Raw genomic sequence first — 72089 nt, 5'->3', positions numbered from 1 at the left:
TTAATTGTGCGCTAACCTCACTTTTTGATAGCGCTTTATGGATCACTGCCCAGGTACGCATCCACACCCGCTTGGGTCATTTTCTGTACGCATGTTTAGATTCTCACATGTGCATGATCACTCTAAGTATTCATTGATTCTCTCATCAATTGCCATGATTGCTTCATTTTATTAGTAGAGACCCGACTTTAGGGACATAGAGGGGTGCTACGGTCTTTACCGTACCTTCCCGATAAGTAACGTGACCCCCGAATCCGATCCGGTTTTTCACAGACCGCCTTTTCCAAAATAAGGAGTCACACTTAGGGTTTTTCTTTCTTATTTTGTTTACCCTTTAAAAATAAAACAAAAATAAGTGGCGACTCCAAGTCAGTTTTCTTAATCAAATAAAATCAATTTTTCAAAATAAAAAGTGAGTTTCTCCATCGAGTGGGAAACGCATGAGCACGAAATGCGGGATCCACACAAACATAATTTGATTTCAAATTGATTCAAATTTTACAATCCAATATTATTGACAATCTCTTTGAGGATCTTTAAAGTGTGTTTTTTTTTAAAAAAAAACAAACAAATATATATATATATATATATTATCAAATTGATTTTTATTTTTTTGAAAACAAAATGAATTGTTGTTGTCATTAATTTTATTATTTGCATGCAAGTGAAATTAATAAAAATGTGTTACATCTTTATCAATAGGTTGCAAAGTCTGAATCCACAGGGGTCCCATGAGTCACGCCCACACGCTTAAATGAATCAAAATCAATTTCTTGAAACAATTTCCTAGTGCTCATATAAAAAATTAGGCAGATTTCTAAATTCTTGAGGATTTGCCACAAGAAAGTATTATGACCCTTTTGAGAAGTTCATTTTACCAAAAAAAATGTTGAAAAAAGAACAAAACAAAATGGATGATCTTCAATCTCTAGAGGCACCAACAAAGTAGTCATTTTTCTTATCATCCACCAACAATTTATAACTTTTGGACTCTATCTTGAACTTAAGTCAAGAAAAATAATCATACCATATTAATAATAAGAACAAGTTTCGTGTTTTACAAGAAAAATGAATGCTCTAAATGATTAAGACAAAATCTATGCTAGGTAAGGAAAACCTCGTGTCATCTTCATAACAAATCAAGAATCTCGTTCTTTTTTGTTAAGTGAAATATTTGAATTTAATGAAATATTGAGAAGTGTAAATAGTTGATGTATTCATTTTTGGTTTAATTGACCATCGTCTTAAATTACTTTAATATAATGAGACTAAGTGAGTATTTGATAAGTTAACTTAATAACTTAATTTAAGTCATTAAGTAAATTAAATATATTTAGTAAAATAATTTAATGGTATAATTTAAAGGCAAAAATAATTTTAAATAATAAGCAAAACCAATTAACTTATTCTTAAATCCATATTTTTATTTTACATTTTTATTTCATTTAACTTACTTTGAATTTTGTATTTTTATATCATTCATTTATACGATACTTTCCTTCTTTGTATTTGGTTTCATCATTTGTAGGTTCATTTAATGATTTAGATTTTATTTTTTAATGTGTAATTTCAATAATAGAGATTGAGTGTTCAACGGATGCAAAATCTTTTCAATCTTTTCTGATCCTCTGACTTTGTATTTTTAATTTCATGTCACGATGTTATTCATTTATATCCTACTTTCATTTTTTTATTTTATTTGGTCCAATTTATGTAACTTCGTCCAATAACTAGATTTTCTATTTTGTATAATTTTAACGGTAAAGTATGAATTTAATAGGTACCGAACAATAATTGTTTTCTAAATCATTTGTTAATAAAAAATAATTTTTTGAAAACATGTTTTAATTATTTTTATTTATTTTTTAGGATTTTTTAAAAACAATTATATAAATGTGAAAAATAATTTAAAATAAAATATTAAAAATAAAAATATTTAAAAATATTAAAGATAGATTAAAAATATTCCCAGTTCTTAAATAAGTTTTTATTTAAAATAAAATCATAAAATTGTTTTTAAAAATCGTAGTAAAGAACTATTTTGAAAAACATACACCGAAAGCAGCCTTGACTTTTTCCATAAAAAAATTTGTGTTTGGATGTAGCCTAGACAAGACAAAACCGAGGTTGGAATTGGGAAATTGGGAGACTTTTTTTATGCTTTTGTACACATTTGGGTATCTGTGCCCAAATATTGAAAACATACCATGAAAAATGTGACGTTGAAAAATCAAACCATACATTTGACTAAAAACAATTAATAAGATACATTTAACGTGACTCATGAATTAATAATATTCCATGGGCTCTTGTTTTATGGTCTAAAACCTTATGGCGAATTGTTTTTTCTAATAGTTTTCTGTTTTTAAAAATAAAAACATAAAAAACATATTTAACAACAAAAAATTGTTTTCAATCTTGGTTCTTAAGAATATAAAAAAATGGTATTTTTAGATAACATATTTTAATTGTTTTTAATTGTTTTGTAAAGGTTGTTTTAAGAAAATAATCATATAAATATGTAGAATGGTTAAAAATAAAATATTAACTATAAAAAATATTTTTGAAACATGTTTTAAAAATTTAAAAATAGGTTAAAAATATTTTAGGTATCTAAGCAAATTTTTGTTTTATAAAAATTAAAAAACAATTTTCAAAAACTATTCTTAAAAATTATTTTTCAAAATTATTTTTGAAAACAATTATCAAATAAGTCCTTAGTATATTGAGTTGTATAAAAAAAATGATAAGAAAAATAATTTTATCATTGATCGTTCTATAAAAATATATATATATATATATATATATATATATATATAATTACAATTAGATAGAATGTGATATATATATAAATTATATAATTTTTGTATTCGTGAGATAAAATAAGTTAAATGAGTTTGAAGTAATTTATTAATTTTAAATCTATTTTTTATTTTTTCTTTTTATTTTCTTTCTCTTATATTTTCCTTCAAATTTTTTTCAAAAACCAAACATAACCTTAATATACATTACATATTTTCATATCATTTATTTTTAAAATTAAATATCATTTTCAAGTATTTTATTTAAATTAAAAAAATAAAAAATTTAAACTTTCACTTTCCCAATCAAATTTCCTTATTTTATTTTATTTTTTATTAATGAAGAGGTCAATTTTATAGGGGCCTAGAGAAGCTTTTGGTTATGTTCATTGAACTTGATTGATTGTTTACTTCTTCTTTTTTAATCACATGATCTAGTAATTAAGTATATTTTTAATCAAAATTCTATGTTTATTTTTTCTTTTAACAGTTGAGAAGGTGACAAGTTGACAACTGACATGAAATGAAAAGAACGGACAAAAAAAATTATTAGGATTTAAAACGTTACCAGTCATGCGGTACTAACTACAAATTAAGTCAACAAAATAATAGTAATAATAATTAATTACATTCATTATAATATTTATTAATCTCTCTCTCTCTCTCTCTCTCTAAATTATTATGATTTAAAACGTTAGCACAGTAATGCAGTACTCACTACTAACTAGTCAACAAAAAAATAATAATAATTGCAGACATTCATTATAATATATTAATATCTCTCTCTCTCTCACACACACATTTAGATGGAAGACCGATTGATTATATGGTTGACTAACATTCCAATACATCTCGACTTGTTCAAAGTTATTATTATTAAAAGACTATTGACTATTTACTAAAGTTGGGTTTTGTATATTCTAAGCTTTTTTCGCATATTTATTTATCCTTTCACCTTTTTAATATTTGAAACAAGACTTTCGGATTACGTTAAACTACTTCAATTTTAAAAAAAAAATATAAGTTATAACTATTTACTGTATATATATAAAGTAATAAAGCAGAGAAATCAAAATTTGAGATTTTAACACTTAAACAATAAATCTAGTGTAAAGATGTAATATGACGAATTTTTTCTGATGCTCGTCCTTATTTTACTCCTAATGAGATGAGTTTAAAATTTAAATAAATGGATTTAAAACATGTTGAGATCTAATCTATACCACTTATAAAAATACGAGATGTTTTACATCTTTTGTTTCCTAAAACTCTTTGTGAAACCAAGATTTGGTTAATCTTGATTTTGATGATAACAAAACAAGGTTTAGAACTAATGACTACATTTTAAATGTAATTAGGCAAGATGACTTCTAAAGTGGCAATCCAAAGACAAATCAAGCCAAGGAGAAATCATGAAGAAGAAGACCACCTCAAAGAGAAGAGTTTTTCAAGACCAAAGCTTCTTAAGTCTCTTTGTAAGGTTGTTGGTGCACTAGGATTTCCATGCATTATTTTCCTTACTTATGCACCTAAATCATCCAAGAGTTATTTTGTTTTAAATATCTTTAAAATTGGATGATTTCATGTTTTCAACTAAAACCTTGTGTTAAATGTTGTTTCAAACTTGTTTAAAAGGTTATAAGTTGGAAAAGTTGGTTGTTGAGCAAAAAACGGCTCAATTGGCTAAATCGGGTGAACCAGATGAACAGTAACCGGTTGAACCGGATGAACAGTAACCGGTTGACCGTTCGAAAAATGCAAAAATTTTCTCTTTCTTCCAGAACGGTTGTTCAACCGGTCAAAGTCGAACCTCGTTCGGTCGAGGTCCGGTCAAGGTCCGGTCGAGACCCGGTCGAGGCCCAACGGTCTCCTGCCAAGCATTAAATGCTAACGGCTAGTCAACCGGTCGACCCCCAGCTCGACCGGTTGAACCCCAAACGGCTAGTTTGGCTTTTTTTCTTCTATAAAAAGGCTCCAATCTTCATTGTTTAAAAAGCAAAAAACCTTCCCAAATCATTCTTGATTATATTTGAGCCTTGGAAGAGTGTTTTTGAGTGCACCATTGTCTCATAACTTGCATATCTTTAGTGCACCATTCAATCCTAGCTTTTCTTGTATCATTTGAGCTTAAAGTTCTTGTGCTAGGATTTTTGTAAACCTTTGAGATCATTATTTGTAAACCTTGAGAGGAAGTTTCAAGAGAGGGATATCTCTTGAGAATTATAAAGGGTGCTTGGAGCCAAAAGTCCAAGAGGGTGAATTGGAACCATAATCCAATTGTAAGAAGATTGGAAGCTTGGTTGAAGCTTCAAGCTAGTGGAACCCTCATTCGGTTAGGAGGTTGAGGAGAGTGGATGTAGGCCGGGTTGCGCCGAACCACTATAAATCTTGTGTTTGCATTCTCTCTTCCCTACTCTTTTAAATTATATGCAATTGTGTTTAGTTTGTTTATTATATATTTGCATATAATTGTCTCTTATTTTTGCATAGTTTAAATTTGTGAAAAAGAGACAATCACCCTATTCACCCCCCCTCTAAGGTGATTACCATAGGTTGGATTAGCCTAAAATTCCTAACACTCTTCTTATCATTTTTTTTTCAAAAATACCTTTGAACCCATCGTTTATGTCACGTATTTGTAAAAGCAAGTCTAAGCATTAAATAAAAAAATTAAAAATTGAAAAAAAAAACCAACTTACCAATTTATCTCTGTCATTATATCCAACTAATTACCATTTTTTTCATCCACAACCCTTATTTTACGTGGTTGTGAATAATTAAAAAAAAAAATAATCTTTTCCATAGACAAATGGGGTTCTATTTTTTTAAAAAATAAAAATTTGGGAATAGTAATGGGATTTTTAAGGGGAAAATGGGATTTTGGGTATGCTACCAATTTTCTTTCTTTCTTTCTTTCTTTTTTTAAAGATTTTTTTATTTTTTTTTAATTCACAAATTTCTTGCTCAAATTAAGTCATTTTTGTTTTAATTTTTTATTTATTAAAAAGCTCTCATATAAAAGAAATATAAGTATTTAAATTATATATAAAATAATTAACTTAAAAAAATTTACAAATTTAGTATAAAAGAAATAAATGATGGGTTTAAATTAGGATTGATAAATATTATGCCAATGACCAAGGTGATATTTATTTTTTAAAAATAGGAAAATTGGTTAAAAAATAAATTTATTATCATAAAATTTGGTGCAAAAAAATGTGATCTTATTTATATCTAATTCCATTTATTTTTAAAGTTTGATTTCATGTTTAATTCAATTATTTGATTTTTAATTTCTACTTGATTTTATATGAGTGTTTAAAATAATAAATTCACATACTAATTTTTTTATCAAACTTTTTTTATATTCCCTTTGGTGTTTTGGCACATATACACATATCAGTATAAAAAGAAGTCTGAAAATTTGATGGAAGTTAAATTTTTTTTGTATATATTTAATTATTATTGAAAACATTATATTAAAACAGTTGAAAATATTTAAAAATAAAAAATTATTTACACATGATAATAAAATTTTGCTGAACAATAACTTTTTAAAATAATTCTTAAAAAGCAATTTTTTAGAACATTTTGCATTTGTTCTAACAAAATAACTTATTTTATACTAAGATAATCTAGGCTTGTAAAAAATTTAAAATATGAAAATTAAAACTGTTTAAAAAAATTAAAATCATATTTGGTTGGTTTTGCAAAGTACTAAAGAAAGAAAAAAAATATGAAAAAAAAAAGATTTTTTTCATATTTAGTTTTGTTGTTAAAAATATATAAAAAAATTTAAATATAATTAAAACAATTAAAAAATTTATATATTTTAAAATTATTTAATCTTTATATAAAAGAATTAAATAAATAATTTTTTTAAAATGATACTTAAAAATAATTTATTAATTTTAAATCTATTTTTCATTTTCCATCTTTTTTTTTTTTTTAATTTTTCTCAATTGTTTTTTCTAACATAGCTAAGAAATATGTTCTCCATCTTAAAGAAAAAAGAAAAAGAAATTGTTTTCGGAAAGACCTTGGGTTCTCCTTCCCCTGCTTCTTCCTTGTCCCTTCTTCTTCCTTCTTTGTACACATAATACAAGTACTGAGAGTGACGCGATGCCACCAGAATTAAGAGGCGAGACTCCACTAATGGCGTCATCTTCATCATTCCGGCGAGCATCATCACCAGCACTGTCATAAATGACAAACCCATATATATCATCATCTTCACAGCCACAACTTTAACCCACCAAACTCTCCCTCCCCCATGGCGCCTGATCACTGTCACCCTCAGCCGTCAATTCTCCTCCTCCTCCTCCACGGTTCCATCACTTCAAACCCACCACCAAACCCCAACTCCATTAGTCTCCTTAGTGGCCAACACAATAGCTTCTTTTCACTATCAAAACCCATTAATTTTTACATTTCATGTTCACTTCAATGATCATGAAAATAATTTCTTTCTTATCATCATATTAATCCAAACTTTCGGCTGTTAAAATATTATATAATAATCACATTGGAACCATTGAATGAAGTACAAGAAATAGGTTTAAAAAAAAGTGAGATTTAGGCTTGTTTGGTAAGAGAACCATTTTTGTTTTAGTAGTTTGAAATTTTTTTTTTAGAAAACGTTTTTTAAGTTATTTTCTAATTATTATTTTATAAAAAAATTATATAAATACATATAATAATTAAAATAAAATATTAAATATAAAATTTATTTTTAAAAAATATATAAAAATAGATTAAAAACATTTTTAATTCTTAAACAGATTTTTGTTTTATAAAATATAAAATAACAGCTGTTTTCAAAGCTATTTTCGAAAAAAGTGAGCTCAAAATCTCGGATAAATCTTAAGTTATAAAATAATGTAATCTTTTTAGCTATGCGAGTAGTCGTGATTGGACGGCACTTTTGATTATGATATCAAAAATTACCCCTTCTTCTTCAACTTTAAAGGTTTGAAAGATACTATTTTTTAAAGCTGTATTCTTTATATTAATATTTGTTTTTTTTTAAATCGAAATAAGGATGAGAACAAAAATACGTAATGAAAATAAAGATAAGATATATAGTGATGATAAGTCTTACAAAGAGTTATGGTTTTTTTTATACAAGGAAACCTATCACCTTGCCTATGTGTGTTGGTAATCGAAGCTTTTAGCTCGCTGCAGATATCAAGAAAAAAGACAGGAAGATTTTATTGGAGGCTTTAATGTAACCTTTTATTTGTAAACAAACGACAGTGTCTTCTCCAGGGCAAATGTGGAGCAGCTCATATACTAGAAATGGGTGCTTATCTACTTAGAGCTAGAATCTGAGCTAAAAACTAACTTATACAAAAGACATGAAATAATCTCCGTAGGTGAGGTTGTGGGGTTAGAGAGATTGGCTTCCTGGGTTAGATGTCTACCTTTCACTTACCTTTGGCTTGTCCTCGGGTGCACTTCATAGTTTTTCTGTTGTTTGGGATTCAGTGGAGGAAAGATGTACGAAAAGGTTAAGCGTGTGGAAGAAGCAGTATTTGTCAAAGGGGAGATAGCTAGCTAGGCTCTTGTGTATTAAGAGTGCTCTTTCGGGAACCTCCCAATTTATCAAGTCTTTATTTGTAATCCCCAAAAACTTCCAAGTGTAGATTTGAGAAAATCTAGAGTACTTTTTGGGAGAAAAATCCATCTGGTGAATTGGGTATGCCAGAAGCGTAAGGACAAAAGGTATGGAGGGTTGGCGATAAGAAGTCTGGATTATTTGAAAACAAGTCACTTTTAGGCATGCAAGTGACATGAGAAAGTGAGAGGTTGTAGAGGAGGTAGGACTATCCAAGTGGAAGATATATGGGTCAGGGATATACCAACCTTTAAAAGAAGATTTTCCTTTTTCTTTCCCACGTTTCTCTTCCATGGCCTACATGTGGGAGGTGGAAGAGGATAGTGTAGTGGCCGATGGGCCTTGCATTCCATAGGCATAGCCTATATGAACTGAAGACACCATCTACTTTCCCTACTGCTTGAGAGATATATGGGGAACAGGGGCTGCTATAAATGAGGACTTGGGGAGAATCTAAATTCTTACCATAAACCTTCTTGTGAAGAGAAAACAGACGATCGATGGCGAAGAGGTGTAGCCTTGGCAAAGCTAGTAAGGAATGTATGTGTAAATCACATTTGATTCACTAGATGGCACTAGACAGCTTGGCTCCTGATTTTATTTTTTTTTGGCTATAAAGGGTCTTTCCAAAGTTGACCAAGAAGCTTTTTTTTAAGTTGGAAAATGCTAGGGTTGAATAAGTCAAAGATAGTTTGGGGAATGACCCCTTTCCTTGATCGTGGTGCATTTGGAAGGAACCTTCCTTATGCTAAGGCTAAGGCTATTTGGTTCTTCATAAAGTAGTAAAGAAAGAAAAGAAAAATGAGAGGGAAAACGTGAGGAAAAAATAATAAAGAGGAAAAGTGGAAGTAAAAAGAAAAAAAATTAGATACAACAAATTATTTTTTATGTTTTTTTAAATTTATTTGACTTATTTTCTTTTATTATATAAAGATTAAATAAATTAAAAATACATAAATTTTTAACTCAATTTAATTATATTATATTTTCTTTTATATTTTTTATAATGAAATCATGAAAAAATTATTTAATATATTTTTTTTCTTATTAGTTTTTAAAAATCAAATATAATTTAAAAAAATGATTTTCTCATATTTAATTATATTATTGAAAGTACCATATAAAACAAAATATAATTAAAATTAATAATAAATTCATATAATTTTAAATTCTTTAATTTTTATATAGATGAGTTAAATAAGCTATATGAGTTTAATCATATAAAAATAATTTATTGATTTTAAATTTATTTTTATTTTTATTTTTTTCTCTTCATAATTCCCCTTAACTCCCTAATTTGAAGGAAAAACAAGCAAAAATAAATTTAAAATAATAAAAAAAATATTTATTTTTTCAAACTCATTTCACTTATTTTAATTCATTTATATAAAAATTAAATTTTTTATTTTAAAGTAATGTCACTTCGTATCCAAATTGAATAAGCAGGTACATTAAGACGTGTGGATCCAACAACGTTTTGTGGGTTTTTCAATGAACCCACAATGAAAGGAATCTTGTGTGGCCTTGTAACTTTGTATTATTGAAAGGAATCTTGACATTATGAACCCAATTGGGAGTCCTTTCGTTTTCAACCGTTAAATCCTTCCCTTTCAATAATTCAAAATCCAATATTGGTTCATAATTTCTGACTTGAATCAAATCAATCAATCTTTTTCACGCCAACTCATCCTTGTCTATTAAATATAGTTAAAGAGATGCAGTCACAAGACTCACAACGGTAACATTTAGACATTTATAATCTTTCATCACGGTACCTTTTACAGCCGTAACTATATGATTTATCCGCTCCCATAACCTACAGTCACGATTCTTTGACCTTACCCGTCGTCTTTGACCGCGACTATAAAGTATAAACACAAACAAGATTTCTTCCGTTTGAATTTAACCAATGAATTCCCGCAATTCCAACGGTATTTTAAAACTGTAATTTGAAAATACGAGTTCACGCGTGGAAAATGGTGCTACTTCTTATATTAAAATTATTAGTCAAGACAAGATGCTTGGCTGGATTCATATCATGAGAAGACCGATCTTTCCTTACGTTTATAATGTTTTACGTAATGATAAATATTTTATTTTAATCCTCCTATTCTAATTGAGTGTCGGTCAGTGAAAAGGAGCAGCTAATCTTGACTAGCTCAAAGTTTAAGGTTCAAACACATGGTTAAATTATGGAAAAAGACTTGGAGATTTGTTTTGAATAAATATAATTAAAAAATTGTTGCATTTATCCATAAAATATTTTTATTGGAGTTAAGTTCAATTTTGGATCTTTGCGACTATATTTTAAACTAGTTTTTTATTTTTTATTTTTTATTTTTTAAAAAATGAAAATAAGTTTGACAATCAAAAAATTATTTTACATTTTCTGTTTTAAAAAATAAAAAATGTGTTTTTAGTTTAAATTGTTTTTATTTGTTTTCTTATAATTATTTTAAAAACTAATTATATAAATATATAAAATGATTAAAAATAAAGTATTAAATATAAAAATTAATTTTAAAACATATTTTAAAATATTAAAAATAGGTTAAAAATATTTTTAAGTATTTAAATAGACTTTTTTTTTCATAAAACATTTAACAATAAATTTAAAAAAACTATTTGTTAGCCCTAGGGTTTTTCTAATCGCGTTTTGATAATAACAAAATATGGTTAAGTTGCTAATTAATTTGAATTATAAAAAATTTCTAGTGTTAATTTGAAAATTCATCAAATGACCTAATGGATGCAAAATCAAGATATTTGAAAAACCTTTAATTATAGAAAACATATATAAAATGAATGCATGAGTGCACTTATAATTTTTATATCTTTTCATGTATTTTTAAAAATTTTGTTTATGCATTAAAGTTATATTTCCATCAAAACCTGAGTTTTATCAAATGAATCTTAGGCAAATTGGTTCAAAATTGGTATATTAATTTACCTAAAGATCTTATCTAAGTATTAAAAGAGAAAATAACATTAAAAAAATAGGTTTTCAGACCAAAAAATGTGAATTGGTCTAGACAGTGGCCAATCAGCTCAATCGGCTAGGGTACCGGTCAACTAACTGGTTACACTTTCTCAGTCGAGATCCGATTGAGAGATGCAATAAATCTTCTCTCTCTTCCAATGGTTTTTCTTTCTCTACCGAAGAATCTTCCTAGTCAAGGTCCGATCGAGGCCTAATGGTCACCTGACATGCATTTAATACCTAACAACTAGTGAACCGGTCAACCCTCAGCTCGACTGGTCGAGATTGCTTTTTGGCATTTTAGCTACCGATATTAGAAACTTATAAATTGAGAAATTGAGAGTTCCACTTCATTTATGAGAGAGAAAACACCTGCATTTATTTGTTTACCTACTTGTTCTTACCTCAAAAGCTCTCATTCTCTCTTTTGTGCATTAAACCTCCATTTGTATATATTCCTTAGTGCACCCTTGCAATTCTTATGAGCTTTTAAGCTGTATTTGAACCCTTGTTGAGCTAGGTTGAAGGATTTAAGTTTATTATTTGAGTGTTAAAAGCTTTAAGTAAGTAGAAACTTGAAGGGATTGTGCAAGAGCCCATTGGAACCGGAATCCAAGTGTAAAGATGATTAAAAACTTGGTTAAAACTTCAAATATAGTGGAACCCTTACTCGGTTAAGAGCTTGAAGAGAGTGGACGTAGGCAAGGAAGTGTCGAACCACTATAAAATCTGAATTTGCTTTTTCAAACTTTATTTTTTTATATTTGTATTTCTTTTGATTAAATTTATTGTGTTTGAAAAATAATTTTTTAAACCTTAATTCATCCCTTTTTTGGGTGTTTTCTCTATTAAGATTAACCTTTATTTTCTCACTATTTTTAAAAATGATTACCAAACAACCATTAAATTTTTGGTCAAAAAATTATGAAGTAACCATGCATAAAATATAAAAATACTAATCTCTTTAATTTAACTCATAACTAATTTTATGATATAATATTGTAAAAAAATATACAAAAATAAGAAAAAAAAATAATCGATTAAAAGAGTAACATATTTTTGACATAAATGTCCTTAATTAATTTTATGGTTTTAAAAACAGGACCGGACCGATTGGTTCGACCGTTGGCCAGTCATGGTTTCAGTTCGATTTGGTCATTTAGGTCGGAAATTGTTCAGACCGGAATTAGGTCGATTAAACCGGTGGTCCAACCAGCAAACTGAATAAATCGGACGGTTTTCCCCGAACCGTCTGATTCAACTTTCTTTTTTAGTAGTGGTCGGGTGTGGTGACTTACAGAGAAGATCGATGATAAGGCGTTCGTCTGAGAGACAACCAGTTGATCTACGGAAGAAGGTATGACCATTGGAGATGTTGATTGGGAAGCCAAGCTCGACGACAAGTCCACCAGTGTTAGAGTTGGAATCGTTGAAAGAGAAGATAATGGGAGTGTAGTGGCACTAAGAGGGAACTGGGTTTGGGAGAGAAATGAGAAGCCATGGAAAAAGAAGGAAGAAGACGAGAGAGCAGTGGAGAGTGAGAGTGAGATTGAGAACTGAGAAGCCTTTGCTAGGAACTCTTGTCCCTTTTAGAGGCTTTGCCATTTCCTCTTTTATCATATTAACAGTTTAAATAAAATATGAAGGACGGGCAATGAGCATTTATTAAAAATTAAATAAAAATAAATTTATATTTTATTAGAATAAATTTAAGAATTTCTAAATATTTTTTTTAACAAATAAATAATTAAAAATAAATAAAAACTCACATTCCATGTTTTTGCCATTTTTTTAAAATACGAATGTGAGTTTTTCTTCCATGGTTAAAGAAGAAGAGACTAATTTAATGATTTTTAAATAAAATTATAATTTTTAAATGATATAAAAAAATTATAATTATTTTAAATTTTAATAATTTATAAATTATATATTTATAATTTCACTGGTTCGACTGCCGATCTGACCAGTGAACCAGTAATTTTTCCGGTTCAATGACCAATCTGATTATGAAAACATTGATTATTTTAAATATTTACAATATTTTTAAAAAATAATTATTTTCATAAAAAAAAAAAAGGTATTTTTTATCAGAAATTAAAAAAAAATCAACAATTAAATTTTTAAAATTGGGTTGTAAACAATACTTTTAATCAAATAAAAAAAAATCATCCAAAAGGTACAAAGGACCATTTTAATTATTTATTTTTCATTTTCCCTAGGAGATAAATACAGTGTCAAAATCATCATCATCATATTGAAGAAGACTTGTGTGTTTCAAGTTTCAGGATCTCAATGGTCTTTATTTCTTCTTTCATGCGCCAACAAAAGATTGGATGGAGACGTAGAAACCACCAAGAAATTTGGCCATTAGCCAGAGATCACCTTTTCCTCTTGGTGATTAGTGGCAATGGTGGGGGTTTATCATTCGTCAACAAATGGGCTTCTGTGTTCACATTACTACACCATCATTATACTACATCTATTTATTCTTAATTATGATTTTCAGTTTTAATTTTTTTTTTGCATTGTTGCTTTTCTTTGTATTTTTTTATTTTTTGGCTTATAGAAGTTTTTTTTTTTTTTTTTTTTAATTCTAACTTTGAGGCTTTTATTTTAATCCATTTCCAAGGTTTTTTTTGGAGGAATTTGGGGAGAAGAAAATAAGTTTTTTTATGGGGAATTATTTTTAAAAATGGTTTTTGACTCTTAAAAAAAAAAAAAAAAACCCTTCTAAGTGTGAGTTCAATAATTTTTCACATAAAATAATTTTTTGATTTTGAAAATAAAATATTTTCTAATGTCATATTGTATTATTCTCCATTGAACACATGTATGTATACGGGACTTACTTTTTAGAGTTCATGTATCGAAGAGGTCTTAAATCCTGGCTTAGTCCTCCATTTTTTTGGTGCTCACATATTTTAATTATTTTGAATTGTTTTTTCTTATATTTTGGAGACTATTGTAAAAAAAAAAAATTATATAAAATATGAAAATTGATTGCAAAATGAAATAAAATAAATAAAATTTATTTTTAAAAAATATTTATACCACAAAAAAATAAATTGAAAATGTTCTAAGTTCTCAAACTGAATTTTATTTTATAATTTTTAAAATTTTATTTTGAGAATTAATTTTGAAAATATTTTCCACACATACCATAAAAATTTAATTTATATTTTATATTTTAGTTTCCATTAATTTTTTATCATGAGAAAACATCTTATCTTTTTTGCAATTTTAGGAGGATTTGGTTTAATAATATTTATTAAAATAAGCCTATAAAGTTGAAATATATATATATATATATATTTACATACTTATGATTTTAAATATGATTAAAAAAAAATCAAAGTATGTTGTAAAAAGAATTATTTTATTTTAAATGGAAGTTGGAATTATTTTCTATCTTTAAAAATAAAAAATAGAATAATCAGTTAAAGAAGCAAATTAATTAAATAAATAAATAAATGAAACATTTTCCCAGTTCTGTATCTGTGGCCAACGGAAACTGATTTTCTGCAACCAGTGCAGCAGCCAAGTGGGGCATGGGCCAAGTTGTCAGGCCCAATGAACTAGAATGGGAGACTACAGGCCCACTAAGGTTAGGATTTTTTTCGAGTAGGATAAACTGATGATGTTCCTTTTGTTTGTACTGGGAAGAAAAAAACTAAAAAAACAAAAAAAATCTTATTTATAAATAATTTTCTATTTTTTATATAACAAAAAATAGAATATACGAATTTTTTATTTTTTTATTACGGATCTGTAAGAATTATATTTTAAATATGAGTAAAGTGTGAGAGATGAAGAAATGGAAAAATAAAAAATAAAAAAATAGAGAAAAACAAAAAATATAGTTAGCTTTAATAATTTTTTTCTTTCATTATTATGAATTTTTTTTTAAAAATATGTGTTTAAATATTGCTTATCATATTTTATTTTTGTTTTAAGTTCCATTGATGAGGAAATGTAGCCCAACCCACTCAATTGAGTTGAGTTTCGGGTTAATTAGTGTTGGCCCGGTGTGAGATTGGGCTGGGTTGGTTTTAGAGAAACATGTTCAGGGCCCAATAATAATTTTGTCTACTAATAATCGAAGTATAATATCTGCTTTTTTATTCACAAATATCGTTATAATATGATTAATTTAATTTGCATATTTTATTGTGTGATGTCTCATATCGGATATAGAATAAAGTTTTTTATACTATATAAATATGAGTTTCTCTTAATCGGACAGACGAATTTTAAAATTATGAGGGCACATTCAAAGTAGATAATATCTACATGATTAGGTAAATGGTGTTTGTCTATTTGAATTTCCCATCATATCACACACATTTTCCATCCACCTTCTTCCTTCTTCTTCTCGACTTAATTTCTCCCCTTAACCTAAAAAAGAGTCTTATCTCGGGGAGCTTCACACTTTATCACTTTAGTAAATTGGTTCAAGCTATTTGCAATATTGTATTTTAATGGGGACAATTCAAGAGAATTCTATTGCATCAATTTCTTAAGTTGTCACTTGAATCACCTTAAAGATATAAGATTTCGATGTTTCACCTAATTGTTTTTAGTACTATAATCTCCTCTGCCGTTTGAAATTTTAGCAATAATAAGTTTCATAATTTATAAATAATATTATAATTAATTAAGATTATAAATGTCATTTTGAATGATGAACTTCGATATAATTTCGATAAAGTAATCCTCAATAAATTGATAACTTCAATTCAATAATGTTTTTAGTAATCCTGCCTTGGGGCCAACATGCAAAATTAATAATTAAATAAATTTATAAGATAATACATTAAAGTTATGTTTGGTTCTAAGAAAGTTCTAGGAAAAGAAAAAAAAAATGGTAAAAAAAATGATTTTATCATATTTAGTTTTACTATGAAAAATGTGAAAAAAATTAAATATAATTAAAATTATTAAAAAATTTGTATATTTTTGAATTGTTTAATTTATATATAGAAGAGTTACATCCATAATTTTTTTTTTGAAATAATATATAAAATTAATTTATTGACTTTAAGTTATTTTTTATTTTCCTTTACTTTTTATTTCTTTGTATTTTTCTTCTTTATTTTATTTTCCTCGTATTTTCTTTCAAACTTTCTGGCAACCAAACATAACCTAAGAAAAATTGGTGTAATTTCATATAAGACCCACTTACGTAAACTAAAAATTTCCTAACATGCAATTAAATTCATATATTTTGTTTAGGAGGTCTTCTTAAAATTAATGTCTGAATTGGATCTCATATTTAACTTCTTGTAATGCAAGAAAAAGTTCAGATGTGACGTTCTCTTATAATAATAAGAAATAAGAAATTATCCAATGTCGTTATCACTAATCACTTTGATTGCTTTTCTTTCACAGATGGACTCTATAATAGAATTACTCAAGAGATTTGACTAATAAGGACTATCTTTTTATTTTTTGAAATTAATTACTTAATTAATAGATTTCCCTTGGTCTTAAGCTATTAATTTATCGAGGTTTAAGGGAGATGTTTTAATATTTTTAGATAGAAAAAGTAGAAAATTAGCCATATTTTTTTTTATTTTAAAAATCTAACTAAAAATGTCTTTAACTATGAAGTTAACAATAAAATTAATAAAATAATAAAATAATAAAATAATAAATGGATTTATTTTCTATTACCATTAATGAGAAGAAGATCATCCTTGTAAAATATGGTATAATTTTTTTTTTTTAATAATTAACGGGAATTATTGTTACCCTAAAAGACAATGTTATAGTTTTGAAAATTTTCCATTGGTGTTATATAATCCAACCTACCTTACCAAAATGTTGGTTATTACCTTGTCGGGGAGCTTTGATTTACATATATGACCCTCCAATACATTCTATTTACGGAAAAAAACCCAAGGCCTGGCAGCACTCTCTTCTCATTCCTACCGCTACAGGTCTCCATTTTCCTCTGATTTTCCTGCATTTCTTGAAGAGACCCGTTTATTTTTGGCCAATTGGGTGTCTGTTTTTGCACGATCCGGATTGATCCGTGTAAACGTCGTTTCTGGGTTCTTGAATTCAGGTAACGCTCTCAATACCCATTTTTGGATCTTCTTCAGTTTGTTGTTTTGCACTACTTTTGGTTGCTGAGAAACTGGTGGGAGCCCAACAAAAAGAAAAGAAACCCGATGAAATTGTGAATCCGATGTTTTATGTTGGTTTGGTTTCTACAAATGCGGAAAACTCGCTAAGTAAAATTGGTGTTTCCATTCTTTCCTAGGGATGCTTCAGTTTTCCTTTTACCACCAAATTAAGATTTTAGATTTTTATTGTATTTTACTGTTTTTTTTAATTATTTATTTCATTTTTTTTAGTAACCGAATGGAGAGTGACAGCGATCGATCCTACGAAATCCTCTTAAGTGAAGTGTTGTTATCTGAAAATGATTTGCATTTTCCTGGGTTTTCTTTGTGAAGCATTGAACTTTTCACTACAAGTATTGAAAGGAGAAATCTGGGAAAATATTTAGTGGAAATAGTTGATGGAGATGATGGGATTCAATGGATGACAGACGGGTTGAATTTAGCAGAGATGAGCCGCTCTCCTTCATTTTCTTTGAAAACGGAATCCAACCCGAAGCTAGACCTGAAATCATTGAGGCAGTGGGTTGTTGCATTTTGCATTATCAAGTTTGATCTTGAGCAGGGTCAGCTAATTGAAGAGTGTTACCCACCTGGCTGTCTTACACAAGATGAGGAGCTTGAAGTTGCGTTTAGTTCATTCCCAGACTCTGTTTCCCAGCACCAGAATCGCTCAAGCATCCATGATTGTATCTTCTTTTTCCGGTTTCAAAGAAGGGAAAATTCTCAACGGGGGAAAGTGTCTTCATCTGAAATAACTGAGATTGAGGACAAGGAACAATCTCCAAAGTTGGTGGATCAAGTAAAGAGAATGAAAAATACCGGTGACTGTAAAGGTGCGAAATATTTGTATGGTTATGTGTTTAATAGGCAGAGACATGATGAGAGACTAAAGCGAGGTGGGGATCAAAGATCCGTAGTGATATTGTCTCACAATCCTTACTCCAGTGTGTTTAGACCTTTGTTACAAATCATGGGTCCTCTGTATTTTGACATTGGAAAGAAAGCTCTAGAGCACATAGCTTCTTATGTTTCAATATGGCCTGCTCCAATACCTGGTAAGTTAATGGAACTTCCTATTGGTAATGCAATGCTTAAGGTGAACTTGCCGCCTGCTCATAGCTTGCCCTCAGACAGTGGAGTGCTGTTTGAAGAGTCTATCTCTTCAATGGCTCCTTTTCTTCCTACGAATCAATCAGTTCCACAGGGTCTTTTCCATGATTCAGATCTTTTTGGTATATTCAGGGGCCTACTCTTGCAACTTTGGGTGTTGTGGGAGTTGTTACTTATTGGTGAACCTATTCTTATTATAGCACCAACACCGCCCCAGTGTTGTGAGGCTGTTGCTGGTCTTGTTAGCCTGGTTGCACCACTGCTTTGTAGTGTTGACTTCAGGCCTTATTTCACCATTCATGACCCAGAATTTGCCCATTTAAACTCTCTTCAAGAGGGAGATATCTTTCCTCCAATGGTTTTGGGTGTGACAAACCTCTTTTTCCTCAAAGCTCTTCGTATTGTCCCCCATGTAGTTTCAGTTGGAAGCCCTTCTCCTAATTCAAACCGGCCTGTCCTTGCTGCTAGATCCTCTACTGGGAGATTTTCTGCTAGGCCAGAAGGCTTTGGTCTTCAACAGCTTTCGCTAAGGAAGTTTTCCCCCTCTAATTTGTTGAGTGCTGTTAAGTTGAGGAGAGAGGGTCCCCTTTGTCTCATGACAGAACATAAGGAAGCCATTTGGACTACCTATGCTGCAACAACCAAGCCAGACACTTCTATTTTGAATAGGCTTATTGATGCAGGGATGTCACCAAGGGTTGAGGAGTCAATGTCGGTTGTTAATAACGAGATATTACGTCGCCATTTTTTGGAGCTTACTACAAACTTTTTGGCCCCTTTTGGACCATATTTTAGAGTTATCACTCCTTCTGAAGGATCTTCTCCATTTGTTGATCCTCCTTCTCTTACTCCTTTCAATGCCGATGAATTTCTTGGAAGCTTATCGGCAAGAGGCCCAGGGAAGTTTTTATCAAAGCGGATGAGATCTAACTGGCTGGACCTGTATAGGTAATAAATATTTACTGCCAATTACTTTAACTTACCACTACTTCCACCCTCTTTTTTCTGTCTTTTAACTTGTTTTCCTTGCATACACTATTCTTCATTCTAATTTTGCCTTCCATCATTATTCTGTTGCCTTCTAAAAATTGTTATGAGCTTTGAATGCTTTTCATTTCTATATAGGCGATTTTTGAGGGGCCACAACTTCATGCCATGGTTTCAAAGAAGGCGTGCTGTTGCCGAACAAGAACAACATAGACTATGGAGGCAGGCGAGAATGAATACTGACATACAACATTTTATATCTAAGATGTCTGAACTGGAAATTGTCGATTCTTTCAATGCCATTGAGAGACATCTTCTTGGAGAAATAAAGGTAATTGTTTTTGTTTTTGATATTGTGATATTTTCTATTTGCGTGTGTCATGCTAATGTTTTGAGTGTCTAAACAAATCCTTTCATACCTATATTACTTTAGGGTGTTTTTGAGTTCAAAGAGCAGTTCCAAGGAAGAAGGATAACATCTGCGATTAAAATGATACTTCTTATAAGTTTTTGGATCATGTTAAGAAAGCACTGACCTCTTTGTAGGAGATGTCAAAAAAGGGACTTTGTCTATGGGTCAAATGTTAATTTTATTTCAAGATTAGAAAAGTTAGAATAAAAAGGAGAATAAATGATATAGCAAGAACGGGCAACTGGGGTTGAAAGCAGTGTTATCACTAAATATATGGTCTGGTAGGAACTAGAAAAAAATTTGTGGGTAATGAGGAGTGTATATTTTTGTACTGGATATTATAGCAGCAGCAGCAACATGTGCTAATTTGCTAATATCTGGTTTGTTGCAAGCTCACCTCCAATAGTTCCCCTTATGAGCCCTACAAACATTGTGCTTCCTAATATGTGGGAAGCTGTTTAGAAGTTGATTCTGCTTTTGAGATTGGGGTAAGGCTGGAGGAAGTGCACGACTCTGACTCTTCACATTGGATTTGTGGTTTTATAGGTTTTTACTTTGTTTTTATTTTATTTTCTTTTATGTTTTAAAACTTTTGCTTCTTGAAGGAATTAGAACTTGCAGCGATAGTCCAACACTAGTCATTCTCAATCAGTATGTGGGGGTTCAGGTTCATGCTTTAGTTTCAGAGAATTTACACTCTCATATGGGATGCCTTTGTTGTTCTATTTTGAAGATCAAGTTAAGCCTGCTTATATCTTGTTTAGTTCATTACTTTCTTGAGCCTGAATCCAAATTATTCGTGACTTGACGTCATCATGGTTACATTGATGATAATAAATAGAAAATGGAAATTGGATTTTGTAATTACAATGTGGTTTGATACTTTTGAGAGTGCATTTATAGAGGATGCTTGCATATGGATTGAGATTGTTGGCATGTACACTAGAGTTAGAGTATCAAAATTATTTTGTTGAGTATAGGCAAATATTGTTGATTCCAAAACCCAGAGTTAGTGTGTCTCATTGCTAATGAAGCCGTTGTCTCCAAAATTCAGAGCTTGAGAGAAGGGTTCCTTTGCAAGTTGGATATTTGAAGGACCTATGATTATACGAATTGGTATTTCTTGGTGTTATTGATGGAGAGAGGATGGGTTTTAATCAAAGATGAGTACTTGGATTGAGTTTTGTGCTTCTATGGTCTTAAATTTGGTATTAGTGAATGGAACACTTAAAAGTTCTTTCCATAAGTTTAGGGGTCTCATGTAAAAGGATTTGCTCCCATGCCATCCTTTTGTTTTGGTTATAATAGAGGTTTTTAGCTTCTCTATTTCTACAATGGTGGAGAAGGGCTTCACCGAAGGTGTTAAGGTTGGGAGAAGGGGTGGTTAGAAGTTAAAGATCTCTCATTTGTTTGCTGCTAATGACACTTTTTTATTATATAATGTTGATGGGGATGAGTCCGCCAAAATCTGCTCTAGAAAGGAAGAAAAGAACATTGTGCTGATTTAGGACCTTTAGAATCAAGTTTAGTAGTTGGTTATTTAAGTCTTGTTTAGAAATTATAAGTTTTCTTTAACAATTCCCTATTTTAGTAAGTTTTTATACTTTAAACTTTCCATTTTCCAAAGCTATTATATTTAGAAAACTTCTATTTGTAAAAGTTTATATTTTGTAAAATTTTCTATTCTCTAATTTTTTTTTTTATTTTCTAAATCTTTTAGCTTCTAAAGAACTTTTATTTTGTGAAAAGTTTCTATTTTTTCTTAAGTGCAAGGTTTAGCAATTTTAGTAAAGAATTAGAAATTCTATTTAATAACCATATAGATTAGGTTTCTTTTTCCATAGTTTGTTAAGTGTTTAGGTTTTCTAAAACCGATAAATAAGGCTATTTAATGTAACTAAGAGATTTGTAGTCACAACCTATATAGATTTAGTGTTGGTTTGCAATGGACTCAAAGACATTTGATCTTTTTGTAAAGGTGGTGGGGGGAGAGGACGTTGAGAGGCATCATTGAGGAGAAAGGAAGACGCCTTTCGGCCTAGATTAGATTTAGGGATTTGAGTTTACACTGCTTGTTGGAAGGGGTGGAAACTTGTTGTAGAGATGAAGACTTAGTGAGGTGGAGTAAAGCTTAGGAGGAAGGTGGAAAGAAGTTCATGTTGGAGCTTTGTTTGAATGGGGCAAGAGATTTTTTCTTTTGTTTAGTTGTGACTGAGGAGGTAAAAAGGTTTTCCCCGATCTTCCTTCGGGGATGGTTTGGCTTAGTGGAGAAGCTTTGTTTGTTAGGAGTTGCCCCTTCTATAGAGTTCAAGGGAGTGGTCTCCCCTGTTGAGGCAAGGTGTAGTCCTAAAGGGGACTGTTATCAGGACTTCTGCAGATTTGGTTAAGAAAGATCTGGGCATGGGGGGAGAAGTCGTTTGGCTTCAATTGGGGGAGACTGAGATGAAGTGTAGGGAGGATCAATTGAGGAGGTGTCTGGTAGGGTGGTTCAGAGAGGGCTTAGACTTGCTACTGGATTTTTTTCTTGCTAAAAAGTGTGATGACGAATCTGTGGTCTTTGAAAGGAGGGTTGAAGATATCAGTCTTTGGGGGGGCCTTGCTTTTGCTCTATTTTGAAGATAGCATCGAGGCAGAGAGGGTGCTTGCAAGAGGCTATAGAAGGCTCAGGGAGAAAGTTTTGCATTTGGTAAGGTGTACTCCCAAGGTTGGGTGTTTGCTGTTTGCTAAGGAAGTCTAGGTGAGGGTGTTAGGTCTCCCTTTGTATCTGTGGAGTCAGGAGGTGTTTAAGAAGCTAAGGGATTGTTGTGGGGGTTTTGTCGCTATGGATGAAGAAACTTCACTTTTGTCTCATCTACAGTGGGGGGAGATCTTGGTTAAGTATGATGGGAGAACCATGGTTGACAAGGTGCAAGTGGTAGTAGGGTATTCCAATTTTTCCTTTCAGCTGTGGTGGAAAGCTCCACCTGGTTTTTCGATGGTGGTTCTGAGATGTGGTAGCAATGGTCTTTGCAAGATGGAGGAATGGGGAGATGAGGAGGATAGTCCACATGTCGGTGTAGGAGTGGGGAAGGAAGGGCAACCCTGCTAGTTTGCTGGCATTGAAGTGTTGCAGCCTAGTGGCAAGAGTGTTCAGGAAAGAGAGACTGCAACTTCCTGTTTGTTTGATCAGGGAGGGGTGGTGGTGGGAGAACCTAGGAGGTGGTGAGAGGGGTACAACTGGAGGAGGAAGGGTCCATTTGGTTGACCCTGTATTAACGGAGCCTCTAGTGGGGCTGAGTCAGGGACTCAATGATTGGGCTGCTAGAGGTTGGGAAGGGGTTAGGCCTGGTTTGCTCTCAAGCCAAAGGCTTTAGTGGGTCTGTTCCTTAAAGGGCCATTCGACTACAAGTTATGAAGAGGGGGGAGCTTTAAGAGTGGGCCTGGCCTAGGAAAACTTAAATTTAGCTGGGGTTGTGGTCTTAAAGGAGGGTTGTGGTTTTTTTTTTGGACTTGGCTGAGGGAGAGAAGGGCTCGCTAGGGCTTCTCAAAGAGGGTGGTTTTTCTACAAAGGATCAAGTGACTGAGCAAAGGTGTAGTGACAAAGTTGTGGTTGAGAGGCAAATATTGTTACCAGAGTCAGTGCTGACATGTTCCCACATGGCGATCACCGACGAAGCCCTTGTGGCAAAGGTGAATAGGTACCCTACTCTTTCTACTCTCTCTTTCATAGGGATTTTGGATGACGGGAGTTGGACGCTAAGGATGTTGCCAAGATGGTAGTTCTTTGGAGCTTTCAGGAAGTGTCACGAAAGGATCCTTCAAATAAGGACTGGGTGGTTAGGACCGAGCAGCTAGAGGCCTCTCACACCATGGAGCTTGCTTGCATTTTTGAGGGGGCGGATCTTGATAGTCTTCCCAATAAGCTTGTCAACTTTAGTAACCATGTAGGGATGCTAGTGACGGGGTTTGAAAAGGAGATCAACTCCTTTCTAAAGATTTTGAAGTTGAGAAAAGGAAGGAAAGAGCGTGGGGCTAAGGTCTCAAGTGAAAAGAGTAATTTTCCCTTGGCTTCCCATTTTGAGAGGGAAATTCATAAACTAGAGTGCTCCGTTAATTATAATAGCTCTCCGCACCCAATCAGGGGAAGGGAGAGGAGCACTGGGGATTCAATGCTAGTATTGTGGGATTATTGTCTTGTTTTAGTGGTGGTTGAGAGTTTTGGGTTTGGCTGGTTTTTGTGGTGGAGGTCCTCCCTATTCTTGGATTCTCCTTCGAACCAACTCTCTTGGGGTTGGGCTTTGTTTAGGTGGTTGGTGTGCTTGCCTTTTGGCCTTATTGTATACTCTGTGTTTACTCTTTGTGCCTTTTTGCAAGTGCTTTTAGTATATTCTTCTAATTTACCTTTCAAAAAATAAATTTTTTTTGCAAACCTTTCAATGGTGAAACTCCATTATTTTTCTTCTAGGTAAGACTCAAACCCACTTCTATGAATGCACCACATTGAACTGAAACCCAATCCCAATTAAATGGACCACATTAAAGTCTCCATGAATGCACCATAAGTCCTCCCACAACTATCCAACCACTAACAAATCCCTCCCAAAAATTCACTTTCCATGCTCTAATATAATGGAGTCTATTTAATAGAGAAAGCAAGCTCATTCTAGTGGTCAAGGTGGAGGATATGAACTTCTTGGCTTCTATTCTTGGTTATGGAGTAAGAAGTTTGCTTTCCACCTATTTGGGTACTCAATTTAAATTAGGATTAGTTTGGGATTTAGTGAAGGAAAGGTTTAGAAGATTGACTTGTTGGAAAAAGGCAATACCCCTATTGCGAGGAGTAGAGAGGTAGGCATATGTATATTAAGAGAATCATCTCCAATTTGCCAAATGTACGTCATGTCCTCTATTGTGATCCCTCACACAGTGAGAATTAGAGTTTAATTTTTTATTAATCAAAAACAAATAGTTGGAAGGATTAGCTGTCCTTCAAGAATGTAACAGTGATACAACAAGACAAAAAGGTAGAAAGATAAAAATAACAAAACAAAAGAGTATTTCTTAAGGTGCCCCTCCAGCAAAAGTTGGATCCTGTTAGTTGGTAGAGCATATATTTTGATAAGAGGAAGGATGGGTTGCATTTATTTTTTAATTTTTTGTTAGAAACAAAATGTGTTTAGATGTGGTTAAAAAGTATGTGAGAAGGATGAAGAATCCTTCCTAAATTTATAAGAAGAAATTGATCAAAAGAAATAGGTGATTCAACCTTCTCCTATGCTAAAAAGGCCTACACATTGATATAGTACCATATGAGATTATACAATATATAGCAACTCAACATTCCTTGAGGGTTAACCCATCTACTTAAAAAATAAACTAAATCAATGCTCCTCCCCTTGCTATCCAAATTCTTTTGATCTAGACATTGAATACCAATCGAGTTGAACAATATTGAGAGAAGCACCCTTAAATATTGTGGTATAAGAGGCCTAGAAAGAGGAACATAAATCATTTACATCCCATAGCATCTTTGAAGTTCTCCAATTGTCCTAAAAATTCCTTGTTTCTCTTTTCCACCACCCAATCCAAATCAATATAAGACAAGCAATTTTCCATAGAACTTTGCCTTTGATGGGACTCCCCATGCACATAATGCAACAATCAGGATTAAGGGCTTTGTAAGGTCTTCTCATTTGTAGCATATCGTTGATGTTGACCTTCTTGTTGGCTACTAGTTAAGCAAAAGTTTTGACCATAAGTATAGGCTGAGTATTGAAAGTTTTTCTTTTTCTATATATTGGTTGGTTCTGGATGTTTTGTAGTTAGGAAGACTAACTTGTGGAGAGTCATTTTATGTAAATTTTAGTAAGAGAGGGAATGGATTCTCCAGGGAAGGCAGAGGTACACTGTTGGCCTATGGAAAGCTCTTCGAAGAGGCTAAGAAGCGTTCTGTTCTAGAATGAGCTTCTCTGTGGGCAATGGTCTAAGAACAAAGTTTTGGTAAGAGTTTGGTTTGGGTACAAACTCCCTTTCCAGTGTGGTTTTTACCTTTTTGCAGAAATGTGTTGGTTGCTGAGTTGGCATGGATGGTCAAGGGCATTGGAATCCTGTAGTTTGGGGGGTTCTTGTGATTGTAAGTTTGGGTTAGTGGGGGCATATCTACAGTCTATCAAATCTGTGGTTATTTGTGATAACATTGTCAATAGGTGGTGTGGTGGTAGCCAAGAATGTTGGTTGAGGAGGTTTTGTAGTTAGGAAGAATAACTTGTGGAGTCATTTTAGGTAAATTTGAGTAAGAAGTGAGTGTATGGATGCCTAAGGAGGGAAGGAAGACGCACAGGGTTGGCCTGTGGAAAGCTATCAGAAGCGGTTATGAAGCATTCTGTTCTGGACTGAGCTTCTCTGTGGTCAATGGTCTAAGGACAAAGTTTTGGTAAGATGTTTGGTGAGGGAACAGAGTCCCTTTCCCAGTGTGGTTTTTTGCTTTTCCCAGAAATGTCTTGGTGTCTGACATTTGAGTTGGAATGGATGCTCAAGGACATTGGAGTCCTGTACTCTGAGGGGTTTGTGTGATTGTGAGTTGAGGTTGGTGGAGGCATTTCTACAGTCTATCCAGTCTCTCTGGTCATTTGTGACAGCAGTGTCCATTGGTGGTGAGATGGGTAGCCAAGAATGGTATTTTCTCTGTTAAATCCTTCTGCAGTTCTTAGGAGTTCTTATGCCTTGATCATTTCCAGCTAAGGTGGTGTGGGTCTCAAGGCCTCTGTGGGAACCAATTTGGGAGGAAATCCTCATGGTGACTCAGTTTATAAGGTGTGGTTGGACTTTCATCAATCAGTGCTGTACATGCAAATCTAGTGAAGAGTCAGCCAACCATATCCTTGTCATCCTGAGCTGTCTCATAGTTGTGGTCCTTTTTGTTTTACTTGTTTGGGGTCTCTTGGGAACTTTGTCATAGTATAAAGGAGATACTAATGAGTTGGTATGCCAGTTTCATGTGCAAAAGTCGTAAGGTGATTTGGAAATTAGCCCCTTTTTGCTATCTTAGTGCTTTTGGAAAGAGTGGAATGGTAGGATTTTTGCAGGCTTGGACTGCTTCCGATTGGAGGCACAGAAACTTCCTTTAAATCTTTGTCCACTTGATCTATGGATGCTTTGGAGGTTAATAATATATCTTTCCTCAATTTATTGATTGCTTGGGAGGGCCTAGGGGTGATGTAGTGCCTATTATTTTGCTTTGTTGTATTTTTCCCTTTGGCACACTTGTTATACTTCATGTGTACTTGGGTTGTGGACCCTTTTCGCTAGGTTCTATTTTATAAATATCCCTGCATGATATATATATTATATATGGTAGATTACATGGGGATGAGTGTTGTTGGTCTTGGAAAAGGAGTATCAATCAGATTTGTTGATGTAATCAAGGATACGTATAATGGAGCAGTGGCTAGTATGGGAACAATTGTAGAGGAGATGAAGTGAATTTGCAAGCCAATAGAAGGCACAACTATTGAAATTAATAAACTTGCATCAAAGATCAACATTGGCTCTTATATTTTTGTATTTGCTGTATGAACCTATCAGCTTGTTCAAAATGTACTATGGTGCATGTTGTTAACTGATGATATTTGTCTTGATTAACAAAACCAGACTGGGGGTTGGTTCCAAGTAAAAACTGTGGAAAGATATTATAGAATCTGAAGCAGCTACTAGAAAACCTACGACTTTACCAAGGTTTGAAATAAGGTAGTTTGATGATAGATGTAGAACCAACCTTAAGGGTGTGAAAAATGGGGGAACAAGCCCAAATAACAGACAAATACCAAAAACTCAGTGAAAATAGGTTAAGCTATGGACCAGCAGACTCATTAATATTTGAGAACTCATTCCACACAAATGGAACAAGGGTGGGGCACTTGTTGCTGAAGATCTATTGGATAACTATGGTTAATCTTGTGGCTAGAGATGGCTGTGCAAGAGAGAACAAGAAAACAAGCTTTTGGGTCTGCTTACAGTAGCCAGATACAATCCTTTCAGATTTCCGGATGTCAGACCCCTCTGGATGATCGAAGAGCAAATATGAAATCTATCTGAGAAGACTGAAACCCATAAAAGCATGAGTTTTGGCAGCTGACAGATTGATGACATGGCTTTTTCAGTAGCTGGTGTCACCAAACTGAAAATTCTGACCTGGTGAGGTCCAAGATTGGAAGTTGAAAAGAGACCTCAGAAGCCAGAACTCCAATGAAAAAGTTTGCAAGATGTGCTAACAATTTTTTAGGTCTATAATACTATGTTACACTGAGGAGAGTAGAAAAAAAAAATTGTGTATGACCTTTTAATGAGGTTACATACGGTGAATGTACAGGATATATAGTAAGAATTTTAGGCATACCTGCATATTATAGCACTCCCCAGTATTTGGTAGGCTTGAAATTTATCATGTTATATTTGCTTTATAAGCTCATTTCCAATTTATGTTTGATTTAACTGGGGAAACCATGACAATGTTTTTACTTTTTGTTTAAATGCAATCTTCAGCTGCTGCAATCAGAAAGGGGTAATCCAGACTCTGCAGCAACTTTCCAGAAACTGAAGGGTGATCTACAGGCAGTATTTAATTTGCTTCCCAAGGACATGCAGCAGCTTCTGCTTCTCAACCCACAAAAGGCAGCTCTTCTACAAGGAAGTCTTGAAGTGATGGAACTTCCCCCCGGGCACCAAACCACAGAAGTTGGGGTTGTTGCTTCCGCTTCTCCCAGATAACATTCAAGGCATGGTTAAGAATCAGACAGCATTTGGCAAAGTGGGTCTTCTAATGTTGTAAAGCCACGACATATTGCAATCATTTCACAGCATCATTCTGTCACTGGATTGGGAGAACTCTGTTCAGGGCATATTTGTTCACCTAGGTCAGACTCACTTCCTCTCATAATTCTCGTTTCTTTCTCAATCCTGTTCTTTTAACTTAATTAGATTTTCTTTATTTTACTTTTGTCATCTTTCTCTTCATAAACAGGGACAATAATCACAAGCATGCCCGCTTAGCTCTCAACAAGAAGCCTTTAAAGTTTTTGTCTCCATGGGTCAAAGACAGATTGAGCGAGGTCATCCAGAACCAGTGGGGAGAGTTGGTGCTGTCTTTCTAGTTGAAGTAGAGGACTCATGTTTCAGTTCTGAAGGAGCTGTAAGCTGCTAGTCTGTAGAATAACTGGGCAGGAGCCCTGGAATTGTTATAATTTCAATGTTGTTTCTGTTTTTGCAATGGGTTCCATCTTTTCACTGATGAGTGAGTTTCATCAGTAGCAAGCTTTTTACTCCCAGCCCACCCCACCCCACCCCAACCCAACAAAATACAAAAGAACAAATTAAAAATTATGGTGTCTTTGATGCATATGTTTCCTATGGAGAGGGCCCAAAGCCAAAAACCTAGAGGAAAAAAAAATGTTGGTAACATTGGGAGTTATTTTATGTCTGTAAGAAGTGTGTAGAAAAAGAGTAAATAGTTGTGTTGTAATGATCCACTTTTTCCTCTCAGTACAAATATTGTTGGATTTAGATCCAATAATTCTCATGGTTTTAAAATACAGAGCTCAAGAGCTTATGATTTTTTTCTTTTCTTGTGTGTGTGTGTATGACACAAGAAAAATCCAAGTGGTAAAAGCAGAGAAAAGGGACCACCATATGGTGACCTGATCCCCCACCGTATGAATGTCAAAATGATGGGGCTCAACCCTTGAAGCCTTGATGGCGATCCCCATGAATTTTTCTCATCTTTCAATCTCGGACTCATCTGTACTTTAAAATCAAATAAACTTAAAAATCAAGGTGGGTCATGAACTCTTATGACTCTGTCTCATCACATTATCGAGGGGACATCACATTTTAAAAGCAAATGATGATTGGTTTAAAGCAATTGCATATTTGTATGTATTATTAGTAGTTCATCTGTCACTCAAATCCCCCCTTTCTTTCAATGGCGGGTGTTATGACAGTTGACAGTTACTCACACTTTGTCATTTCTCATCTATTTTTCATCCTCATTTCAAGAGATGACCCCCCTTTTCAACAAATTAATCTTCTCTATTGACCCCAAAAAAGGTGTGTTTATTTGAATTCTTTTCTAACGTCCAACTCATACCTACATTAGGGATGGAACTTGAAAGCCTTAAACAGAATTAACCTGACCAAATCAACTTAATCTAACTTAATTCAATATATTCATTAGATCGGGATTGATTTGATTTTTAATTTCAACCGACAATCTCACAATACATTTGAAATTCCAAAATTCATAGTCTAATGAATGTATTTAAAAGTTCGCGTTTGTCAAGCGGGTGATAATGAGTGTTTAATATATAATTATAATCGATCACAATAAAAAATACGATATTTTTTTTTATTGATTTTTCAATTTTTCACCTGCACCCACAAAATAAACTTCTCTATCATACCTTAAAATTTCATAGTTGATATTTATATTCTATTTTTGTCTTTATATAAGCTTGAATTTTGGGAATATATAACTGAATTGATTAAAAAAATATATATGGAGTTGAAATATAGAAATGGGAGTTACTAGAAAAGGAAAGGCTAAGAAGCGCCGAAATTATAGGAGGCGTATTTTAGCAGGAAGGAGGAGAAATGGAGAAAGGGCCACGTCTTGGAGAGAGAACGAGCGTTTCACCCATTGGGAGACTGGGCCCCACCCTGTCCTAGTAAAAATGTTTCTTCCACTCGCTCCTATAGGGCGTGATCAACACTCTCCACCTCTAAATGAAATGTGACGACACAATTTTAAAATACCATCCCAACAAGAAATAATTCAATTCAATTCAATTAACTTTAAAAAAATTAATACCAAGTTGATAATTTTTGGAAAACAAAAAATATATATTAGCTCATGTAATGCAGTTCCTTTTATGAGTTGCTTCAAGGTAGGATTACAAGAATTGATTTTCATTAATGATTACCATCGAACTCTAAAAGTTCGAATCGTCCGCATTACTTCATTCACATTTCATTATCTTATGCATAAGAATATGTTGTTGGAAACACTGTGTTTAGTCTCATAATTAAAGGGTGGATGAGTTCATTATATTCACAAGAGCAGAGGATGAATTAGAAAATCAACTTTACAATTTTGAAACAAGTTTTACAAAGTAGTGTATCTATAAGAGATTATGGTGGCTAACAAGATAATAGAGATTATATGGTTGTGGTCGAGATAGAAGGAGGCATTACAACTCCATCGATATATGTTGAAATGGTGACAAAAATTCTTCTAAAGGAAAAGACAATACTAAGATCTGAAGATAAGTTCTATATACAATGTTTTAAATATAAGAGGTATCAAGTCTTAATATTAAATAAAATTGTAAAGTGAACAAGTAAAACAAATAAACAATGTTAAGATAGATCAAAATTTGATATGACTTGTAATGCATATACACTGAACACAAAGCATAAAGATGTTTGGTACCATGGTACAAGGTTCAATAATCATGTGTAGGTAAGAAAGAATTATTTTTGGAATTAAATGAATCAATCAAAAGAAAAGTTAATTTTGGAAATAAATCTAAAATTTCAATCATAGATATAATATTCGTTTTAAAGATGATATTGATAATATTATAGTAGATGTATTTTTGTCCAAGATCTTTTTTGAAATTTATTAATCATGAAACAATTAACAAAGAAGGTATATTTTTAGTTGTTGTAATGGAGTTTGCATGCTCAATGACGAAAATAAAAAGATAATTGTAAAGGTATGGATGAAAGAATATAATGTTTCCTATATTTCTCTAAATAGAAACTTTGTTGAGTTTAAAGACAATAGTATGATAGCAACTAGTTTTGGTCATCTTAATTTTCATGGCTTAAAGTTATTGATGTAGAGAATATGATAATCGAATTACCAATGTTTGAAAGATGTCTTTTTAGAAAGCAATATAGAAATTCTTTTTCAATGAGAAAATCCAAAAGAGTGAGACAACCTTTGAAGTTGGTCATACAAGTATTATAGTCCTAATAAGGTAAAAACCTTTTAATCACGACAAATATATTTTAATATTTGTAGATGATTTGACAGGAAAAACTTAAAATTAATAATTACAAGAAAAATAGAAGGGTTTTGGCAATTTTAAAGAATTCAAAGCTACTTGTGCAATGTTCTTGTCGAGCATGTTCTACCAAAGCCATTCTTGGAAGAGCACCAAAGAAAGCATGGACTTATAGTCAAATGTTTCTTTCCTATGAGGTTTTAGGTATATTGTATTGTCCTAAATGCCAAAACAATGTAGAAAAAAGTTTGATAATAAAAACTAAAAGTGTATTTTTGTTGACTATAATGATGTAACTAAATGTTACAAATTATATAATTTATAAACGAGGAAGTTGATTGTGAGTAATAATGTTCTATTCTTAGAAAACGAAAATTGGGCATGGACTTAAAGAGAAGGTAAGGAAAAAACGAGTGTGGAATACAGTAGTAAGTATTAGAAATATGTTATAGTAAATATATTTATATATAATACACATTCTCCTAATAGAAGTTCTCCTTTACAAATAGAGATAGGATAAGAGTCTAAGAGTGCGTTTAGGGGTGTTTTCACTCGAAACATTTTTAATGGAAGTGTTTTCTTAAGAAGTATTTGTAAGAGAATCACATATCAAGTGTTTCTCCAAAAAACACTATAAGTAATTTTTCAACATTAAAAGTGATTCTTCAAAATTTTAAAAGTGTTTCTAAATTTTATCAAATGTCTGATTTTTTTTCAAAAACACTTTTTAAATTAAAATTTTTTTAAAAAAATATTATCAAATGAACTCTAAATCATAAGGACACTCAAAGCGTTCTCATATTATGCTTATACATAAAAAAGATTACAAGGTAATAAAGGATAGTAAAATTATTTATGAGCGTGGAGTTAACTTTTCGTTTATTTGTTGATTTTAACCTAATTTCATATGAATGAGTAGCAAGTAATGAAAGGTGGATTCAATTAGAAGCCAAGTATGGATTGTTTTTAAGTTTTCACACCTATTGCTAGAGATTAGAAACTATATGCATAATAGTTGTATTAGACCAAACATTATTTATGAAGTGAAAAATTATTAGTAGATTATGAAAAATTTATGTCAATTTCACTTGTAAGTAGCGAAGCAAATTTGAGATATATCATTACTGGTACTTGTGATCAAGGATTAAAATATTAGAAATTGTAAAAATATTGATGGTTGAATTTTATGTAAATATCAAATAAAAATTTTAGACAAAAAATATATTAATTTGATGAAAATTGATCAAAACTCATAGAAATATAAAGAAAAATTCAATTAAAAAAATGATAAAATAAGTAATAAAGCACCTATTAAAATAATTTTGTTGAAGAAAATATTATATAAATTACATTGATAAGAAATATATATTATCAAAGTATGACTCAATATTAATCTAGAGTAAATATTTGATTTTATTAAATGTTGATAGTTTTTACAATTGTATTGTAATGGTTTCCATTGATACCAAAATAAAGACCGATATGATTTCATAACATTGGATGACAGAGGATTCATAAAATTGTAGAAGTGAATAATCAAAATCCTAGTAAAAGACTAAGACTTTGATTTTCATAACAATGATTTTTTATTCCTATTTTGATTCTAAAAAACAATCCAAATACATGAATGAATAGGACATGGAATTGATTTACCATTTTCATTCACTATTCCAACATTCCAAACATATCATTAAAGTTAGAAGACACTTAAGACAAGACACTAGGAGAGACAAGTAGCCATACAAATCAATAATGGTCAACCAATCCAAGACCAAGACATTAGGAGTAACAAACAAGCAAACAAACTAAATTGTGATAATCACATTGATCCAAGATGACACTGAGAGCTACATGAAACCTAAAACCAATCATGATGATCACCTTGATCCAAGACGACACTAAGATGGTGTTTTTTTTTTACTTAATTCTAAATAGAACCTTAATGCTTAATAGTGTTAAATATTATGTTGTTTGTTTTTGTAGTATTTTATTTCTATTAAGTATTAAAAAGTAAAAAAAACCAATATGTTATTTTTTCTATTTAGAAAAAGCTACATATTTTGGCTTTTTCTATTTAGTAAAAAGTTTATAATAAGTCATGAAAAAATAGAAAAACAAACAACCTAAATTCTAAAACTAAATTACTTTGAGCAAAAAGTTAAAAAAACAAACACCACCTAAGACTTACATGAAACCTAAAATCAATACACTCGGAAAGATAGGCATGGGAGAGGCAAAAGACATTGTAAAACTAAGATACTAGGAGAGATTGAAGACCTTATAAGACCATGACACTAAGAGAAACGGGTATAGAAAAATCAAACAATCGGAAAACCAAGACTATGAGAGCTACAAGACACCCAAAACCAAGATACTGAGAGATAAAGTTGCAAGATATTGGAAGAGACGGGCAGACAAGTAAACAGATTTGTAATATAGATGGAGGAGGGTTTGAACTTCAGATGTTTGGTTAATCAAAGCTTTGATGTCATGTTGAGTTATCAATTTTCTTTGAAAGTTTAAATTATTCAAATTTAGATGCTCTATTACAAAGAAATTATGAAACATCTACAATAACCTCCTTGTGATATCCTTCATTTGTGGCATAATGACATCCTCTGCTACAATCAAGCAACTATAGTCCCTCAAACTTATACATGCCCTTGAATTAGGGCTTATCACGAACCAAAGTTGAATGAAAAAACTACCTGAAAGCTTTATCCTTTGTAAAGACATGATATTCATTGTCCTTGAAGTAGCTTCGTAAAAGTAAGAACACAATTTCAACTATATTTACCACTCGAAAAGAATAATCCAAAGATCCATCTTGGACCCACTAAATTGAAACTCTTGCGGTTATCTAACAGCACTTGGATGGCGCGTGAGGCCGAATACAAAATTTTGAGAAAGGGGAATAAGAAAGCAATGGATGAATGGTAGTTTAGAAAGATTCTCAGGGGCCACCTTTTCTTTTTGCCCTTATTTCCACACTCTATGATTGCAGAGGGTGTCTCTCCGTTCAAACCAAATACCACAAAAAAAACTCACTCCTCCATTTTCACACCCAATATTTTTGTTGAACATGACAAATCACCCATCCCTTACGACACCGAGTGGTCCTATACGAAATTGATAGCTCTAATGCACCCTATCCTACACCCCACCCACATCTCTTATCCTACGCACACCCCCTCCCTCCCCCTTCCCTCACCCCACCCCACCATCCACAATTGTAAACCCATTTCAAAATCTGTTATTTTTTCCCTTTCAAGGCCAATTATATTCATCGGCACTACTGCACACCATGTCAAGTGAAGTTCCAGTATGGAGCAGAGAGGAAGAGAAGGCTTTCGAGAATGCTATTGCCATGCACTGGACCGAAGACTGCAAGGAGGTGTGGGACAAGATTGCTTCCATGGTTCCTGGCAAGAGCGTTGATGAGCTGAAGCAACACTACCAATTTCTCGTTGAGGATGTGAATGCAATTGAGGCTGGTCATATCCCACTTCCCAACTATGCTGCCGATGAAGCCTCGTCTTCTTCTGTCAAGGACCATCATGCTCTTCCCTCTGCCACTTCTGATAAGCGATCCAATTGCGGTTTCGGAGGTGGGTTTTCAGGATTGGGTCATGACTCAGCTGTACAAGGAGGGAAAGGAGGATCTAGGTCGGAGCAGGAGCGGCGGAAAGGCATTCCATGGACAGAAGAGGAGCATAGGTATGTCTGAAAAAGAAAAACTCTTGTGTTTGGCCCATCCCTTTTTACCTGAAAAATATAGATTCGAGTACACTGACTTTGAAATTAACTGTAAATTGGAATCGAAGCTTACTTTTTTGTTGGCTTTTCAGGCTGTTTCTACTGGGTCTGGACAAGTTTGGAAAAGGGGATTGGAGAAGCATTTCCAGGAACTTTGTAATCTCCAGGACTCCCACTCAAGTGGCGAGCCACGCACAGAAGTACTTTATTCGCCTGAATTCCATGAACAGGGATAGGAGGAGATCCAGTATCCATGACATTACAAGTGTGAACAATGGCGATGTGTCAACCCCTCAAGCTCCAATTACCGGCCAGCAGGGCAACGGCAACCCAGCAAGCGCAGCTGCAGCTGGTGTGGGACCACCCCTGAAGCACCACAGGGCTCAGCCAAGCATGCCAGCAGGTGCTCTGGGAATGTATGGAACACCTATGGGACATCCAGTGGCCGCTCCTCCAGGGCATATGGCATCAGCAGTTGGGACTCCTGTTATGCTTCCTCCTGGACCCCATGCACCTCCCTATGTTGTCCCAGTTGCTTACCCCATGGCACCACCTCCAATGCACCAATAGCAGACGCCATTAATTCCCTGAAATTTCGGCCAATGGTTGCCAAAGGGAAAGCCTATATCCCTCAGGACAGCAACACAGGCCTCCTCCCTCTTGTACCAACTTTCATTCAAATCAACATCCATGTATATATATAAGAGTAGGGGTAAGAGTAGAGTTCTTTCTTGAACACGCCCTCCAATTCTTTGGCTACATGTTCACTACCAGAGGGTGTTGTATTTTTTATTTATAAGGTGAACTGGGCAATCCTTCTACAGTCTCCATGGGGAAAATAACATTAAAGGTGTAAGCACTTAGATTCTTCTGTTTGTTGTGAGAAACTTAACATTTGATTTTGCTTCCCTAGAATGGCAAAAGTACGCAACAAATTGCATAATATTTTCAGAGGCTTCTCCTACTATGTTTCTGTTGTTTATGGTGAAGGTCTGTCCATAGTCTGTAATCATTTCCAGAGACCTCACACAAACTACTAATTCAGTGACAGTAAAGATCTGCAGATATCGATCAATGACCATCTTAATGATAAAATGAGAATGCAACAATATTTCAACCAAAGAAATAAAAAGTTCTAAGTATGAACAATTTTTCTTCTTTTTATACACCTGGAGAATTTTTTTAAGCATAAAAATTTTATTGAAGTAAATATTAAACTAAATGTACTTAAAACTCCCAAGCCTCAACCTTCCAACACCCTTTTTTCCCTTTGTTATTGGTGGATTCAGCCAAGCCCAACCAAATTCAAGATGTTTTTTGGGTAAGCTACCTATGAGTGGGGACCGGATACCAACAAACCATCAACATGTATTAGAAATTCAGCCTTCCCTTTTTCTTCCCCCCTTCTGGTAGAAGGAAAAGGGGAGGGAAATGTAAAACCATGATTACAATTAGACTTCATGAGAAAAAAGAAGTTATCCTGAAGCACTTGAATATAATTAAGCCGTCATTTCATACAAAAAGGAAATTACCCTGAAACTAGCTGGTATACAAGGGTGCATAAAGGGAAAATTACAAGTAAAAGAAGCATATGCGTAAAAATCAGATCTATGAAGTCACCTAAATCCGCTTTGATTTGTAACGAAGATGGCCAGACAGAAGATGATATAACAAAGTTTTTCGCCCCCATTTCCATGGTTTTGGTGCCACAGCCCGCCGTCTCTTTTTAGTATGCTTTTCTGCAGTTACAGGTTAAAAAATAAAAATAAAAAAGATTTAATGAGAGGTCCGGATTATATTCATTCCCCAAGAATCATATGACAACATTGTAATTCTATGGAGTGTGATGTCTCCCAAATTCCAACAAGGATAATTTCTGCTTACAACAGTAAAATTTGTCTCATTTTAACATTCATTCACATAGCATAGATCGTCTAAAAATGGAAGATTGAGTTTCCGTGGTATAACCATGAGCTCAACAGGCTAAATTGAGCAAAACAATGTTCTAAGAGCATGTTTATTTCATTCCCTGGGAATGAAATCAACTCATTACACTTATGGCATGTTTACTAAATTACAAGGAAATGGAATCGAAAAGAAATGGAATCAAAATGAGAAAGGAATCGGAATCAGGAATTCTATTAAAACATTTACATAACTATTTGGAAACGGAATGAGAATGAAAATGATTGATTTTGAGTTGTTTACCAACAATAAGGAATCAAAATGAAATGTACTTATAATGACTTTACACAAAAAAAAGATCTATTTTAATTATTATCTTAAATAATTCCTATTTTAATATTATATTAAGACTTTGTTTTTATTTTTTAAAATAACAATTCAAGGTTATTTTTCTAATAATTCATCTATCTTTATTAAATAATTTTAGTGACTTTAAAAATATTTAAATTTAACTTTAAATAATTATATGTGCAAATATTTATGTTTTAAATCTAATTATAATTATTATTTTTTAAATATTTTAATATATAAAAATGTGGCCCCATATGATACTTTTAGGAATCAAAATGACATTCCTCACAATAAGCTAAGAAAACCTATTCCTAAAAAAAAATGGAATGAGATTCTTAGTATTTTGTGGGCCCACTTCATATTTTGATTTTTGGAAGCAAGTAAATAAATGAAATGAAGGGAATGGTTATCACTCCCATTGAGATTCCATTCCCTTATTTACTTGGCTTCGAGAATAAAAAAAGAGTGCATCCCACACAAAGCAAACAAACCCATTCCCCGAAAAAGGAAGAATGGGATTCCTCAAGTAAAACTTAAGGAATGTCATTGTAATTCCTCAAAATATAGTGGGATTATACATTTAAATATCTAAAAATAAATAATTATCATTAGATTTAAACATAAATGTTTGAACATTTAGATATTTAAAGTCATCAAGTCATTTAATAATTAATATATTTAGATATTTTAAAGATCATTAAAGTTATCTAATAATTTAATATATTTAAATATTTTAACATCATTAAAATTATCTAATAAAGAGAAAGGATTTATTAAAAAATAACCCTGATATGTTATATATATATATATAAACAAAAAAAAACAAAGTCATATTAACATAGCATCAAAATAAGAGTTATTTGAAAATAAATAAATATAGACCCTTTTTTTTTTGTTGTGTACAAGGTCATTATCCATACATTTTATTTTAATTCCATATTATTAGAAAATAGCTCAAAATCAATCATTTTCATTCTCATTTTGTTTCCCGACAATTACATAAAGACTCAATCAGATTCTTAATTCTGATTTAGTTTCCATATAACTTAATAAACAACCATAAATCCAAACCCTTCCTGGAAAACCCTAATCCAGATCATCTAGTTCTACAACATAAAATAAATAAATAAATTGAAAATTTTAAGAACTAACCAAAAAAAAAAAATCAACTAAAATGGTTATAGAAGAAAATACTACTTTATCGCAAAATTTGACTAATCTACTATAATTAGTACAACAAAAACTTATAAATTGTTTACAGTTAACACATGCCACCAGACTACTTCCATAAATATGGATCTCAAGACCCAAAGCCCTGACAGGTTGATGGTTTTTTCATTTTTTTTATCATCAGAATAATACACCGTATATTGCCCCCCCCACATTAAAAAATAAACCCCCTTTGTTTCTTCTCATCATTTTCTTAGGTAAAATACATTCCCTATCGATCAAGGTTCAAGCACAACATAAAATGACTTATGATGCCAAACCATTGAGCCATATAATAACAAAATGAAATCTCTCCCCCCCCCCCAACATTAAAAAATAAACCCCCTTTGTTTCTTCTCATCATTTTCTTAGGTAAAATACATTCCCTATCGATCAAAGTTCAAGCACAACATAAAATGACTTATGATGCCAAACCATTGAGCCATATAATAACAAAATGAAATCTTGAACAATCATCCAACCTCCTTTATAAAGATGAGTTCTGACAGCTTTCTTCTCAAGATTGTAAACAATAACCCAGTGCTAATACCGTCTAAAAGATCTAAGTTGAATGGTAGAAAATCAAGTTTTTGCATAGAAGTAAATGAACAAATTAGAGTTAATGAAACTTAGCCCATGTTACTAAGTAGGCTGGGAATCTTAACACTGATCCTTGGTAGTATAATCACCTTTCAAGAGATATTTCAGAACTCAGTCCTAGGGATTCTTCCATTGCACCAGCATCATCTACCTAGGTTCAAATATATGTTTTGGGCTCTAGCCAAGCCAGTCCTACCACATAAATTTTTTAGATGCTTAAATAATTATTTTGATGTTTCTTTTCCTTTTTTCCTTCATCCTTGTAGGAAACACTCCATCCTCGTACGATTTTTGTCTAATAAATATTTTCTTTTTTACTATACTAACTGATAACAAGAGTAAAAGACAAACGCATGAGGGGAAAAAAATAGTAGAAACAAACGGACACTCACTTCGGTTTTCAACTAAACATGATCCCCATTCTGACTCCAATTTTGTAAGGGTCGATGCCAGAGTAGACCAGAAGTTCATCTGAATTTTCAGGACTTCCAGAACAGTTCGCAAGCCAGACTTGGAAGGCAAGCAGTTATCCAATTCGCATCCAGGAGTTTCACCAAGCAGTACCTTTATGGAAAAGCCAAGTAACAAAAACAGCATATCAAATATAGGAAAACTTGCATAATTACGTAAAAGCGACACAAAAATGGTATATTACAATGGGACATTGGATGAACTCAATTTCCTTGAATGCATGTTGCAAGTTTATAGCAACATGCCAAACAACCAGCTGAGGTAATTAATTGATCAGAGTAAAACCAAAACACCAGTTTCCAGTTAACATGGACAAAGTTGCATCCCTCCAAAAACTTTTATCGAGTTGTAAACAATTAAGACTATAAACTTGAACCTAGCACTTATATGACACCCTCTATTCTTTCTTTTAGGAACACAGACAGGCAGATACTCACCAACCCCACTTGTTAGAATTGGTAATAAAATAGTGATAAGAAATAAAATCGAAAATTTCCAAAAATTAAACTTAAGTGTGTGTAAACATATTATATATAAGTAAAATATCAATTGTTTTAATGGTGCCAAAAAAAGGTGCACAAAAATATACATTATGTATACAAGGATGCCAAAAAGTCAAAACACAAGATGAGTACACAAAAAACAAACCACACCTCACTTAGAGCCTAACCACTTCACAAAATCCATCATGGACAAGGAACAATAACCTAAAGACAACAAAATATACATAAAGGATTGTTTAATTGTTTGGTCAACTTTTTCAATATTATCAAAAGTTTTCCTTTTTCTCCCTCCAAATGGCCTAGAATAAGCACAAAGGGAACAGCTTTTCAAACTTTCTTTCTCTGTTTTCTAATGGACTGATGCTAGCTCAAAAAGGCAAGTCTCACTAAAGAATGCATAGCTAACAAAACTTCAAAAAGGGCATAAATCAGCAACCACAAAATGACTGCTTTCAAACAATAAAGGATGATGCAGTCAACCATTTCTTCTTCTTCGCACATGCAACATTTGTTTAGGATTCTCCAACCCTTCCTTCTGAGTTGATCCAAAGTTGTATCTTACCACATATAGCTTCTCATGCAAAGAAACTAACCCTCGGTGGTACCCAAGAATTCCAAACTATACCAAAGAAAAACACCTCCACCCTCTCATGTGATAGAGGGGAATAGAAAGACTTAATTGAGAAATTGTCACTCTTCATGTTTGACCAAATCATTCAATGTTCCTACTAATAGTCTACTCTTGCAAAACTCCCATTCCACCTCCTCTAATTCTGAATCATGAATCTGCCTTATAAACCTAGGGTTCCAACTATCCCTGCCCACACTTTAGGTACCCATTTGTCTTTTGCAAAGGCTATGAAGAGCTCCAGAAAAGTCCCCCCTCCAGGGAGCGTCCCACAAGACCTATCCTTCCAAAATTTCAACCTACTCCCACTTCCCACCCTGAAGCCAGTTCTATCCTTGAAAGCCTCCCACTCATCCTTGATTGCCTTCCACACTACACTTCATACCCTTCCCTCACTCCTCTAGAGCAGCAACTTCCCTCTTCCTCCTCCTACTTCCTTAAAATCACAAGTTTTTAAGGAGGATCCCTTTCAATCAAGAATCTCCAACACCATTTTTTAATACAAGCCTTGTTAATGGTGGACAAGTGTCTAATACCCAAACCCTTACTCCTCTTATCCGTACAAACCATAGATCAATTCACTAGATGTGGCTTTGTCTCCAAGCACCCCCACCCCCAGCCTAAAAAATAAAAAATAAATCCCTTTCACCTTTTTCAAAATGACAAAAGAGATATGAAGAAAATTGACAAGTTGGACAAAGCACTTTTTATGAGAGTTAACCTTCTTCCTTTTGATGGGTACTATCTTTTCCATGTAGTAAGCCTTTTCTGAAATCTTTCCTCCACCCCATCCCAAACCCAAGAAGACTTGAAGGGGCTCCTAACAGAAGGTCCAAATAATAAGTGGTGGACTCCGTGGGGAGATGAACATGTTAACCATTCGACAACTTGGCAATTCAATTGGTGATCCAGAGATCTGGCCCCTTGAGAACGTTGGTGTCCTGAATGTCATAACTATACTTAATTATTTTTTAATATTAATTTTTGCATGATTAGTTTAAACAACCAACTGCATTAGAACCACAACTCAAAATCTTGAGGCATGATTTGATCCATCATGCATATTCAAAAAATTCATGTCCTAATCATGCATAAAAAACAGATATTATGGTCTTCATCGCAACATTGCGTTAGTTCAATATGTGTAATCTATCATGCATCTAATCCTTAAGGCAATGAAGAAATCCAATATCTCTCCCAACCATACAACAAATTTAGTTTAATGGTACGATCCTTCATACTTGATTCACGTGAAAAAGATGAAATGTAGAGCTACTGCTTGCCATCTATGTTGAAAAAAAAAAATCATGCTTTTTAATTGGAAACAAACAATAAATACAAGGATAAGCAATTGAACAAGCCAGAAAAGAGAAAAGTTAAAGCAATGTATTTTCCAGGTAAAATTTCCCTACTGACAATAAGTTTCATGTTCGATGTATTCTGGACAAATACAAACCTTGATCACTGCAGTGGCAGATGATGATATTGAACGAAGATTATAGCTGCACTCAAGATACATTTTTGTCAAAAGCAAAGATTAAAATTAGTTGTGAAACCAATGGCCAAAACGTAAACTACGAACCCGCCCTCAAGAATAACAAGCAACTTTCCACCAGAGAGAACATTCAACATATCTGTCATCTTTGCAAAGCCAGCAGGTGTTACCTACAACAATTAGGTTCCTACATGTAAGCAACAATTTCACGTGGAACAAAACTCATAAAACTTGGAAGACTGACATCCAAAGGACAAGAATTCCATTGTTCAGTTGATTCAAGGTTAGTCAAGTCTACTTTTCCATGATAAATAAGGAGGTTGGTTCATTATTGGCTTGATATGTATTGTTTGTGGTTAAAGTTGTCCTATTTTGGTTAAGAGTTTAGGTGAGGGCATTGTCAAACCATGTTGGTAGTTGACAAGCAGTGGAATGATCAGGATTAGCATTGTGGAGGTCTTCTCACCCATTGCCAATTTTCAATGCCTAGGACCATGGTTACCCAAGAAAGCTGTAGCCTGAGGGATTTCATTTGAAGGAGAGTTGAAGCAGGGGATCAACTATCATATGATTAGGAAAAAAGGGCAGAGCCTAAGCCTTTTGTTCAAAGATGTAATAAAAAAAAAGCTGAATACTATTGCCAACCATTTTAGATGCTTCACACCCATTTAACAAAATTCATTTGGCAGTTTAATTAGAAATACCAAGGAACCAAATGGTTTTCACAAAATTGCTTCCCTTGTTTCAATTGATTTAATTGAAAAGATGATGAAGATAAAGATTTGTATAGCTAAGAAAGGATATCCTTACATCACAGCAACCAAGGGGATCACCCCTTGCAGCATCAAATCCTGCTGATATTATGGTGAAATCAGGAGCAAACTCAGAAGCTGCAACCAGATGTGATTTAAACACCATTAAAAGGAATTAAGACAACAATAAAAAGCAAACAACCATACCCACTATGAAATACATGATGTTAAATGAAATGAGAGTACAATAATTTCTGGTCCAAAATAAAAGCTTAGAAGTTCTGGGAAACAAAAGATTTAATGTGCATAACTTGCAAGAAATACAAGAAAGCCCAAATTATTAGTTCTTAAAAAGATAAGGAAAAGAACAAACAACAATTTGTTCATAACTTCAAGCATGAAGGAGTTCCTCAATGATTGACCAGTCTGCATCTTATCTCAGGCACAGGAAACCAATACATGGAACACAAATGCTTTGATGACAAACATCATTGACACAACCAATTTAAAAAACATATAAATAAATAATTAGATAAGAACAAGAAAAACAACAATTCAACACCAAGATAGCCTATTGCACATCTGAATTTGCAAAATCATTGACCTGTCAAGAGAAATAAAGTGTCACCTGTTTATAAAAGGGTTTCCTTGTTTGAGGAGCTCATTAGGGAACTTGCTTCCCCCTTGAGTTATCGATACTCTTTTCCATTTTCTTCTGTTTTAGATTGAAAAACAGTTCCGCCTTCAAGATATTTTCTTCTTTTCCCCTTTCTTTTTTTTCCTTGAATAACACTTATATTTTCCCTCCAAAAGGTATTGAAAAAACATATCCAAAAAGTAATTTAAACCTCTGGCATATTTTTTTCACTTAAAAGAGTGTCATTTTCAACACAGAGGAACAGATTTCTACACCATGATCATGATATATCAACAAAGGCACATCCTCAAGAAACTATTTAAAAATAAAAACATCAATGATTACAGCAGCAATCATCATGCTTGCCTACCACAACTCACTCACCCACTATTTATATTAGTATTTTGTTACTTTATAAGACAAAAATAAGACCATAACAATATTCATTTTCTCTTGCCTATCACAACTCACCCACCCACCATTTATATCAGTATTTTGTTAATTTATAAGACAAAAATAAGACCATGATAATATTCATTTTCTCAATAAGATCATCTCCCTATCAAAGTGATAACTTCAATAACACTAAAATAAGTGAAAATTTGAAAATATAAAAATAAGAGATAGTAACCTATAGGAAGCACAACATGCTGGAATGCAAAAATATAATCATTGTCCCCAACTCCTCCACGACTCCATGGAATATTCACACAGTATCCTTCTGCACCCATACTGCCCACCTACAGAAATGAAATTATCAGTTGTTACCATCAGCAAAGCCTTCCTTTCAAACTGCTTGAAATTGGCACAAGAGGCCCAACTACAAATTTAAAAATAGTAAGGGAAACTGTGTAACTGCACCATAACATATATTGGAATTGGTATTATATGCCCAAAATTATCTTAAAATAGTATAAACAAACCTGTTATTGCATATAGGACCATAGGCACTCAGCAAAAAGGGATATATATTTTTTTTATCACAAACAAAACATGGAACAAAATATGCATGAAGTATGGTGAAAGAGGAATATGAGAAGGCAGAGAAATAATCCCTACATACAAAAAACTGTTTAAAAAAAATGTATAATTGAACTCCTCCAGTATACTAAGGTGACCTATGCATTAGTATAGTACCACATAAGGATATACAATATAGAGCATCTCATCTCTCTAAGGGTTAACACATTTCCTTCCAATAGAAACCTAAACAATGCTCCTCTCCTTGCCATCCAAGCCTTCTTTATCTACACACCGACCACCAATCGAGCTGAACAACATTGAGAGGAGTGCCCTTAAAAGCTATGGTTCAAGAGGCTCATAAAGAGGAATAGAAATGAATTAGATGTTCTCAAAAATCCTAATGTTTCTTTTTCGCCACACAACCCAAATCAATGTGAGACAAGTGGTTTTTCAAAGAACCTTACCCTTACTGGTGCTCCCCAAACCCCTATATGAGATGGTCATCATGTCATGTATATTCTTAGAAGGAACCCAATCCAAGCTGACTAGTTTGTATAGTCCATGTTTAAAAGCAAAGCCCAAAAGTTAAAAGGACAATGTAAAAAAAGATGATCATCCGTTTCTCTACTCTCCATGCATGGATACATGAAAGCATAAATAGGAGCATAAATAAAGATTAGTGTGCGTGTGTGTGTGTGTTGAATTTTATTTTGATATGCAAATTATAAACAATCATAAAATATATATTGATTTCGTTATTCTAAAATTGGAAAAATTATGTTGATCTACATTTCAAATTGACCTGAATTTCAAGATGACCATTTAATCTACTGATTTTTCTTTTTTAGGTACATAGATAAGTTTAACCTCCCATATATTAATTAAAATTTTAAAATCCTTAGATCAAGCTCATATTAACCAAAAAAACATAACTACAATTACATATATCATTTATTAGAATTTATTCTATTTTTTTCATTTATTTATTTAGCTAAAAAATTCACACAAAACAAAGAAGAAAAGTACCAAACTAAACTATAATTTTTTTCCATAACAATTCCCTACTCTCAAATCCCAAATCCCAATGCCTTGTCTAAAGCAGGAGATTCATATCCAATACAGATCCCATATTTAGTGGCAAAGCTTGGAATTTACTTCATGTGGGGGACAATGTTTGACCATAGTAGAAAAGAAGAAATTGTTTGAATTAGGATTAAATTTAATTAATAATACTTCTATTTCATTGATACCTAGGCTCCAAAAAAATTGAACCCTTATCAATACTAGCACTTCTAAATAGTCCGGAAAAGTAACAAGATATTTCAAAATACAAGCACTTATATGGTATTAAACAATTTCTTCAAAATATTGTTAAAATTTAAAAAAAAAAAAAAATCAAATTGCCAAAATATACACAGCCACATGCCAAGGGAAAACAGCCATATACTAAAAAAATTAAGTTAAAAATTGATTAAAAAAAAGTTTTAAAAATTAGTAAGAAATTTTTGTAAAAATATTTCAATAAGCAATTATTTTTTGTAACTAAAAGGCCCTATTTAAGTATCATAATCTCATTCATTTGTAAATGCAAATTCCAAGCAAATCATTAAATTATAAGAATTATCAGATGATCAATATTAATACTGCAAATATCCTAAAACATTGTAAGGATTTTAGTCCAATAAGCTTGATAATCATCATTAGTCCACCATTATCTTATCATGGTACCAGGGTTTGGGTTTGTGGGAGGTCATGAGTTCAAGCTTCACCAAAGTTTATTTACCTATTTGTGAGCCAACATGCAAGCTTGTGAAATAAGATCCTAGGGCTTTATTCCAATTGACTTCATATACATTGGTGCCCAGCATTACCTCATACTTAAGGTTTTAGGTCAAATTAGTATAGGTAAACAAACATTAAGAATATAAACCCTTGAAGCCACCCATCCAAAAACCTACAGGCACCCTTGCAGTCAATAATACAAAGGTTGTTTGATTTTAAATATTCTTTCTTGTGCACATTGCGGCATCCTTTTCATATAGACAATCATACAAAAACCATCTGGCTGGCTTGAGCCACAAGCAGTTGCTTTAATTATTAAAAAGGTGGCAAAGGAATCAAGTACCTCGTGTGATGCCCCAGTACCAGGATAGAAGTTTCCCCCTTCATGTCTATGCAAGGATATATACAAAACCTAAAAAATAGATCCAACCCATCAACACCTGAAAAATCTTTTGATAGGGGGAATAAACAATTCATTTGATAGAGAATCAATAAAAAACAAGGATGAGTTATCAGAGAGGAGAACAATATATATGTAGATATATAAAGAGTAGAATAAAACAAAGAGACAATGAGGGAAAAAAATCCAATAAGCAGACAGGTCAGATATTACATTACAAAAAACCACACCAGAAGTATCATAGAGAAATACAAAAAACGAGTTACGCCAGGAGAATCAGAAAGAATGCAACAAAAGAGGTCAGTATTGTCTAATACAACAAATGCTTATATTATTTTTATCATATCACCCCACAACCAGAATTTTGAAAGAAATTTGATTAAAGAAACAGAAATTTATCATATCACAGCCCAACTACTTAACTGGCACCATCCCACTACCTTCAGCAAATCATTTCACCAGAACAAGTAGCGCTTAGAAAAGGGTTTGCATGGGAAATTTAGACTTTTATCATTAAGAGACTCACCGATTTGTTCTGCTCAAATATCTCTTGTGTGCCATTTCCGTGATGTACATCCTGCAATCATTAAAAAATGAAACTAAAAAAAGAACTTCTATAATTCAAAAGCATTGTAAACATCCACTACTAACTCAATCAACATCAATCAAAGCAATCAGTGCACCGTCATGATGAAAATAACATATGTAGCATGTGCGTGTGTGTGTATTTAAGTTAAAGGAGTCATTGACATTACCCAATCAACAATTAGCACCCTCTTAGCCCCTGAAACCTGTGAAGCTAGTGCAGCAACCGCCGCATTATTGTGGAGGCAGAACCCCATCGCCTGACTAACACCAGCATGATGACCAGGAGGGCGAACCTGAGTCAATTAGGAAAGAAAAATTCAAAAAACTATATATCACTAAATTTCCCCATGTACTATTGACAACATCTGGGAATGACTTAAAAGAAAGTGCAAAATTTCTCATACCAAAGCAAAACCATTTTTGGCACGTCCAGAAAAAATTGCAGAAGCAAGATCAGCACATAAACCAGCTGCAAGCCGAGCAGCAAGTGCTGAATGCTCATTAGCATATGTATCAGGAGTGAAATAACTGCCAGTCAATGGAACTAACCATTTAGAAAACCTAGCTCATCTCAGAAACAACACTAATGCAACAGCTGATATACCCAATCTCATGGTACCGCATAATTTGTTCAAAGGAAAAAGGAAAGATTAGAAGTGTAATCCAACTAGTTTGTTTTGAACAGCTGAAAATAATCCCAACTATATAGCATGGTAGAAGAAAACTCAAGAATGGAGATAGGAATAAGATAGTAAAAAACAAGACCATTCTGGAAGGAGAAAAAAACATATATAGACAAAAATTACTGAGACAAAAAAGAAAAACAGTAAAGAAATCTTGGCACAATTAGTAAAAAAAAACATTATTTAGAAAGGAAAATTTTGACATAAAGAGTTCTATCCCCAACCGTTTTCCCATAAAATCATATTTTTCATTTGAAGTTCAAATGCAGAAGAAGAAAAATAAATAAACCTGTTACGAATGTGTGTGTGAGAGAGAGAGAATGAGAGAGAGAGAGAGAGAGAGAGAGAGAGAGATCAACTTCAGAGAGGCAATGGAAAACAGATAATGAGAAAAGGCCAACTTAACACACCTCGAAAGAATACGGCTTGTAAGTTCTACAGTTTCAACATGCTCCAAAGAATGGACCTAAAGACTCCAAAATGAAAATGGCAACAATTATGGAAAGAAAACCAAAGGAAAAAAATATATTTAATAGGTAAAACAAAGAGTAAATAAAAAGAAACGCCAAAAAAGTGATCCCAAGTATATAGGAAGTATACAAAAGCCGCCAACAGGCTCAACCAAGAGGAGGGAGAGAACAAAAAACATCATTGTGCCCTCACTTGGAACCTAGCCAATCAATAAAGCTAAAAAGAGACATAGGGCTCACATCTATAATCACCCTAGACCAAGACCACAAATAACAACCAAAAGAGTTTCTCATCCTTCGGACCAAAGGCTCCGCATTATCAAAAGCTAGCAAGTTTCTTTCCTTCCAAATAATCCAAAAGATATATAAGGGGACAGCTTTCCAAGACTTTTTGTGGTCTTCACCCAAGAAGGACTCATGTCACCCAAGAATTGTCTTTTTAACCAAAGAGGGAAGAACCCATAACACTCCAAAGAGTAAAAAGTAACTGCCATAGAATCCTTGTCTTGTACATTGAACAAGAATGTGATCAATAGTTACTTCTTCAGAACGGCAAAGAAAACATTTGTTTGCTATATAAACCCCCTCCTTTAGACCTGATCCAAAGTTAAGGTTTTCCCCCAAGTCACCTCCCAAGAGAAAAAAGCCACCTTAGGTGGCAAACAAGAACTCTAAATGATGCTCCACAGGAACAAGATAGGGTCATCGGGCTCCAAAGCAAAATAGAGGGACTTGACCGAAAACTTTCTGCTCTTTGAGTCAGTCCAAACCACCATCCTATCATCCTCATCCCTATACACCCTCTTGTCTTGAAGTTTCAGCAAAAAGCACTCCATACCTTCCACCTCCCAATCATTGAAATGACTAGAGAAGCAAGGATCTCAGCCACCCCCTTCGACTTTTGAGTTCCAAACGTCTGCCACCCACACTTCCTTAGAAGCAGCTAGAGCATATAAGGAGGGGAAGGAAACACAAACGGTTTGTCTCCATACCACTTGTCCTTCCAAAATATCACTCTCTGACCATTACCCACTAAGAAAGAAATCTTGTCATTCAAAGGATCCCACTCCTTTCTTATGGTTTTCCAAAGGCCGACACCATGTCCATCCCTCACTTTGCAAGAACGCCACCCCCTCCTCTCCTTCATCTTGACCACACTTCTAATTCATTGGATTGACCTCAAGGCTAGCATAACTATGCTAGCTTAGAATAGGCCTCCAGAAAGAGTCATTTCAACCAAATGGCTGCACATTTTACAATTGGTACATCTTTTGTATATTGTGGAAGGATGTCTTGTCCTTCTTCATCTTTTTAATTAATGAAAAAGATCTATTGCGTTTCTGATAAAAATAAATAAATAAATCTAACCAATATGTCTGTCCTTGCATCTCTCTATGTATTCTAGACCAGATTATGTAATTTACTATAGAAAGAGAGATTCCTTCTCCAATTGACTTGCATTCAATATCCTATTCCTACTGTAGTCCTGCTAACAGTAAGCAATCAACTATCCTTCCTCGAGTTGTGTCCCATTTCCCATATTTTTCCACAAGACAATTATAATGGAACTGCAATTGGCATGCAGCTATAACTTCACGTAGCAGCTATTCAAAATAAAGTATGTTGCTTACCATCTGCAGTTCTTCTCGAGTAATCTCTCTTGCCAAAATTGGGTAGCATTTTCCAGGAAATATACCTGCAAAGGTTGAAATTTTCCAAACCAGTCAAACATGTCTTGGGAGGGATTGGCAGCAAATGCCAAAAAGGTACTTCACCACTAGTTCATTGTGCAGTAAAAGTTGATTGCCATGTGACAATTACTGGAAAGAGATCATAATACAAGCCAAGACCCAAGCATTTATGAAAAGAGATAGCAACAAAGGTTAAACAGCACACCTGCAGTAGCAAGGCTAGCAGCAATAGCTCGAAGACGGTCTGGCCTTTCTGGGTGTGGGTGTGACTTCATTTCAACCTACGCTAACATTGGAACCACCAAAAATATGGATGTTAAGTTTTCTATGGCAGAAAAGGTAGCAGCAAAAAGCAACCTCCTGCACTAGCATCACAAGACAGTATGCAAGATGCAGCCAGAGTAAAAAATTTACAAGAGGATCTAAACAAATATTCAGCTCCTAATAATGATAAATTGAGCCACTTTTCAAAACTTGTAATAGTTTCACCATTTAAAGTTTATGCACTATAATAAGACATGGCAACAAAACCAAACTCATAATGCCCCCAGTAATGGTGGCATTGGAATTTGCAATTAAGAAGAAGTTTGAAAGTTAAGTCTGCCAAGGAATTCCTTTTCCCTATGGTTTTTTTTTTTTTTGTTCCTGAAGATAGTCAAATGAGAGGTGTGTATGTGCGCGTGTGCATGAGCTATATAAAGATAAATAAAGATAATAAGGAAAAAAACACCTAGCAAAAGAAGGGAAGAAATCCTAGCACACGAAGTATACAAGGAGTAACACAAGCCATTGGAGACAGAAAGTATAACACAACAGGCTGTCAGGCAGAAATATGTACTTAAACCCTAACGATGCCATGAAGAAAATCTACAAGCCAAATTATCAAACCCCAAATGACCCTTTGACAATGCAAACAGAGAGTTGAAAATAACATCTTTTAACTCCAAAATGCAACACTTCAAACCTTCAAAAATCCTACAAATCTGCTTTTTCCACATGCTAAAACACACACGGTGGGACCAACCCCACACCATTCACCTGCCAATACCAACAAAACTGTCACAGTAAGACAAAGTATTGGTTGAACACAAGACACTCAGAACAAAATAGAAACCAAACAAAACAAACTAAATGAAAATGCAATAGAAGTTAACATAGTTAATCCCCCTCTTGCTTATGTAAACACCAACTATCAACTAAAAACCAGTCCCTTCTCATGAGCTGATTGATTGTGAGAATTGTCTCAACATCACTGCCCAAACAAAGAGATTAATCTTAGAAGTGCCACAAGCCCACACCTCAATACAGGAATGTCCCAAAATCATCCAAGAACAAAAGTTACCAGAAAAAATTCACATAGAAGTAACCTTCTTAGAAATCCTCCACATCACACCCACTAGGAGCAGATACTGAATAGATCAATTACAAAAACAATTCCACCAACTCCTACTCCAAATCTAGGATTCAGATGACCTTGACCAACATCCTCATGCAATACATCTATCACACTACAAATTTTATTCCTATGCGCACAAAAAAATATGATGAGCAGTGCCCAAGAAAGAAGAGATGCACCAAAGCAAATATGTAGCATACAAAGGGCATCAAAACATGGGGGAAAAAAAGGAGTAAGAAACCAAAAAAAAACACCTGTCCCTCCCTTTAACTTGAACCCAACCAATCAATCAGATCTAACATAGACATAAAGGTCCCATCCTAGCCCAAAGCGAAAGAGTACATCTGACTGTTTGCAACTCCCATTTTTGTCAGAACCCACAACTTCCAAACTACTTCGAATGGAATTCCCTGCTAATAGACTTCAAATAAGAATAGAAAGCTTTGACCAAAAATTTCATGTCCCTAAATTGCTACCACATCAACCTATCTTCTACATTCCTTATTGTTGACTTCTCTTAGAAAAAAACCCCCAACCCTTTCCAACTCCTAGTCATGGACCTGTCTTTAGAAACCAGGTTTCTAATGCCCTTCCCCATCTAATTCTTCCCATATATTCATGGCCCAAGCATCCTTTAAATTGGCCATTGCAAACCAAGAGGGGAAGGAGACACAAGGATGATTTATCATACCAAATATCCTTCCAAAACTTCACACTTCTATAGTTATACCGTCTTTAACAAAAAAATTGGTTCTACTTTTAAAGTCTTCCCAACCTTTCCATATTCCTTTCAAATACCCATCCCTCATTCACGAAAAGAACCACAAGAGCCTTTCTAAAGAAAATCTCTGACCGCATTTGTCAAGTAAAGCCTCTGCAAGCAATAAACCATCTCACAAACCATATTCCTGCTTCACTGCGTTAGGACTAGCAAAAATGAGCTTCTTCCCAGCTCCCGTGGGAAAAAAGATCAGAAAAGCAGATTAAAAAACAAATAGGCATCATAGCATAACTTAATTTTAAGGGCATTGCTTATTGAAATACAAGTATGACAATATAAGTCCTAACCTTTCCTAAGAGCTTTGAAAGGCTCATCTCATAAGCCTCTTTCCAGCCTTAGAACAACAAACCCACCATTTTTGCAAACTTGCCAAAAAATTGTATCATTTTTGGAAAACCAAACCCAAAAAGGGAAAACACACACATAAAAAAAAAGTGGAAAAAAAAAAAATCATATTGTATCGTTTTGAGCCTAATCCATAACACCCAAGGGTATAAAATAAATTGGCAAATTAGAACAGATACTTCACATGAAAAAAAAAAACTCCTATTTCAACATAAGTAACAAATCATTTTATTTGATAGGTAATGACAAAAGTAACAAATAATATGCCAAGTATTCGAATTCTTTCAATCCCTTCATCACTCTCAATATTATATTTGATAAATTAAGAAAAAAAGAATTCACCTACTTTCCCTAAGCTCCTTGACAGTTGTATGGACCTCCCCTATGATTGCAAAAATCATACCTAACTTTTCTAAGGTTCACACGACATCAATGGCACCCCTTTCATTAGATGGTTGTTTAAAAAGTAAAGTCAAAGTTATCAAGGCTTTAAGGAGCCTAAGATAGGATGATCGGCTTTCTCCATTTATTTTACCATTATGGCAAACATGTTGAGCATATTGATATTGAGAACAGAGGATTGCGGTAGTTTTTTTAGGGCTAGTGGGCAGAAATAGAATGAGGATGACTCATTTACTGTTTGTTGATTGCACCATATGTTCAAATGAGTTACAAAAGTCACATGCTAATTTTGTTGCATTCAACCACATTTCATGAATGAAGATAGATTTAAATAAGAGTACTCTATTGGGTATCAACATGAGTTAGATGCGTTCCTTGACTTGGGTACCACAACAGAATGTAAGGTTTATTGGTCCTTGTCTTATCTAGTTCTTCCATTGGTGTTTGGTGGTGGCAGAAGATACCCTGGAGTTGTTTCTTTTTGGGACCCATTTATGGATAGAATTTCCTGACAGTTGAAGCACTGGGAAAGGGCTCACTTTTCCTAGTTGGTAGAATAACTCTAATCTAATCATGCTTAACCCCCATCCCCTCTTATTGTCTGTCTATTATTTAAGACTAGCCAATTTGGATAATAAGATTAAAAGATTAAAGTGAGAGTTTTTGAGCTTAGATGTTGGGAAAAGGAGGAGAGAACATCTCACAGGTTGGGATCAAGTGTGCAAGCTAAAGAGTGATGGGGTTTGGGTATAGGAAAGATAGCCTTGAAGAATAGAGCTGTCTTGGAAAGTGGCTATGAAAGTAAGGGAGAACAATGTTTAATGGCATAAGATCATATTCAATAACTATGAACACAGTCTAAAGGATGGGATGTCAATATTGTTGTTAGCTGGTCTCATTATTGTCCTTGGAAGGCCATTACACAAGTATACCCTGCCTTCTTTCATTTCACTCATTATTCTATGGATGATGATACTTAAATTTGGCTTTGGGAAGATATTTGATGAAATGATAAACCTTTTTGAGTCCAATTTCTGAACCTCAATGTTGAGATAGATTCTTGTGTTTCTTGAGTTCTAATTCATTCTCTTCCTCTTTGTCTTGGAGTTTCAATTTCCAGTACAACTTTTCTGACAACAAAATGGAGGGACTTACTCCCCTTATATTGACTTTAGTTCATGTGTATTTATCCACTCCATCCTTCCAAACAACTAGTCTACCCTTCAAATGATCTTTATGTTCTTGTTAGCTTATAATAAAACTATCAATACTAATTTATGGAACAATGGTGGTAACCAATGTTGACTGAGAGCACATGCAAATTCAGCAGTAAAATAAAACATTGCATCAATTAAATGCAGAAACCAAAAGTAAAAATAAATAAATAAACAAAATGATTACACGCATAAGATGCCAAATTCAAATGGAAAGCTCTAGAGAATTTGTGAAGCAATAACATCATACTTCAGAGTGCAGCAACATTCTCTCATCAAAACCCACAGCAGTGGAGTTGTTTGAGGTGAGATTTGGTGAGCGTGAGTCTACAAAGAAAAGGAGATAATCAGTATAACAGTGAAACAATTATATCATTCAATAATGTCTCCAATCTAAATGTTCTGAACAAGCATAATCAGAAACTATATGCACTTTTTGGGTGTTACATTTTTTCAGCATAATCATTGTTCGCCTTCTATTATTCTAAAAAAAAACATCATTCTGATTTTTTTGAATTTTAAAATCTGGGATAAAAAAATGGTGTTTTTCGCTAAACCACAAAACAACAATAATAATAATAAGATAAAAATAAAATAGAGCATGCTGCATGCCTCTCCAACAAGGTAGGCGCCACGGCTGGGGCATTATTGTGCCTTGGGCTTAGGTGCACCAGTAACAACTATGCCTAGACTCCTGGAAATTTGTCTTCCATTCCACTGTTGATGGTGTGGAATTTTTGGGTGCTCCCAAAGTGGGATTTTGCCTCAGAAGCAACTTCGAGGAAGATTCCTACCATAGATCACCTAAGATGGAGTGGAATAAGGAAAAACTAATGTTGCTCGTTTTAATGGAGAGAGGGTTGGTAAATTGGAATATGGAAAATTGCAAAGAACAAATGGGAGACCTCCACTCCCACATCATGCCTTTAACCAAGAATCCCTCAATGAAACCACCATCCTTTGCCCTAGAAAGCAAGTGAGAAAGGGTCTCCATCACTAAGATAAACAGATAAGGAGACAAGGGGTCTCCTTGTCTTAACCCTCTAGAACTTTTGAAAAAACCTGAAGGACTGCCATTTACCAAGATGGAGAAACGTGCTATAGAGATACACCATCTGATCCAACTTAACCACTTTTAGCCAAAACCCATTTTTCCATAATTGTAATGACAAAACTCCAATTTACATAGTCATAAGCCTTTTCAATATCTAGTTTGCATAATATTCCTCTCAAATTGTCTTTAAGTCTAGAATCAATGGTTCATTTGCTATCAATACAACATTCAAAATTTGTCTCCCCTCCACAAACGCATGCTGAAAATCTGAGACCAAGGTGCCCACCATCCTTTTAAGTCTATTAGTTAGAACCTTAGCCAGAAGTTTGTATAAACCCCTTACCAAGCTAATAGGCCTAAAGTTCTTTAGGTGTTCAGCTCCCCCCACCCTTTTTCCTTTCTTAGGCACCAAAACTAAAAAAGTAGCATTTTTTTTTTTTTTTTGATAAGTAAGATATATTCATTCAAAAGGCAAAACGCCACAAAGTATACAGGAGGTATACAAGGCATCTAAGCCTCAAAAACAACAAAAAGCAGAAACACCTCCCTTTAAGTGGAAGCCATCCACTCAAGAAATCCTATAAGGGAAAATGCCTCCTCACCTACATACAGTTTGGCCCAGCTCCACAAATTACAAACAAAAAAATTCTTTAACTTCTGAACATTCAACACCCCCCCCCTAAAGGCTAATCTATTCCTTTCCTTCCACACCGTCCAAAAAACTAAAAAAGTAGCATTTAAACTTCTCTCAAAGGATCCCGGCTCATAGAATTCTCCAAAGTATCCCATAACCTCACTTTTCACAACTTCCCAACAACCTTGCCAAAAGGCCAAGGTAAAGCCATCCGAACCCAGGGCCTTATCACCACACAAGCTAGATAAGGCTGCAAAAACCTCTTCTTCAGAAAAATAAAACTCCAAGGCCGTTGAACCTGCAAACAACAATGAATTAAAAACCAGCCCATCTATACTCGGCCTCCACTTCCCCACCTCAGAAAGTATCATTTGAAAAAATGCATTTGCCACCCCATCTTTAATATTGTCCTCCCCCACTAGTAAAACACCATTTACCCTTAACTTGTCCAAAAAATTCCTCCTTCTACAAGTGTTGGCCATTTTGTGAAAAAATCTTCTTGTGTTTTTATCCTCTTCTTTTAGCCATAGCTCTCTAGTTTTTTGTCTCAAAAAAATTTCCTCCAACACTGCCCATTTTTTAAACTCATCTACCACCCCCCTTTTAACCTCATATTCCTCCGCTGTTAGGGCCCTTTCCCTTTCCTTTGCATCCCGCAGTCCTAGTTGCGCCAAAGCCTCACATAGGATTGATTCAAAGAACCCACTTTGCTATAGGAAAAACTTTCAAAACTACACTTCCTTTCCTTGTAAACTATCACCTTAAGTGGGACCACCAACATTGAAGAAATCACAAGTTTCAATTTCTCCCATCCTTTGCCTTTCTCACCCTCAAGGATTACAAATTTTTGTTAGAAGCAAACTTTGAAAGCTTGATAAACCTACCATTTTTGTTGAAACTCATCTCCAGTAAGTGAACTTTGGACTTTCTTCTATATCTTTTGTTGAAACCCATGAAGCTCACCTCAATAGCCTTCCCCAGATGCTCAAGTAACCATCCAACCTCTTCCTTCTCAAAACCCAAAGAGAAGACAACACCTCTGCTTTGTTATAGCAACAAAATCCATGTTCCTCCAGTCTCACCTTCAAATCTTACTTGGAAGGTTTTCCTTTCCACACTGCACAACCTAATTCTCTCCAATTTTTTCCCAAAGATGATCAAATAAGCACATAAAGTACCTTTTCTTTTGCTATTTATATATACGTATCTTTCTTTGCCCATTAAAAAAAACACTAAGGAAGATAAAGAAATCCTTTCAGAAACAAGAAAACATACAAGACTACAAGAAAAATAGATAATCAAAGAGAAAGAACTCCTAAGCTAAAATATCCTCAAAATTCTCACTTTCCAAAGCCAAATACAACTAAAATAATACTCTAAAATCCTCCCCATTGCTCCAAATCTCAACATAAAGAAAAAGGAAAACCATCCAAACTTCCAGTTATGTCTGACCCATCTATTCTTTTTTTTTTTTTTTGATAAATAAGTTTGACCCATCTATTCTATTACCATCCTCTAAATCATGTGAATCCTAATTTATCATAATCTAGACACTATTGTTTCTTCTGGTAACATCATGATTCTTTATTGCATGGGTACCTTACTTTTGGACTATATTTTCTCTTTAATGCCAAAACATGGTCTTACTCAACACATAAGATCTTCATAGAGGTCACCTTATGTATCTTATACTAGAATAAATAGAGCATATATATCTGCTGAGTGTCTGGAGGATATACATCTGCTGTATGTCTCATTATAACACTGTACCTTTATCTAGATCATGGTTTTCTTTGAACCTGCCAAAGAAGATGAAGCTGAGTTTGGGTTGTATGGTCCTATGCCATGCACATAGGCAAGCAATCTTTGATGATTTGCAGGTAAAAGGGATTTTGTTACACACTAAATTTTAAATGTGGTTTATTTGGTTTCTCAGGCATCACATGGAATAAAAAACCACTTAACCATGGCACTTATTAAATAGATATAGAGTTCAAAACATGTCAACAAAATAAAGGATAAAATAGAAGGGAGAAGTTATACCGGATGCAAAACAAATTTTGTACTTGTCCAGTTGCAATAAATGGAATTAGGACTCAAAACTAATTCCATATTCATTTTTCTTTACAGAACTGGAAAAATTTATCAGAAAATGCTGAAAAAGGAAGTGCTATCTTGGGATATCATAAACATATGGAGACCACCCAATAAAACAAAGACAACAAAAACAACAAACACCAACAAGAGCCAACATGCAATCCTTAGGCCACCACCAATCTATCAAAGAAATATATAATGGATAAGCTCCTCTCTCCGAAGATCCCATTGAGAAATTGAACAAGGATTGAAGGAAACATTTTACTTTCACTCCAAATATTCCAAGCCTTCAAAAATTCTTCAATCCCACTCCTTCAATAAACACCAATACAGACTCAATGGAGCCATTTTCACATTTAGTTTTCTCTTTCCCGTGAAACTACTATGCCACCTCAATAGGATATCGCTTTATTGACTCCAGAAGGGCCCAAAAGACACCAAAGATGGTAATTAAGAAAGCCCATAAGCTACAAGGCATCTTTCAATGAATAAAAATATATTACCTGACTCCCCCAGATGTTTACACATGCAGCACCTGTTGATACGAATCATTCCCCTCCCCATCAACTGATCAATGGTCAGAATCTTTCTCCTACTCAGCTTTCCATGCCAAAACATTAACTCCAACAGAGCAGGATCCCCCCATACCATACACAAGGAGAAATAGACATTAATCCTTGCAGAGAGCCCCTTCCATTAGGAATTTATTGCATAAGAGCCCCTTCTAGAGATTTTTCCACACAAACCAATGCAGATTTCTCTAACTTGTACATGTCCATCATATATTCTTGAAATATATAGTTGTCTTCCTGTTCTTTTCAAGAAGTTCATTCTTCTTCTCTTTTTGATCAGATTTTGTGTACTTTTGTAAGAATTTCTCATTCTTCCTTGTACTCAAAAATTTATATCATTAGATTACTTTTTGTCTACTCAAAAAAGGAAAATTAAGATTTCCACAAACAAAGATTTGAAAGCCTGGTTATAACACCCATAATCATAAGGAAAATGCAAAAAACCAAGAATATTGAATGAAAACTGTTTGCAAAATAAAGCTTAATTGGAGATAGTGACAATCAATTGAGATGGTTTTGAACAAATTATGAATGATGGAAGTTACAACTTGAGCATGGGCAATACAAGACAGAAACATTATTCATTTTTATTTGGACAATGAATGTTATCATAATAAGATTAAGTTCTCAAAAAGTAAGCAAAAACCATTTGCCACCAACCAAATGTAATATCAACAACTCCAGGAATACAAGTCTTGAAACTTTATCTCTATATCCAGAATAATTACCAATGTGAAAGCAAATTTGGATCCGGTGTCCTTCTAAAAGACCAACATTGACAAATTTAATATTTGGACGTAAGGAGGGGAAAAAAACCTCAGGATTTTTATACAAAATCCTGTCATATCCATGTCAATAAAGGAAAGCATATAAAACTGCAATAATAGGTAACCACCTTGGCATCTTTCTACTACTTCTGAATCAGTATGAATAAGGCCTGCTTCTTGTGAAAAAGGTGATGCAAAAAACCCATGCTTGAGGATTCCGGATTCTTTATGTTCCCCACATATCTGCATGAAGGAGACTGTATCAAGTTATACATAGACAACCACAAATCCTTTTACAAAAGAGATAGTTTATTGGAAGTCCATTATCCATGTATCGAAATATGTATGGCAAACCAAACAGAAAAAAATGACATCCAAAATTAGTATCTCAAAAGAAGCTGAAAATATTAATCATACATCACAATGTACAACATCGTCTTGGTTAGCCATCGTACAATTGACACAAAACCACCTTATGACTGCTGTAGGCCCCGGCAAGGGCTCCCAATCACTATCATCGTCATCATCATAATCATATTGGTCATTATACATATCTTCCAAAGTCATTTCTTTCTGCTGCCTCACTCTTTTCTGCAGTGTAATCACATAACAAGATGAGATTTTAGAAGTTACAAGTCATTGTGCAAAGAATAACTGCTGTGAGTAATTATATATCTTAAATCCTCAAGTTCTGCTTACAGATATAATATCTGGTAGCATGCTTCCATTTAGATTGTCTGCCATATCTCTACTGGATGTTCCTGATGTATTTTCTTCCCGACAATTTTCATCAGAACAGGGAGTAGCATTAATCCCATCCAACCCCACATTTTCATGCTGTCCATTAAAGCCTTCCAGTAGAATTTGATCATTTTGATCATGAAGATTGTTTTCAGCCTTTCCATCCATCAGCCGAGTATTTTGTAGCGTTTCCGAGACCATGTTATGTTCAGAATTCACATAACAAGTTTCATTCAGAATCATTCCTTCATGAAGATCCTAATCATCAGCCACCATGATGGGCGTATGAAATAAAAATAAGGCTTTAAAAAAAATATACATGAATGAAGGGCAAGAAGAGGAAGAATGACTAGAAAAATAAAGAAAGAGCCAGAAGGTGCCAACAAGTATTACAATACAAAAGATACAAAAGATGCATTGGAATGAAGAAAAGAGCTATAAGTATCCAGTGTCCACCAATAATCCATTATTTATGATTTTAAAATAACACATAGATTGAGAAACTACAAATACTGATGGAGTTCAATTTTAAAGTTACAAAAAGAGGGGATGTCACCAGACTTTTTAAATCCTAAAAAGAATCTCAAAACCCAATACAACAATATCTAACATGATACCAAAGCGGAACAGCCACAGATTCCCATGGATAACACAATGTTTCAGTATTGGTTCTTTTGATATCTGAGGAGCACAGGAAAGACAAATGAAAACATAATATCTTCTAATAATTGGAATTGCATCAAAAATTAGAAATTTATAAGATGAAGTACAAAATTGGAAACCTGTGAATATGATAGTAGGTTGCTTGTACAAGCTTTAGTAGTTAAATACATTCCATAATTTTGATACCATATGCTCTACCTTTTCAAAAGGAAAACCATTTTAAATGCCATTACCTGGTTCTGGTCACATCCCCTCATAAAACTCGAACATGTTCTTTTGCACTTGGAAGGCCAGACCTTGGCACCAGAGAGTGACCCTTAAACAGAAAATAATTTTGAATAAATAAAGTCGCTTTTTTCCTGATAAAAAATGTATTAAGGAAAATTATTGTCAAGAAAAATATATAATCTTAGATTCAAAGAGACTATATTTTTTCACGAGCAATCATGAATCTGTATGATAAAAAAAGACTACATTTTCAGCAGCCAAACAGAGTGTCTTAAAGAGAGACTGTATGATCAAAAAAGAAAAAAGAACGGAAAAATAAAGAAAGCAACAACCCAAAAAGAAAAAAAACCAACCAAATAATCAGCACCTGTACAAATATTACCCGATAATAAACAGCCCGGTTCTCATCATTACCCTATACTTGTCTGTGTAGAAAAACACATGTTCATAATTGCAAGTAAAATGTGAAGTCCCAAAACCCACATAAAACCAAGCTTATTCTGACTTACAGACTCAGTACATACTTGAAAAGAGTAATGTTAGGTCCAAGATAGGACTTGAAAAACGCAAAATCTTGAAATGGGGATTTTAGGGTTCCCGTTGAAATTATAGGGTTTTGAAGTGACAGTGGCGAGTGCATGATAATTACTCAACCGATCCCCAATTTCCAAATAAATTACAAAAACCTCACAAAACACAAGTCATACAACAGAATAATTGAGACCTAATTGGAGTAAAAATAATCATATATTTGCATTCAAATCAACGAGAAAATAGAGTAAACTCACCGTTGGAGGTCCGAGAGCGTCAAAATGAAAATGAAAACGAATATGAAAGTGAATTTTTTTAAATGGAAATAAAACATTGAGAAAAGAACAGAACGCAGGGTAAGATAAGCCCACCTGGTAGAGCAGCTCTGATGCTCACAGCAAATTCGGGCAGCGAGGAAGGTGACTGAGCCCCGTATCGATCTAACTCGTTGAGAGCCGGAGATTTTGCATTTAACCCCTCTATTTTGTTGTATTTGTACTTTGTCTCACCAATTCTTAAATATTTATATTCTATATATTTCTATACTTGTATACAAAGGAAGTAAGTGTTTATCTAATTTTTTTCTAAAATAACCCCAATATCTCAACTATATGCATTTGACTCCTTTTAATTAAATGTTTTTCTATTTTTTTCCTATTTATATCCATTGAAGTTTTTTCAATTAATATTTAAAAATTAAATATTTATAAATTTAAATAAAAATAAATATTTATAGTATAAAAGAAATAAGTGTTTCTCTAATTTTTTTCTTAAAATACCTCGTCATCTTAACTATATCCATTTAAGTCATTTTAATTAAGTATTTATTTAATTTTCTTCTAAAATAACCTCACGATTATATTATTTCAATTAATATTTAAAAATTAAATCTTTATAACTTTAAAATTATAATAAATATTCATTATTTAAAATTAAATTGTTTTTAGTTATATTAATTAATAACAAACCAAATCATTAAGATAATTTTTGAAATCCTATAATTATTAAAATTTCTTAATGAAAAAATCTTATTTAGATAATGATTCTCTTTTAAAAAAATATCATAAAATTATCATTGTTAATTTATTCAATGAAATAAATAAATTTAGATAAAAATCAAATAAATATAAAAAAATAATTGTTTTGAATTAATTTGTTTTTTGAATCCAAATTTTAAGCAAAATTTTTTGCTTTAATGTGTAAAATTAATAAATTGTTCATATATTATGTATTTATTATTAAATTAATTCAAAGTATGCATTTCATTATCTCATGGTGGCTTTTTGCACATATCCATTCCTATCAATTTATTCATTTATGTTGTATATTGACTGATTCATTCTCCTATGCACAAACTTTTCAATTCATACCATTTATTTTTCATTCAAGTCCCTTTTCACTACATTTCCCATTCGTCAATGACCAAGAATCATTATCAATTTACTTTGTATTTCTCATTCAAAAAATAATTAAAAACCTCATTTATTCCATTCATTTTCCTATTTGCTATCACAATGAATCATTATCAATTTATTTTATATTGCCTCATAAAAAAATAAAAAATAAAAACCTAAAAAACCTCATACATTCTTTTTTATGCATGTTGACTCCTTTTCCCATTGACATTTCACTTGATACTCATTTATATTCATTCATTCCCCTTGTATGCTAATATCAATTCATTTTTCATCCACAATAACTCTTCAATTTCTCTCATTTAACATGATTATTATTATATTCCCTTCCTCAAACTCGATTATACTTATGACAATAATCATTATATTTTCCATCTTCACAATATAGAGATCATTGAGAGAGTAATTGTCCAAGTGGTGGCAAGGACAAGCAAATTTTACGATCTTTAAGTTGTAAGATAAATAAATTCATGAATAAAGGATCCCCTAACCAATATGGAAATTTTGTACCATTGTCGTGATGAATGTTGAGCCTTTTCACCTTTGTGTAACTGTTATCTCATGGAGGAAAGTAGCTTTATTGAACTTGTGATCTACCTTATGAACTATTAGCATATCAACTATTAGTGATGTATTCGCTCTTGCTTAAGCTTGGACTATCATAGATATTATTGAATTGAATCTAGTATACCAAAGACTACTTCTACTACTACAAAAGGCTTCTTTCCATCCATCCCCATGATAACTAGTTCCCAGTTCCTAAAGCTTTCTACATTACATATGTTAGAAAATGTTTCAAATTCCTAATTAGTATAGATTCTTTTTTGTAGACAATATTGTATAGAATATTTCTTAAATCGATATATTATTGTAATATTAGACTTTATTATGGAATAAGAAAAATTGTTGAAAATATTTCTATAAATATTTTTTGTTATAAGAGAAAAAGGTTATGAGATAAACATGGACTTATAAAGACTATACAATGTGGGTAAAGATGTAAGGAAGAACGGGAGATACCCGAGGGAGCGAGAGGGCCTATGGTTTAGTGTGTGGATGTTTTGAAACACAATAATTGTATCTGTTTCTTTTCTTTGTAATATTCTTTATGATATAATGAAAAAATTCTTTCTCATCCATAAATGTAGACATGGTTGATTGAACTACGATAAAACCTCATGTATTGTTGTATTGTTTTATTTTTGTGTTCTTGATCTAATATTGTTTGCATTAAAGCTTCTGTTAACACAACAACATAAAAGAGTGAATGATATAAAATACCGAAAAATTCACTAAGTTAATCATGGACACGATACTGGTTTTATAACAGATAAAATAAAAGAACCTTTGGATGGCTAGTGAAAAGCCGGTTCCAAGCTCCATTGAGATCCCACTCCTCCAAGGTCTCCAGAGTAAATATGCCAATCTCTTGTGGCAGGCAGGTGGCTCTCTGAGACAGCGTAGAACCTCCCCGAATGCATAGAAATGTTTGTGTTGCTGAATTTCTTACTAATCATGCCAAATCTCAACTGGAAAAGTGTAAGATAGAAAAGAAAATGGCTTATAGAACTCTCATATATATCAAAAGGCAATCCAAAACTTCTTACCATTTCAATGAGAGAATATTCCAGACTATGAAGTGCTAGCGTGATCCTTTATTTTCTAAAAGCTGAAGGGAAAATATCAGCTCTACCAGATTCAGAAGAAAAGCTGCTAAAATAGCTAGATGATCTCCTTGAGCTGCAGGAAGGAAAGACGGCTTGTTTCTTTGTTTCTCTAGCTTGAAGGTCTCTGGCTTAACATATTTGTTTTGTAGGAGACTGTCCAATCTCCATGATCATCCTTCATAAAATATATGGCATGAAGCATTCCTTCTCCTTCTAGTTCTGCCCATATATGGCTTGACCTTCTGAAAATTGAAAATGTCAATTTTAGACCTCCAAATAGAGGATTTGGGCCTGCTCTTACAATACAAAGGCTCCATTAGCATACTCCTTGAATGTCCAGCTAAAGTTGACTGAACTGAACAACTAACCACATACTGTTTTTTATGTAAAAACCCTCTGGAAAGTCTTCTGGAATTCTCCCCTCAGAGCAAACAACCTGGACAGCTTCTCCGATTTCGTCAACCAAATCAGTAATGGCTTTTGACCACTTCTAAAGATGTCCATCAAAAATTGACTAATAAAGAAGAATATCAGAGAATGAGGAGATTAACATACCTTCACAGTATCAGAGAGTGAGGTTTTGTTGAGGTGTTCAAAGTTGTGAGAGATTGAGAGCTTATGAGCAGACCCATTTCTTGTAAAGCAAAACATGCTGATGCCATCTCTCGATGAACTCTTCTACTTCCAACCAAGGTATTTCCTTGGTGGGTTGTGAGGAAGATGAAGCTTTGTATAAGACAAATCCAAGCCCAACCAATTTTTTGTATGACTTCTGAATCTCCACATGATTACTTGCAGTTTAGATATCATAATTCATTCCATACAATTTTTCATAGAACAAAGGTCTGAAAATACGAAGAAAACTGGAGCTTTAGTTCTTCAGGAGTTTGCATGTAGACAAACAACTTAGTTGATTAAGTGGGACTAGATTTATAGAAGCTCCTTAATTTTGTCTTGATATCAGGGTCTTCTTTGTCCTAATTTCCAAGATTCAACCAGAGGCTTAAGGAGAAAGACAAGTTTTTCCCAAGAAAGTTAAGAGCTGGTGAATGCTCTGAGGAGTTGAGATTCAACAGCTTTCTGTCATCTGGTTCAGCTTAACATATAGTAGCCGCCATGCCCCCATGCTCCAATTCTGAGCCAAACTATCATGACCGTGACCATCAAAGCACTTTCATATTTGCATATAGCTTTGAACCTACCTCATTTGAAGTTCTTCCTCAAGCCAAATTCCTGTCATATTCTCTAAATTGGCTACTCACGAGCAATCCATAAAATACTCGATGCATTAAGCGTGTGAACAACATCTAAGAAGTGTCCCCACAGCTTTGAATTTTATCATCTTATCAAAAGAAAGCTGGCCAACAAAGTCATCAAAGTGACTCTGATTTTTTTACGGAAAATGAGGGTCATGCCCCACCATATCTGTTTATCTATGGTGGGTTTGGCATGCTATTACTAAGTGGGTGCAGCTTCTCTTCAATGGCATGGCTTTTCTCCCTTTTCTTTTTTTTTTAATAAGTAGCTAAAGGTGGTGGTACTGCTCACAAAGAAACAAAAGCCCTTTCAAGGACAGGCAAATATTTTCCTCAAACAAACCCACCCCCAGACACCATCCCACCCTTGTAGTCTTCATCAGGTTCACATTCATGGAAAGGGGAACGTCATCATTTAACCCAAGAAGACTTGTAAAAAAAAAACAAATCATTTAACCCAAGAAGGAAAACAAACAAATTTCTACAGCTGTAGGCACTGTGACCAAAAAATCTATGGGTCTAAACCATGTAGATTAAGTGATGGTAACACACTGCTTTAATTAGAACATGTTCCTAAAATAATCCACCCCTGTCAAGATGGGGAGAGATAATACCAAAAAGCCACCTGACACTAATAGAAAAGTCTTGGCAAATTGGAATGTTCTGTGACCTCTTTCTAATGGGCTCATATCCATAAAAAGAACTTCCAACACTAGGAACAATCAGTGCCCAAGGAAAAAAAAAATGGCATCAATTGATTTTCCACCTGTTGAGCTTCCACACAGAAACCCTCAATCTCCTAGAAATCATCCAGCCTTAGATGAGTCATTTGGGCCTTGCCATTGCAAGTTTCTCCTTAGGAAAGCTGACATCTTTGCACTTGTAGCCTGTCCTCGCTCGAGACAGTGAAGATAATCATCCACTGTGTACAAATTTGAAAAAGAAGCAAAACCAGCACATTAGTTTAAGGGCAAAACCGTTAGTATTAATAGAAACGACCTTCTGATAACAAAAGTATTTATCACTCACACAAGCAAAAGCACAACCACAGAGAGAGAAAGAGAAGTCAAATAAAATATTTTTAAAAGAAAAGAAGAGACATTACCCTGAAAATGTATCATCCTCTATTTCCAGCCTAATTGTAAACCAAGAGATTAAGTGGTTCCAGGCTTTCTCACTCCTAGAACTATCATATACTGCTTAGACTTCACCCCCACTGATTGGTGCAACAACCTTCAAACAAAACTTAAAAACAGGGTCACGTGGAAGGACAACTCAATCCAGCTCATAATTCTCACAGTAGTGGACATATTGGTCAGATTTTTGTGACATTTATGATACCATCCAGAGGACTATAAGGACACACTTGGAATACAAGCAAGGTAGTGAGCCCCACAACTGAGTGGATCTAATACAGTATCCTCCCAACCAAATCCACCTTGCTTAATTATTATAAAAAGGAAACCTACCACCCTTACTTCGAAGAACAGGGGAAAACCTTGGATACATGACCCCTCCCCCAAGGACTATGCATCATGTAAGCACAGGACCCAAACCTGGGATGCCCTGATGCCAAGCTAGAGAACCTACCAGTTGAGCACCTGCGGGGTGCGCTCACTCCATGATTTTTCCAGATAAATAAATAGTTATTGCTGAAAGAGGCATTTTGTGACCATCATTTGATTTGCTCAAATTATAGTTCTTTTTAGAATCTTGATCTGCTGCTGGGGCATCTTGGTTGAAACTTTGTTACAATCTAATGTCTAATTGCTATTTTAGTCCCTGTTAGTCACAACTTCAGTAATTATAAATACTCCTACTATAATTATACCATGATCAAAGGTGGTTTGATGTAAACATGCAACAGATAGAATAAGGATTGTGTGAAAACTAACTGACATTACTCCATGTGTAACAGATGTGATGATTCCATGTTCCATCAGCTCCCCTTCCTTGAGACCAACTTGCAGAGCCATGAGCACGATTGAGGATGCTGCAAGAACAAGTGAGTGGTCTCAACTACTTTGTTGTGCGGCCATCATCTCTACCTATTTCCATACTCATTAATGAAAGAAATCCCAGATTCCCATGCCTACACAAGTAAATTTGTGTGAACAATAGTAGGCTTTTGGGTATCAAAGTTTTAGTGTTCCTATTTTGTATTGTGGTTTTTTCTTCTTCACCCATTTCTTCAGTAAGCAATTAAACTCCTTTACAAAAATTATAACTCATTTTCCCTCTTAGACTTTGGGTTTTCCATGTAGACTCATTTTGTCTAATCTAGGTTTTAAGTATAAAATTTTAAAAAAAAATTATAATTATAATTACATATAAAACATGTCTTACCCCTAATTTTATTCACTCTCTAATTTTTTTAATATTATTTTTTTCATCTTAACTTCCTACCTTTGTAACACCATGTATCACATAGAGCAGCAGTAGAAGAAACAATCAAAATAATTACTTTTATCCTATTTTAAAAATTCAATTAAATAAAATATATACTTCTCACACTGTATGTGAGGGGAAAAAAAAAAAAAGACTTTGTAGTTTTAATGCTACAAAGTCTATAGATTTTATTAACAATATAAGGTAGCCCATAGATTTTATTTTCTTTATGGGCTGAGGGTTTCTAGTTTCCATTCTTCCATTGTTGACTTTGTAGATTGGTTGGGCTCTGTTTGATGTACTTTGAGGTGCTCTTTTGAAGTGCCTTTTTTATTTTAATATATTGCTTTTTACCCATAAAAAAAAAAAAGGTTGCTTTTTTTTCCTGATAAAAAATGCATTAAGGAAAATTATTGTCAAGAAGAAGATATAATCTTTAGATTCAAAGAGACTATATTTTTTCCCGAGCAATTACGAATCTTTAGGACATTTCAGCAGCCAAACACGGTGTTTTAAAGAGAGACTGTATGATCAAAAAAGAAAAAAAAAAAAAGAAAAAAGAAAAAAGAAAAAAGAAAGGAATATAAAGAAAGCAACAACCCAAAAACCAACCAAATAATCAGAACCTGTACAAATATCATCCGATAATAAACAACCCGGTTCTCACCATTGCCCTATACTTGTCTGTGTAGAAAAACCCATGTTCATAATTGCAAGTAAAATGTAAAGCCCCAAAACCCACATAAAACCAAGCTTCTTCTGAATCACAAACTCAGTACATACTTGAAAAGAGCAATGTTAGGTGCAAGATAGGACTTGAAAAACGCAAAATCTTGAAATTGGGATTTTAGGATTCCAGTTGAAATTCTAGGGTTTTGAAGTGACAGTGGCGAGTGCATGATGATTACTCAACCGATCCCCAATTTTCCAAATAAATTATAAAACCTCACAAAATGCAAGTCATACAACAGAATAATTGAGACCCAATTGAGAGTAAAAATAATCATATATTTGCATTCAAATCAACGAGAAAATAGAGGAAACTCACCATTGAAGGTCCGAGAGCGTCAAAATGAAAATGAAAACGAATATGAAAGTGAATTTTTTTAAATGGAAAATAAAACATTGAGAAAAGAAAAGAATGGAGGATAATATAATCTCACCTTGTAGAGCCACCTCTGATGCGTACAGCAATTCGGGCAGCCAGGAAGGTGACTCAGCCCGTATCCCCTAACTCATTGAGAGCGGGAGATTTTGCACTTAGACCCCTCTATTTTGTTGTATTTGTACTTTGTCTCATCAATTCTTAAATATCTATTCCCTTATATTTCTATACTGTATATATATATATATATAAATAAGTCTTATTTTTTTTCTGTCCCCTCTCAACTATTTGCACTTGAGTCCTTTTAATTAAGTGTTTGTCTCAATTATGTCTCACTACTTTCAATTAATATTTATCAATTTAAAATAATAATAAATATTTATTCTTTAAAATGAGATTGTTTTAGTCACAATTTAATTGATTTAGATAATACTTTAAAAATTAAATAATAATAAACCAAATCATTAAGATAATGTTTAGAAATTGTATATTTACAAATTTAAATTTTGAAATGATAACAAATATTCATGTTTTATATTAGATTGTTTTTATTTATTTATAACTTAATTTATATAATATTTAAGAAATTAAATAATAATAAATATCCAATATTTTTTACTCCATCGTTTTAAATAATTTTTTTGGGTTAATTTTTTAGTATTAAACATAAATTTTTTTTACATATATGGCAATGATTCATTTATTCATATTAAATAATATTTATAGCTATTTAAAATAGTATTAACAGTAATTATTAATTTTTTTTCTAAAATAGTCTTATCATCCCACTTATATGGTATTACATCCTATCAGTATTTCATTTAATTAATTCCGATAATATTTCTATTTTTTTCAAGTAGAGCCTATAAACTAATTCTGATAATGTTTTTTCTTTTATAAAAATATCATAATTAATTAAATTCATTTTAATATGTATAGTTAAATATTGTTATTGAAATTTATTCATAAATAAAAAAAAAAACTTGATTCATTCCCTTCATTTTCCCATTCACCGATGACAGAATTATAATCAATTTATTTTATATTTCCCAAAAAGAAAACATAAAAAACCTCATATGTTCCTTTTTATGCATATTGATTATGTGACATTTCGGTTTATACTCATTCATATCCATTCATTCACTTTCTATGTTAAAATCAATTCATTTCTCATCTATAATGACTTTTCAATTTCTCCCATCCGCCAATGATTATTATTTATATTCCCTTTTTCAAACTTAATTATACTTATGATTATCATGTCTTTTTCTTCTTCATATAAGAAAAGTTCAACTAGTATTTTTCATTTATAAGTTTGAATCTCTCGATGATTTTTCTAACACGATAGAAAGTATTTTGTTTTTTATTCTTTTTTTCTAAGGTCTCTATCATCACATGGTTATTAATATGTTAAATTGCAGATGATGGTTATTGTAATAGTATGTTAAATTATTGAAGAATATTTCATCGTTTTCTTTTCAAAGTTTGTCAATTTTTCCGTTATTAACAATAGTCCTATTGAAAAAAAAAAAAAAGTTTGTCAAAATTGTCAAGTTCACTCATGAGAGATTCAAAAGACATGAATTGACCACTTGAATACCCGAGATGTCTAAGAATATTTGTAATATGAGTTTCATCTGTGTGTTTAGGTCCAAATATTTGTATACATTTCAAAATCATTTATTTTCATTCATCCCTACTTAAGTTCAAAAGTGACTTTTTATCATTGAGATTGATGAATATAATTTTATCTCAACACACCATAGACTTAATTCTTTCAAAACTAACTTATAAAAGTTTTTAGAAGGGGTGCTCAAGTTTTGGAAGCTTAAAACTAAAATAGGAAGCATCTTGGTCGCTTTTGGGTGCAACC

General features: G+C 33.2%; 3 protein-coding genes and 1 long non-coding RNA gene across 17 annotated transcripts; 2 read left to right on the top strand and 2 right to left on the bottom strand.

Moving 5' to 3' along the window:
• Window positions 1-17232: 17232 nt before the first annotated feature.
• Window positions 17233-29279, top strand: LOC100257778 (uncharacterized). 3 transcript variants are annotated; one of them, XR_009464558.1, is made up of 5 exons: window positions 17233-17465; window positions 17758-19584; window positions 19762-19954; window positions 28556-28926; window positions 29034-29279. XR_009464558.1 is itself a non-coding variant. In XM_059734062.1 (4 exons), exons 2-4 carry the CDS (start codon window positions 17948-17950, stop codon window positions 28778-28780), a joined length of 2055 nt encoding a protein of 684 aa, XP_059590045.1. In that variant the 5' UTR covers window positions 17239-17465; window positions 17758-17947; the 3' UTR covers window positions 28781-29279. The 3 variants fall into 3 exon arrangements, 1 of the variants encoding a protein (XP_059590045.1); XR_009464557.1 differs by having other exon boundaries at window positions 17239-17465; window positions 17860-19584; XM_059734062.1 differs by having other exon boundaries at window positions 17239-17465; window positions 28556-29279.
• Window positions 29280-35149: 5870 nt separating this feature from the next.
• On the top strand, window positions 35150-36700 carry LOC100245771 (transcription factor MYBS1). Its single transcript, XM_002274131.5, has 2 exons — window positions 35150-35793; window positions 35925-36700. The coding sequence occupies exons 1-2, from the start codon at window positions 35381-35383 to the stop codon at window positions 36400-36402; spliced, it is 891 nt and encodes a 296-aa protein (XP_002274167.1). The 5' UTR covers window positions 35150-35380; the 3' UTR covers window positions 36403-36700.
• Window positions 36701-37180: 480 nt separating this feature from the next.
• Window positions 37181-62912, bottom strand: LOC100268092 (histone deacetylase 15). 7 transcript variants are annotated; one of them, XM_002274234.5, is made up of 19 exons: window positions 62757-62912; window positions 61860-61942; window positions 60922-61221; window positions 60640-60813; window positions 60351-60465; window positions 55349-55425; window positions 51166-51241; window positions 50901-50965; window positions 49210-49265; window positions 48521-48644; window positions 48284-48409; window positions 48055-48105; window positions 47472-47540; window positions 45015-45123; window positions 43805-43884; window positions 43082-43164; window positions 42956-43001; window positions 40290-40461; window positions 37181-37571 (listed from the first exon to the last, which is right to left on the bottom strand). In XM_002274234.5, exons 2-19 carry the CDS (start codon window positions 61881-61883, stop codon window positions 37453-37455), a joined length of 1866 nt encoding a protein of 621 aa, XP_002274270.2. In that variant the 5' UTR covers window positions 61884-61942; window positions 62757-62912; the 3' UTR covers window positions 37181-37452. The 7 variants fall into 7 exon arrangements, with proteins under 7 accessions (XP_002274270.2, XP_059590220.1, XP_059590222.1 ...); XM_059734237.1 differs by lacking the exon at window positions 62757-62912 and adding an exon at window positions 62643-62738; XM_059734239.1 differs by lacking the exon at window positions 61860-61942 and having other exon boundaries at window positions 60922-61208; window positions 62757-62840.
• A 2130-nt stretch (window positions 62913-65042) lies between these two features.
• On the bottom strand, window positions 65043-70402 carry LOC109124287 (uncharacterized). 6 transcript variants are annotated; one of them, XR_009464648.1, is made up of 5 exons: window positions 70275-70402; window positions 68623-68716; window positions 66023-67645; window positions 65408-65903; window positions 65043-65329 (listed from the first exon to the last, which is right to left on the bottom strand). It is a non-coding gene; the product is annotated as an uncharacterized LOC109124287 (long non-coding RNA). The 6 variants fall into 6 exon arrangements; XR_002032250.2 differs by having other exon boundaries at window positions 65043-65709; window positions 65843-65911; window positions 70275-70401; XR_002032249.2 differs by having other exon boundaries at window positions 65043-65709; window positions 65843-65903; window positions 70275-70400.
• Between the last annotated feature and the right edge of the window lie 1687 nt (window positions 70403-72089).

The sequence above is a fragment of the Vitis vinifera genome, chromosome 17 (assembly GCF_030704535.1).
Source record: "Vitis vinifera cultivar Pinot Noir 40024 chromosome 17, ASM3070453v1".
NCBI classification, from domain to species: domain Eukaryota; kingdom Viridiplantae; phylum Streptophyta; class Magnoliopsida; order Vitales; family Vitaceae; genus Vitis; species Vitis vinifera.
The sequence above is the reverse complement of the archived record's forward strand: the minus strand, read 5'-3'. Positions and strand labels throughout refer to the sequence as shown.

Excerpts from the sequence above, each read along its gene's own strand:
- LOC100257778 (XM_059734062.1), top strand. The coding sequence starts at position 17,948 with ATGACAGACGGGTTGAATTTAGCAGAGATGAGCCGCTCTCCTTCATTT. Across the intron at positions 19,585-19,761 it reads AACTGGCTGGACCTGTATAG|GCGATTTTTGAGGGGCCACA; the intron begins GTAATAAATATT and ends ATTTCTATATAG. Across the intron at positions 19,955-28,555 it reads ATCTTCTTGGAGAAATAAAG|CTGCTGCAATCAGAAAGGGG; the intron begins GTAATTGTTTTT and ends TGCAATCTTCAG.
- LOC100245771 (XM_002274131.5), top strand. The coding sequence starts at position 35,381 with ATGTCAAGTGAAGTTCCAGTATGGAGCAGAGAGGAAGAGAAGGCTTTC. Across the intron at positions 35,794-35,924 it reads TGGACAGAAGAGGAGCATAG|GCTGTTTCTACTGGGTCTGG; the intron begins GTATGTCTGAAA and ends TTGGCTTTTCAG.
- LOC100268092 (XM_002274234.5), bottom strand. The coding sequence starts at position 61,883 with ATGAGGGGATGTGACCAGAACCAG. Across the intron at positions 61,222-61,859 it reads GGGGATGTGACCAGAACCAG|GATCTTCATGAAGGAATGAT; the intron begins GTAATGGCATTT and ends GCTGATGATTAG. Across the intron at positions 51,242-55,348 it reads GAATGTTGCTGCACTCTGAA|GTTGAAATGAAGTCACACCC; the intron begins GTATGATGTTAT and ends ATGTTAGCGTAG.